This window comes from Gymnogyps californianus, chromosome 12 (genome assembly GCF_018139145.2).
Source record: "Gymnogyps californianus isolate 813 chromosome 12, ASM1813914v2, whole genome shotgun sequence".
Classification (NCBI taxonomy): Eukaryota; Metazoa; Chordata; class Aves; order Accipitriformes; family Cathartidae; genus Gymnogyps; species Gymnogyps californianus.
In genome coordinates this window covers 10,358,264-10,415,200 of record NC_059482.1, presented here as the reverse complement: position 1 = coordinate 10,415,200, position 56,937 = coordinate 10,358,264, and the positions used below count along the sequence as shown (strand labels likewise).

The 56,937-nt window shown below is 41.7% G+C and overlaps 4 protein-coding genes across 7 annotated transcripts; 1 reads left to right on the top strand and 3 right to left on the bottom strand.

Moving 5' to 3' along the window:
- Nucleotides 1-6,029: 6,029 nt before the first annotated feature.
- On the bottom strand, nucleotides 6,030-23,163 carry CMTM3 (CKLF like MARVEL transmembrane domain containing 3). Of its 2 annotated transcripts, none has more exons than XM_050903996.1 (5): nucleotides 23,121-23,163; nucleotides 13,135-13,290; nucleotides 11,202-11,297; nucleotides 9,749-9,866; nucleotides 6,030-8,019 (listed from the first exon to the last, which is right to left on the bottom strand). In XM_050903996.1, exons 2-5 carry the CDS (start codon nucleotides 13,234-13,236, stop codon nucleotides 7,991-7,993), a joined length of 345 nt encoding a protein of 114 aa, XP_050759953.1. In that variant the 5' UTR covers nucleotides 13,237-13,290; nucleotides 23,121-23,163; the 3' UTR covers nucleotides 6,030-7,990. The 2 variants fall into 2 exon arrangements, with proteins under 2 accessions (XP_050759953.1, XP_050759952.1); XM_050903995.1 differs by lacking the exon at nucleotides 23,121-23,163 and adding an exon at nucleotides 22,460-22,573.
- A 504-nt stretch (nucleotides 23,164-23,667) lies between these two features.
- Nucleotides 23,668-26,867, bottom strand: CKLF (chemokine like factor). Its single transcript, XM_050903997.1, has 4 exons — nucleotides 26,654-26,867; nucleotides 26,380-26,538; nucleotides 25,701-25,796; nucleotides 23,668-24,061 (listed from the first exon to the last, which is right to left on the bottom strand). Exons 1-4 carry the CDS (start codon nucleotides 26,720-26,722, stop codon nucleotides 23,957-23,959), a joined length of 429 nt encoding a protein of 142 aa, XP_050759954.1. The 5' UTR covers nucleotides 26,723-26,867; the 3' UTR covers nucleotides 23,668-23,956.
- On the top strand, nucleotides 25,474-45,140 carry TK2 (thymidine kinase 2). 3 transcript variants are annotated; one of them, XM_050903992.1, is made up of 10 exons: nucleotides 25,474-26,073; nucleotides 28,097-28,134; nucleotides 29,022-29,096; nucleotides 30,529-30,582; nucleotides 32,118-32,207; nucleotides 33,728-33,801; nucleotides 39,321-39,409; nucleotides 39,717-39,796; nucleotides 42,225-42,305; nucleotides 42,697-45,140. In XM_050903992.1, exons 1-10 carry the CDS (start codon nucleotides 25,899-25,901, stop codon nucleotides 42,793-42,795), a joined length of 855 nt encoding a protein of 284 aa, XP_050759949.1. In that variant the 5' UTR covers nucleotides 25,474-25,898; the 3' UTR covers nucleotides 42,796-45,140. The 3 variants fall into 3 exon arrangements, with proteins under 3 accessions (XP_050759949.1, XP_050759950.1, XP_050759948.1); XM_050903993.1 differs by lacking the exons at nucleotides 42,225-42,305; nucleotides 42,697-45,140 and adding an exon at nucleotides 41,205-41,635 and having other exon boundaries at nucleotides 25,474-25,925; nucleotides 26,010-26,073; XM_050903991.1 differs by lacking the exons at nucleotides 42,225-42,305; nucleotides 42,697-45,140 and adding an exon at nucleotides 41,205-41,635.
- Nucleotides 45,141-48,872: 3,732 nt separating this feature from the next.
- LOC127021293 (uncharacterized) lies at nucleotides 48,873-55,138 on the bottom strand. The gene is made up of 2 exons (XM_050904268.1): nucleotides 54,827-55,138; nucleotides 48,873-52,589 (listed from the first exon to the last, which is right to left on the bottom strand). Exons 1-2 carry the CDS (start codon nucleotides 55,136-55,138, stop codon nucleotides 51,084-51,086), a joined length of 1,818 nt encoding a protein of 605 aa, XP_050760225.1. The 3' UTR covers nucleotides 48,873-51,083.
- Between the last annotated feature and the right edge of the window lie 1,799 nt (nucleotides 55,139-56,937).

Genomic DNA, 56,937 nt, shown 5'->3' with positions numbered 1-56,937 from the left:
ATTTTTAAAAGCCAGTTAGCCTATATGGAAGGATATGGAAACTATCTTCATGAATTCAGAATGAGGACATAGGAGCATTTAGAAAAAGCAATAGCCAGATTGTATTAACAGAGTATCTGGTTTTTTTCTTATTTTTTGATTGGGGCTGGTCCCTACAGCTATTTTAATAACATCTGGATGTGAGTAACAGAATGACCATCTGCCTCTTCTGACTGTCACAGACTATTGTCTAGAATATGGGAAATTTCAGGGTATTGTATTTGTTTTGCTTTGGACAAATGTCTCAATAGACATATTTAATTAAAACCTTAATGTGTTTGAAAGAAAATACCCTCTCAACTAGGCTGATTTATCACTTTTGGTAACCTTTGAATCCCAAAAGTATTATTGTCTAAATATTTTTAGTAATGTTACATTTATCCTGATGTCTACAGGTTAAAGTGGTTCTGGCTAGCACCCTTTTATTACAACAATTGCTACCTTCATTTTTCTACTGTTTATACTTTAATCTTGAATGTTTACTGGTTTCTACTTGTTGGATGTTGTGGAGGGAGAGTGTGTCTTAGCACTACAGTTCATCCAGCTTTAACTCATACATCACAGTTCTGGAGTAAGAAAATATTTTGATTTATATATTGTGGCCAATTTATTGCATTTTAAAATGATTTCTATACTTAAGACACAACATTTATGACATAATATAACGAATGACTTAGCTAATCATTATATCTGTCTAGACTTACTTTCTTCTGTTTTAGTGTCATTTTGAAACTATTTGTATATGTTGAAGTTTGTAAGGGTTCAGGAACCCACAATAAAATAGTAAAGTACATATTTATTTCTCATTATAATGCTCAATTTTGATTTGAAAGTTGACACTTTGTATGTCTTTTCACAGAATTGTAAACAAATACCGAAAACCTGCTTCACCTAGGGTGCCTTCCATGTGTGGTATAAACACTTGTCATTCACAAAAATAGAGATGTAAATTTGTTAAACTAGTAAACACTATTTTTGTAATGTGAGTCACTAATGCATCTCTGGCTTCACTGTGCTTTGTTTCCACTAATACCAGTTTTATGGCTACTGTAGTCATTGACTTCCCTTTGTGCACTAAATAGTAAACCTGATCTCATGGTGAATCAAAAGATTGTATCGCTTTTGCTCTGCTCTGCCTTCAGATGGAGATAAAGCACATTGCTGACGTGAGCTAGAAGGCACTTCCAGTTTCTTTCCTTGAGACTTGTGTAAAGAGATGCTCAGTGTGGGATATCTGTATCCTCGGTGCTGATTCTGGGTCCTCTAGAAAAACAGAGCAGGTGTAATCTAAACATTCTGATTCTAGCTCATAATTTATGATTTATGGTGTCTGAGGAAGGAGCATCCAGGCCTGACTGAAAGACTTTATCCCTCAGGGATATAGGTCCTATACTGACAGATTTGTAATTGCGAACAGCTCGGAAGTATTAGTTGAAATAGTGGGTTAGAATTCCATCTCAGGCTGAGCAAAGGGGATGCAATTTTCGTTTTATCGTATGAACACAAGTCTGCTGTGTAATACCCTTGGTATTTTGCCTTTGAAGTACGAAAAATTGTAATGTTTTGCCAAGGAAAATCTTACAAGCATACTCTGTGTGCGAATGCAGAACCTGACTGTTGTCCTTACTCAGGCAAAATTCCCCATTGACTTAGGGGACCGCAGATCAGGCACCCATTTATCACCAAATCCTGATCAAGGATTTGAAGAATATCACAAGTTAGCAAATGTTCATATAGAGACAATTTACAGCCTTGAAGCAATTTCACATTGTTTTGGTAAGTGTTCTTGAAGTTCTCAAACTGCACACAAGGCCAGCTGATAAAATAGATGCTTTCTGTAGCGGTACCTACCAGCTGTGATCACTGTCTTCTCAGTATCAACAGCTGTAACTTACATGTCTAAGTGTAGCATCTTCCAGCTCTGTATGTGAAAGTTGTGCTGTTAACGCTTGACCAATTTCAAAGGCAAGGTAAATCTACAAGAAAACGTAACCCCCAACTTGTTTTTACACCAGTAATGATTTTTCAGTATATTGTGTGCTTCTTTTCTGTTGGTGTTTATGCTAAACAAAAAACACAAGCTGAAGAATTGTAATATCTTGCAATACAGAAAGCAGTCTTGTTTTAAAAATCCAAACTGTTATAGCATAATTTAAATGGTGTATTATCAGTTTTAAATGTCATTTTGCTTTTCCAGTCTTTTGTATATGGGCACAATACTTTTTGTAAATTTTTTTTATTTAGTTGTCTTTTTTTCTGATATTTGAAGATTTGAGCTCTACGGCTTCTCATGGTACTCTTCTGATTATGTCTTCATAGTGGTAAAAGTCTGTATTTTTGTATGTAGGGAAAATGGTAGTTTTCTAACACTTACCTTGATCAATATAGTATGGAATCATTTGTGAAGGACTTCCTGTTTAATAAATGGACATATTAAAGTACTAAAGCATTGTCTTCATCTGTAAAGGCAACATATAAACTCAGTATACCAAGTGTCGTGGTTGATTAGTTGATAATCCAGTAAGTGCAGTTGCTAAATGCACTTCCTATGCAAGACAATGGCATAGGGGTTAAACATCAAACAAACAGTCTGAGGTTTTTTTGTGACTGTGTCTGACAAGACAAACTTCATAGATGTAGGAGCTAATGAAAAACCATGTATAAGCAGTCCTTGATGAGAGGTTATATGTAGCAGAAAGCACATGGAACTGCTTTATTGCTAAAGTGGTTGTGGTGGGATTGCTCTTGTGGAGGTTTCTCCATCTGGTATGCTGTAATGGGCCAAAACGCTATATCTTGTGGTTTGCAGCATCATGTTCTGGACTGAAAAGGAGTTTTGGGGCTGAAATGCCAGAGTGGGTGGGTGATGCTCTGCCACCTCATGGGCTGTAGGCTGCAAGTCCTACCTTGATGCAGTTGGGATTTTTGGTATCCAGGTGCTTCAGGTACGAGGTGAAGGCACTGAGTTAATAAGGGTAAGAACTGCAGAAACGCACGGATGGTTGAATGAGTGTTATGGAAAGATCTGGGAATATGGATGATGCTCTTAAAATACTGCATAGGGATAATATGCATGTGGAGAGGTGGACAAAAGTGGTGGTATGATTGAGCTTTTACAGAAGGATTCACTAAGGAGAGTCGTGCTTGTACAATTTTTCTGCTACAAGATGAGCCAGTTCATTTTGCCTGTGTGGGGCTGTCAGCAGCGGTAGATTCTCATCTGTGTGGTGTTGCATCTGTTGGACCTGCTTAGAGATCAGGCCTTAATGTAATTGATGCTGCTTAAGAAAACAAAGAGTTAAAGTGCTGGACTTAATGCCATCTTGCTGCTGATGTTATCTATGGTGTTCCTTGGTCAAGAGAAGCTTGGTCAGCTGTTGAATTAAAAAAAGGAAGCTTATTCTGTCTAACTTTTAAATACTGAATCTTCCTTCAGTCTCCTGGGAAGACTATAATTGATTTCTTATTTAATGGATCAGGCTAACAAAATGTGATGGACGGCATCCAAATTATATAAACTAAAAGCACAAGTATTACCTGGCCAAAATTAACATTGGAATCACTGTTTTCTTTTTCAAGGAAATAGATTGAAAAAATTGTTGGTTTTTTTTTTTTTAAAAGTACACTTAAATTTTCTGTGTAGCATTGTTTTACCTTCTGACCTAGAAGTTTTACAAAACATTCAGAGTACTGTGAATTCTGCCAGTAAAGGAGGAATCTGTGTTGCAGTGTGGATTTTTTGATGCAGTTCTGTTTATTTAGAAGAAAAATGAGATGGTGTCTCCATCCTGACTTTTAAACCAATACTCTATGCAAAAAGGTGTCTCAAGCATCTTGTAACAAGATTCACATTCTCAGTGCTTATCTAAATTTCTTCTGCTTCCTTGATGTATTCTCTCTTTCTATCTCCATGCTCGAAAAAAGATTACAGGATGGCTAGGTGGAGCGGCTTCTTGTATTTTTACATATGCATGGTGATACGTATCTTGCATTTGCTCTTCGGGGGCAGTTTGTATCCGGGTCTTTGGAATGAAGCCACTTAATTTTATTATTTTTAATCTGACAAGGTTGGTTACAAGCTGCCTGCTATGAGGTTTAGCTCAGCCTAGAAGCATTATGTATGTTTTCTCATTTATTTATGCATTTTAGAAGTGCAGGTGTCAGAAACATGCACTGTTAGTGTTTGGTTACAAGTACATGCTCACTTAATAGCACAGGCTGCTGGTCTCCTAGCAGGGGAAGATGCAGCTATAAAATTCAGGCTTAGAAATTTGCACAATGAACACTTACCAGCAGCATAATGAATGAAAAACATCTGCTTGCTATGCAGAGCATTAAATTGTCTTCTGCTTTCCAACACACGAGGCTGGTGGAAGCATTCTTCTCAAATACCACATAGGCTGAGATACACCACTTTCCACTTAGTATCTGGGAGATTACTTTGTCAGTTGGAAATTTAAGACTTACAGAACTTTGAACAGTATCAAGTGAAAAGCAAAATTAAGTGGAGTAATGGACAGAATGTTAAAAGGACAGTTGAGCCTCTTATTTCAGTCAGAATCTAAAAAGGCTGCTTGGAAAGGTCTTTTGAATTCCTTAACATCACCTGTCCAAAATCACTGCACAAGACTGAACAAATCTTCCACAGATAAGTATAAAAGCTTTTTGATAGGAGAAGGTAGGAGAAGGAGGGAGAGACACCTTCAAACAGTGCGAGAGCTGTATGAAGTCATTCATTTGTGATGCCAGCTGATCATTTTTCCTTCCTGTTAGTGGCTTTGATTCACAGTGTTCAGATCGTAAGACTTCTTGCATTGTTTCTACAAAGATTTGTTCCACACTTGGTATTGGAAACTCTCATCACTCCCTAGGTTTGTCTGCTGCTGAGTGCTGTTCAACAAGCACAGGAATTCAAAATGGGAATAGTTGCGCTGTAGTTGTCACGAAGGCATATATTAGCATGGATGGGTTTTGGAAATGGCTCCTGTTTGGAACAAGAATGTATTGTGACCGAAGAGAGATGTTTGATTATGACCCTGCTGGTACACTGAAATAAAAATTTCAATAAGGCCTCCATGCTGCAGGTGTAGCATTATGCTTGTGTCATGAATCCTGAATTGCAGAGAAACCAGTGCTCCCACTATTTTGATCTTGTCAGTTGAGGAAAAACAAGCAAACAAACAAACATAAAAGCCAAAAAACCAGGCAGACTTTTCCTCTGCCCTACACCAGACTTTGAGCTTAATGCAGTATTGCTGGCAGGAGATGAACAAAAGACTGAGTCAGCCCGCCCCGCCCCCCCCCCCCCCCAAATCAGAATTGGCTTTAAAGTAATTACTTTTAATTGAATTCTCTTTTCTGAAATTATATTCATAAAATACAGAAGTGTATTTTATTTCAGTCATGGGAACAGATCTGTTTAAACAAAAGGCTGGAATCTTACACAAGTGCTTGACCCTGGGAGCAAACTGCTTAGAAATAAATGAAATAATCAAATACTTGAATGCTAATAACGAAATTCTCTGGACAGGCAATTCACTGCATGCCTGCTAAAGTAGTCCTGAAGCAACCAATGAGCAATTTTGTTTGCCTCTTCTGTTGATTTTAGGAGTATGCCAACGTGAAAAAATTACTAGAAAACCTTAGCAGATTTTAGGTTAGAACGTGTCTGTGAAGGGTAAACCCAAAGGGGATCGCTGTTTACAATGTTATTAGTTGCCAACTAAGAGCACTATATCTCCAATGTCTACTAAATATGCTAAAACTAATTCTTCGTTAAATTCTCTTATGTTTATGCGCTAAAGATGAAATTTCTCGTTGCAAGATGTGTAAGCATGAGTGATTGGTCGCTAGTGCTGGCTCTGTGCTATTGTCTGCCTCCCCAGCACACAGCATCATGCCTGATGGAGTTTCTTGAAACGCTGTTGCTCTTGCTGGTCAGAGGCAAGGCAGTAAAACTAGGTCTTAAAATTAGTAAAGACACTCAACACTTCTATTAAAAGAGGTTTAATCCAGCATGGTTTCTAAATATTAACCATGTACTAGTTTCCAGCTGTGACATGCAGTACATTTTTTTTAATTAAAAAAAAAAAAGAGAAATATAAAACAATTGAATATAAAAATGAGCCCAGGTCCCCTGACGTCACAGTGCATGCCAGTAAAATATGACAACAGAAGAGAAACAAACGTGGAATTTCATACAGGAAAAGGTCCAAAGAGCTTTTTCTCATGAAAGCAAAGATGATTTGTCCCACTTAGAAGCAACCGTTTGTTTTGCTTTTATTCCCTCGGTGGTCTGGAAACAGGAGATGTAGGAGCTGCCTGTTGTTATACAACTCTGAACCTGGCCAGCACCTTCCCAAGCACCTGCTCACTGCTAGGTACCGTGTTTCTGCCCGTTAGCAGCCAGCTGCTAGCAGGGAATTGGAACCCAAGTGGTAATTTTGTTCCAAAGGAAATCTGCCTTTATTGTTTTATCCCTGTTTTTCATTTGCTCTGTTAGTGCCATCTGCTCTCATTTTAATTACTTTTGTTAAGGCCACCTGTTCTGGTACTATATTAACTTTTTTAAAATGTATACAGGTTTCTTTGAAAGAGACCTATCTGATGCCATATATAAGGAGCATGCCATGCTTTTTCCAAGCAGTATGCATTTGTAGGTGGACACAAATATTGCAAGGTAGGTTGTGCTACCCATGAAAACACCATGTAAATTCGGAAGGCTTTTCCCCCAGAATACTGGACCACGAGATAATGGTGGTCTTTTTGTCCTTCCAGGGGGGGGAAAAAAAAACCCAAACCAAACCAAAAACACACACACACATGCACACTTCACACCAAAAAAAAGGGATCTTGGAAAATGAATTTCATTGCAGACATTCTTTAGTTTGGAGGTTGGTTTTTTTGCCTTTTCACAGTGGGAAGGATGTATTGCCCTCCTGGGGCCCAGGTATCCTGAGTTTTACAGAAACAGTTGTCTGTTTTGTGAACCCAGCGGACTAAGTCCAGCGCTACTTCTCATGGAAGGACCAGTGTTCGCAACACAGAGCATGAGATCAGACAGTGATATCTTGCGCACAAATATTTGCAGGCTTTGATAGGCAGATACTGTTGGATGGTATTTGGCAAGCCTTCCTTACCTGTATGTGCAAACACATACAAGGGCTTCCACACAAATGGTAGGAAGGGGGGGCTGGTAAGACGATGCCTCATCGGTTCTACCTCGTATCTATGGTGAAATTGCGGAAGATGGGATGTGACCCCATCCAAGCAGCTTAAAAAAGCGATATTGAATGTTTGATGAGCCAGCTACCCTGTGGCACAATTATACTTTGAGGTTTGTTCTTGCTGCAGATTTCCAGTTGTCACTTTTTCTTGTCACAGATAGGCAGTACACATAAATGTATGGAAACCAACATGTTAACTATAATCTATGCCTTCAGTGCTTGAGATAGTGGAATATTCAGACTTCAGATAAAAAAATACTGTTAGTTAATCAAGAAAAATACAAATAAAGTAGAGGCATTCTGAGCCTCTCTTCTTTGGCACAGCAAGAAGTACAAAAGCTATAAGTGTTAAAGATTTGGAATTAAGAAAGCATATTAAAAGCTCCGCTTACACGTTTAAAATACTATGTTCCCGTTTACTCAGTACATTGTAGTGCTGAGTAAGGAGAGGCAATGAAGAATTGAGATGTCCTGTTTGGATACAGACCTCTGTGGCAGGTTGAACTACTGTCAAATCTGTAGTTCTGAAGGAGTGTCTAATGGCATTGGGAATAGTCTCCTTTTCCACATCACTGCCCTGTGTGTGCTTTGGTGATTCCAGAAACAGTGAGGTGGAAAGAGGATACCGAGGCTGAAATAAGGGAGATATTTCAATTGGCAGTGCATTCAGCAAAGAGGAAAGTGCTTGATCATCTTCCCTTCACACTTCGTTGGTGTTCGGTTCTTCAGTCCGAGTCGGAATCGGAGTCCTCATCTGAAATTTAAAACATTCCAATAGTGAAAATGAAAACTGGAGATCTCCATGTTAGCTTTAGCTCTTGCTGGGAGAGATATGCTGCTCTTCGGCAGGTGTCTGCTTCAAAGGACATGGCATATTTAGGAAAAGGCTTGTAAAATGACAGTTCTTACTAACATGATGGAGCTTTAAATGGTGTTTCAAAGGACTTGAGAAATGCTGCTGAGAGGCACTTAGACCACTAAAACGTACATAACAGTTCAGATGAAAGAAGTTGCAGAGATATTATTGTTAGCATGACCACCAAGAGGAAGTCTGCTGAAGACATGCTTCCTGTACTAGAATATTGCTGTTTGCTGTGGGTCACGGTTACGCACTGCCAGTTAAACGTATCTGAAAGCCAGAAGCTTTAAGATGTTAAGAAATCGTGATACGCCTATAGAGGTACATCTTGCCCAAGCTTGAGACTCCACTTGCAAGGAATCAAGGGATTTCTGGCCTCAGCGGTTGAGAGCCCTAGTATGAACATGAGTTTGGTGCTGGAGGAACAGGACTGCAGGGCAAAGCCCTTCTTGCATGGTCAGATCATCAACACAAAGCTGCATGACTGCATATTTGTAAGTTTATATATTTCTCTCTCCACCTCCAGGGAAATTAGATCTAATCTTTAGCCTAATTTTGTACCCTTATCACCTGATCATCTTCTGAGGTCAGTTCAGTTTGTGGGGATAAACAGTTTTTAGTCTTAACAGTCTGTTTCCTATGATCTGTTCCTTTAATTCTTCTTTTCTTTATCTCTCTTTTTGGCCTAAAACTTGCAAAACATATAACAATCTACTAAAATGCCTAGAAAAGACTGTTAGTGTTACTATATACCTTCTAGGATTCTGTACCCATCTTGGGTGTTTGTTTTTGAGCGTTTTTGTTCGTTTTGGTTTTGTGTGGGGTGGTTTTTTTGGGTTTTGGGATTTGTTTTTATTTTGTTTTTAAGCATGGAGCATTTTTTTCATCTGTGTGGGTGCAATGAGTAGTATCACAGGGACATGAAGCCCAATTTGGGCTCCTGCGTACTGCAAAATAGCTACCTGTGTCCTGTCTTGACTTGAAATGGGTTTGAACTCCCAACAGCGAGTCTCTCTTTTTATCTTTGTCTAAGTGGATCTGTCTGATTTGAGGTAGACTGTAACTTCTATATTAGAAAGAAATTTGATAACAATCTTGTTTATTTTATGCTGTGTGGCCCTTGGATTTCAAGGCCATTTGCCCACAGATGGTCAAAGCTTGACCCTGAATAAGAGGTAGTCATGATAAAGAGATGATGAAGAGAAAAGCACTATTGGACATAAAAGACTGTGGACTAATGGATGTTAATTATTAAGTTATTAAAAAAAAATGTAGATGTTTGTTTTTAAAGTAAGACATTTTGATGGGAGGAAAAAAGTCTGTGCTGCACAATAATTTCTATAATTGGATTTGGGGCCTTTCAGAGTTAGATGGTGCAAAACTCGGAGAAACTTCACATTCCTGGCTTGCTAGTTATCTTTATAAATCACTGAAATTCCAGTTGTTGTATTTTGAGACTAAGCAGCTTTATAATTCAGCATAGTTGTGGCATACAAAACCAAGGTAGCCAAGAATAGAAACTGTTCTTACTGAGCGAGTGCTCTTGCTCCCCTGTGAAGAGTGAAATGAAGAAGAAAATCTCATGTTACATGCTCGTATAACCAAAATGAGGAATTTTACCTACCTTCTGACTTGTGCCCTTCAGGGGAATCGGAACTGCCTTGCTTGAGAAAAGTAACCAGGTCATTGAAGGTTATGTAGAAATCAATGGCGTACACTATCGTGGCTATAAATCCAAACACCTAAAATGGCAAAATAATACTCTCTTTAACAACACGTCACATCCATCAATGACAAACCAAAGTAAGCCTAACCGACACAAGAAAAATTCTTAAAGAAAATTTGGGCTTGTTTTTTTTGTTTGTTGGTTTTTGGTTTTTTTTTTTTTTTTTTTTTGGCCTATGCCTTTCTAAAAAGACAGGGAAGGGAAATGTCTCATGACCCATTGGCATCAACTAAATTACAGCTAATTTGGGAGCCTGAGTAGTGATCCCTGGAGTTGGTCTATCAGATGTGTCCTTAGCCCTTCCCCAGGCTACATCCCTCTCTGGCTCTGGGCATGTTCTGAGCATCAGCATTGCCCTGTGCGAGGAGCTACAGGAGAACGTAACCTGCACCTCCACCATCCCAGGGCATCTCTTTGCCACCAAGAAATCACCTCGATTTCTCTGGAAATAATTTTTTACTGGTTTGCAAGGAGACATGTCTATTGCAGAGTGAACTAGATTGAGAGAAAATTATTCTGGAGTTACCTATTTAGTGTCAAAGAAGCAGCAGTGTGGCAAGAATAGGCTGGTTTTCAGTCTGAGAAGCTAGGGTAGATGCTGTGTTGCATTGCTCCATGTCTAAATGGAGTGACAAAGATTAAAACAAGGTCTTTGTTTTGAAATTGTGTATGACTTGGGATGGTTTGGTAAGGGTTGCTGGCTAACACTACTGGGTATTGTTCTTCCCTCTCTTTTAAAATTATTGTGCAGATTTTATTTATGTTGCATACATTATTGATGCTTAGAGTCAAGTTGCAGATGGAGAGGCTGTATCTTATTTCTGAACACGAAATGCTGATGATGAAGGCTCTCTCCTCGGCAGTCCATATACTGGAGGGTAAAATGACACTGCTCTTGTTTCAACTCATCCAAGTAAAATTAACCAGGAGAGGCAGGAAGTTGAAATTACTTAATTTAGACTGTCCTCAGTAGTTACAGCTTTGATTTCTATTATTATTATTATTATTTATTATTCCCTCCATTCAAGGATCTTGATGTTCTTTGCAGGAACAGAGAATTTTATCTTCCCTGTACAGCTGGTGAAATTAAAAAGCAGAATAGGTGCCTTCCCTAAGTAGTACAGTTAACATTGAGCAGCACTGTTAGGATGAAAAAACTATTCATCGATTCAAAACCTGTTTTTCTAAATGACCATTTCTTCCTTGCTTTAGGCAAATCTAATTCTCAGTTAGTTAATTGAAGAAACTTCTGCTACTTACAGTGGGGTCAAAATTGAATTGTTTCTAAAGTACATCGTCCATTGTACACAGTTCACCAAAATACTTAAGTGGAAAGCTCATGTCTACTTACTCCTGCTGCTTTAGATGCTCCGTCATTATATTTTGAGACAGCAGCAATTGAAATGGCAAAGTAAATAATGGCAGCAGTGACGCACCGCAAGAAATCCTGTAAAATAAGCAATGTTGCATTCTCAGATTAGTCATGTAATTCCAATGTACAAACTCCTCTAAAAATGAATTCAGAAATGACCGCTAAAAACCTTTGTTGTTGCGTCAGTGGACTTGCCTGATGCTGGAGTGTGACTACAGCCTGGTATTTTGTAGTGGATGAATTGCTCACCTGGGAAATATTTTTAAATAAGAGATGACTGGAATCTTGGCATAAGCTTCTGGTCTTACAGATGTTGGTATAAATCGTACTTTTAACATGCTTATGTCAGGCAGACCTTTCTTCAGGCTGAGAAGGGCTATCTTTCTGTGATGTTTAACCTGGAGCGCAGCAAGGGCTCTAATGGAAGAATCATTTGAATTGCTTTAAAAAGTCTCACCTTTAAGCAGAAATCCTGCGGTACCAAAGGCTCCGGAGGAGTGTACCGGTTCCTGTGGGGAACAGGCATGTGCTTGTTTCTATATAGAAGTAGGCCTGTCTGTAGGAACTCCTCATTTAGGAACTAAACACTTTGTTTAGTGTTTAAAACTATGATTTATACTTAGTATGTACACTTGTAACTCCAACAGCTAGCCTGAAGTGAACGTACCTGTTGCTATCATCAAAATATGTGCTTCTGTGGCTGAGACTGTAGCTCTGCAGGGCAGGGGCCATGCCCTGTAATACAAGCAGCAATGTGCTGGAGCAACAGTGTCTCTGAACTGTATCTTAAATAAAGAGCTGTGATTCCCAGGGCATGTGTAAATCACGTGAGCTGGAATAATGGTATCTTGACCTCTGACAGTTAGATCTTCTGCCTTTTCAGAACGGATGGATGAGTAAGATACTGTCTCAAAACACAAATCCTACAAGAAACTTGACTCTCCTGAAGTCAGGACCAGGTCAGTTATCTACATTCTGCGGCTGGAGTATATTATGGTAATGGACATAATAAACATACAAGTGCTTTTTTTTGTCTTAGTTCTGGAATCAGACGCATGTAGAAAACGGGAAAACGATGGAACTGAGATAACCAGCTGAGAACCATGCACACTGTCATAGTCAAAGTCACTGCTATTGTTTTATCCACCAGTGGCCTTGCTAATGTTATTTTTATACATTGAGAGCTCTAATTCAAATCTCACTATGACAAACTATTGCTAGACTGTACCAAAAGAGAATCCAGATCGATTAGCATTTTTTTGGAAGTATTTGTACTACGAGACAAATGCTCCCTTTACAATGTGTATTTGAAGCAACAGAGACATCCAGTGGCCAGTGTGCAGTAATCACCTGCAACGACAAACCTGAAAACTCCCCAGTGAACAGCCAGTGGTTTCCTTTGTGTGAATGAGCATCTGCCGGCAGAAGTTGCAGGGCTTCCCCCTTAACAAAAGTAGCTGTCAGTTTGTTTGCATGTGAGCATGACTCTACATCTCAACAGCACTTACCCGAGAATTTTAAAACATTTTAGTCTGGTATATGCATGACTATATAGCATGCCTTAGTTTCCCTGTTTGTAAGGGTGGCAAGACTAAGGAGCCCCCAGCAGTGGTCAGACTTAGGCTGATGTTGCCTGCTTCTGAAGATCCAGCCCTAAGCCATTTGCCTGGAATCGGGCATAAATTCTGTGCTTTAATAAAACCATGTTTTGTGTCAGCACCAAGAAAGCTATAGTATGTAGTATCGCATAGTTTAAAGGGTGCTTTGGGACCTTTTGAATGAGAGGCAATACAGACAAGTTTCTAATAAGGGAGTAAAGTTGTTAACAGTCAGGCTAAACTCCCATATAGTCCCTTTTACTCGTTATACTGTACAATTAAATCTCTGTTCTTATATTGCACATTTCACTTACCATCAAAGGCCAGTAGAGTCCCTTAAACTTCTCATTAAGTTTGGAGGCATATGCGAAAAAAAGAAACAGTGCCAGCAGAAACTCTAGGAGTGGTGCCATCATGAAAGAGGCAGCTAGAGATGCAATATAGCAGATAAAGATGATAAATGACAGCACCTAGAGTAAAGGGAAAACACTAGTTATTCGCATGGAGTAGCAGAGCCTCAGGCAGCTGAGCAGCTTTGAAGCGTTATTCTCCCTGCGTATTTCTGTCAGTGCTGCTGGTGACAGCATATCTTGCTTCCTACTTTTTTTTCTTTTTCTCAGGCCAAATGAATTTTCTTGTTTAGCATGGAATAAATCTAAAGTAATGGCATTTATTTCAATGCGTGTGAAATCAGCTTTCCGGACAGGTTGGTGGATTTGCACCTCTCCGAGTCAGTAATTTGCTCTGGATTGTAAACAGTTCTGACAACATAATTCTGAAAATAGAGTGGGGCATTGCCAGGCAAACAGAGCTTTAAGCTTTCAACCGTGACAGTTCTCATTTGAAACCCAAATCATTGCTCAGACAGCCCAAAGTAACTCAGCATTTAATCTTAGAGTTGGAAGAAAAAAGTCTGCTGTTGATGGACAGAAAAGAGCTGAGAATTAATTATTCTGTGATTTCTGGAAGTCTCTGGTTCTAGTTTTCTAGTGTCAACAGCTGTTTTAGAGACTAATAGGGTAGATAACTCCCATATATTTGTTTTATCTCCATGATGTTTCCTAACTCTACAAAACAATAAAAATGGCATTTGTCTTCCAATTTAATTAAAATACCTTTAGAATATAGTTTATGGCTCAAACCAGAAAGTTTCACAATGGGAAAATGGCTAAAGAAAATGCATTTTCACCTAGACCAGACAGTACCAAAGTGCTGTGCTAGACTTCTGGACTTTCAGCTACTGTATTTGTGAAAGTGGGAAGTGAGGAAGGAAACCATGGAGAAACTTCATAAGATTTTCAAATGAGGTACTGGGAGTTGGTCACTTCCAAGAAGAGGCTCCAGCCCTACTGCTCTATTACCTTGCGTAGTAACTGGTTGCTGTTTTCTTCAGATTAGCTTAAAATAAAGAAAGTAGCTAGGATACTGAATAAACCATTTTCTGCAAGTGTGAGTGTTATGTGCTAGTTTACATGTGAGCTGCTGTATCCAGCCTTTCCTCTTGGAGACAAATCTCTGCCTTAGCAATGCTCAGAGATGCTTTTTGACCAAAGCAGTAGGTACTGTTTGAGCATTAGATTACAAGGATTTTTTGAACTTCTAAATTCTAAATCAGGACACTGACATTCTCACTCATAATACTGAAAATAGATGTATTACTTTCCCCCAGATGGCATGTCTGAAGGCAGATGTGGCTTCTTGAAAAGCATAAATGTTTGGACTGTGACGATCAATGCATTTGCCTCATCAAATTTCAGATCTATGGATTTCTTTGCTTGCTGCTACCATGTGTTCCTGGGAACCACCTGTACCTCAAAAAAAACCCCAAACATTATTATACTTGAACGATAAGGCTCCTATAATTAATTAATAATTACTCCTATGAGAGGTCAGTCAACCCTCAAATACATGTATCAAAAGAGCCCATTTAGGTTTATGGGGCAACTAAGCAGTTCAATCCTGTTGAAATAATGTCTTAGTTTAATTAATTAACAAGCCTTTATTCTAAGCCTGGTTTTTGGGGAAAGCAGTCAGTTCTTGACCAGGATGATAATAGCTGGAATATATTGTTTTGATCCATTAGGACCGGGTGGTGAAGTTTGAGAGGATGTGACATTTTTAGTAAGATACTATATTTATCTTAAAATGCCTATGCATTGTTCTTGTTTCATTGGGTTGTATGAAACCGATCTGGTATAATACATAGAGTTCAATTCTGCATCGAGGCCTGTTACCTGTTAATATTTACCCTATTTGTTGTTATTTATCTATTATTATTGGCTTATTGCTTACATAGCCTCTTTGCAGGTTTTTCTAGAGTTTTCATATAGCGGAGGGAACTCATTCACTGTATCTTCTCCTTAATGTGGTATTTTATTTCTGTGAATGAAAAGTGGTAAGTACTGTTTGAAGAGAAGTGGATATAACAGAACTTGAAAACTACTAAGAGGAGAGAGGACTTCTTCCTCCTTCCTATCACACCACCTATTCCCTTCCCACCCCCACGGAATAAAACCAGAAAGGACTGGACTTTAACTTTGAATCTGCTTCACTCACATTTGTGGAACATAATTTAGACACGGTTTCACGTTTTCTTGGTTTAAAAAGAAATCACCATGTAGCTAGGACATTTTTTCTTTCTTCTGGTGTTCAAGAAAAATCTCTTCCTTTTTCTGGCTAAAGGAAAGTGTGTGATAGCTGAGATGTAGAGACAGTGAAGTGTGCAGGGACGAACAGCAGCAGGGAGGAGATGCATTCAGGATAGGTCCCACCAACCAACCCCCTTTCAATAGCAGAACATTAGACCTGAACTAAACTTGGTAGATCTCTTATGAAAGGATTAAATGCAGTGTTAAATTATACATCATAATACAGCAGCGAGGGGAGGCAGAGAGGCAAATTTCAGATATGTAAGTTGATGATGCACAGTAGAGATCACTTTGATCTCAATTGTTTGATACAGTAACTCCTGTGCTCTGTCTGCCTTTATACAGAGAAAAAGTTTTTCTGTCAGAAGCGTTAACTGTTAGGTGAAATGAAGAGCCTTTGTGTTCTCAGCCTTATGGTAATTTGTGTAACTTAGGTTCCCACTGTCTTCCTCTCACCCTGATGGCCCTGGGAAGGTCCGCATAGTTTGAAATGCAGAGCAGTGCCCGAGACCCTGCTGTAACGCAGCTCAGGATGCAAAGAGAAACTTGTTTTGTAGCAAGAGCACGCCAAGGGACTCCTGCTCCAGCGTGCTCGTGTGCTGGCAGGATTCCTGCTTGGGTGCAAGGTAAGTTGCTGAAGAGACAAAAGGATCAGTCTGAGCATTTCAGCTTTCTAATTCAGTCTGATCCAGAGAAGCTGGCATCTGGGGAAATACTAGTTGTTCATTTTAAAATCTAGTTAACAGGCCAGTTACTTGCTCAAACAAACCCCTCGGTTATTGGTAGGATCACAGCAGTCTCCTGCTGCCTGTTCCTCAGCCCTGATGAACAGTAACTGTACTCTTGCCATCACCACCACCTTGAGTCCCAGCTCTCCACTTCTGACTCTACTTGTCAGCATCCTGTCGTGCAGGGGAAGTGCAGGTCAAGGCCACATTAAAAAACCCCCACCTTTGATTTGCAAGAAGTCCCTTGATTTCAACGGATTATTAATAATAATAGTAAAAGGGAAAGAATCTGACATGAAGTGTGATAATTGCTCTCCAATTAAGCATCATTCCTCATTTTGGAGGCATTCAGAGACTGAAAAGGCCCAAGGAAGATTTTATGTGAAATACACACCTATAAAATAGCGGACGAGATTTTGAGAATGAAAGTTTGAAAGACAGTATTTTTTTAGATGCTGCAGCCTTCATTGAGGCAAGCCTGGAAGGCGCTGGAAGGGGAGGCAGGCAGACATTAGAAAGAGCAAGAGAAACAAAAGGAAGGAGGTGCCTGAAGGCTCTGTCATGTGACAGCTATGGTGCTACAGCTTGTTCTTTGGTTTTCTTTTTTTTTGGTCTCTTTGGTGGCTATGTCGCAGCCCTGATGTAGATTTTTACGCCAGAGCTACTCAGTAACTTGGGGACAGCCCTGTGTAATACAAGCTGTTTGCTTTTGACAATGCTTCTCACTGCTCTTTGTTTAGAGCTCATTTCCCCTTCTGACAGGTGGAGTGCATGGACTCTCTGAGCAATATTGGATATTATCTATTACTCTCTTTTCTGAATTATAAAAGTGAGTAGGTATCTTGTTATCTTGTCTGACCATTTAATTGCAGTGCCACTAACTGAAGCATTTGATGTCATCTAAAAATTTGGTAATTTTAAAAATACACCTTTCCTCCCACAATACAAACATTGATGTGCCAGTCTGTACCCAGAAATAATGAACACCTACTTACTCGCTTTTCCAGACTTCAAGTCTTTGAGACAAACATCTGGCAAACTGAAAGTTGCTCTAAAAATGACAAACTCAAAACCAACCTTCAGAATATAGCCCGACCCCTCTAAAGACCATCAAAGGATCCATTGCACATCACGTGTTCCGCACCTTTTTTCCTGAAGCTGTGCGTTTAAAAGTGATTTCAGAGAAAGGTCAAGCAATGGGACCTTGTCATTTTTCTAACAGCTCTGTGTCCATGCTAAAAAAACAGCTAGAGAGGAGGTTTGTGAGATTCAATGCAGTTGCAAGTTCATTTCTAGCACTTTCAGACTCAGAAAGCACTGCTGCTTCTGGGAGGAAAAAAAAAAAGTGTTTTATCAGTTTTGTCCATTTGTATTTACACAGGGGGGCTTCTTTTTCCCTGGGGATTACATCCTTGGCTTTGATAGCAGCTGGGAGTCTGAGTTTTTCCTGTGCTGCTGTTGAAAGGTTAGTGTGATTGTTGCCAGCTTCACTGTGGAGGAATATTTGGATGCAGAAAGCTCTAGTGCAGCGAAGAACAGAACAGGATCCTTTCATAGTCTGGCAGTGGTAAGATTATAAAAAACCCTGGCAAAAAAGAAGCCTGATTTTTCATTGAGCACCTTTTTTGTGGGAATAGGAATGTACATAAAAGAGAAAGAACTATTACATATTACTTTTTTAAAGGAACTTCTTTGGTATTGTGTTTCAAAAAGTAATTTTTTCCCATGTAATTATTACTTAATATTGTGTTGCTGGGCTTCTTAAACTGGCCAGGCATTATGAAGTTATACTTGATCACATAACCAGCTTGCAATTTAAGATATAAAAAATAATTAGTTACAATGGTTAGAGAGCATTGTGCTCCTTAAGGGAGGGAGGACTGCTGAAGTCATGGCAGAGCGTGAAGGCGTTTGTCTCCTCCGTGCCGGGAGAACAGACCCACTGCAGCCCGTCGGGGATGATGCGGATGCCGGGAAGCAGCTGACATCATTGCACGCTACTACACACGCCCCAGTGTCCTCTGCTCGCTGCTCCGTGTGGTCAAACGCCTGCTCCTCCTTTCCCCTCCATGGAAAAGAACAGGTTTGCAAGTGGCTAGCGGTGATCTCTTTTGGACAAGAGTGCATTTTGTTATTGTTTATTGGCAGAGAGAGAAAGTAGATCACTTAGTGATCTCTGCTATTCAGTTACTTCTTCTCTGTCGTACTTGTCATGGAGTTGAAGTTCTTAGTTCCCCCAGAATTAGCTGCAAGGGTCGCCTTCTGGCTACAGACCCAGAGAAAGGCACAGGGGCTTCTTCGAAGGAGGCTTTACACAGAGCAGCCAGAAGTTCCAGTTACGAAGATCAGTTCAGAGAAGACTGAAAAGACAGAAGAAAGATGGGGAAAGAGGAGAAAAACAGGCACAATGATTTCTACATCCTTTGTGTCACCACAAAGGTGACTCAACCTTATACGGGACAAACTCACATATTCATACTACATTTTTTTATCAAAAAAATATGTAGTGCCACTGCATACTGGCTTCAGGAGACTAAGGAGATGCCAGTTAAAGTAGTCACCAGGACAAACACAAAAGCTTGACTGAAATAGCTGGGGTGAACAGCAGAATGCATAAATGTGGATCTTGCCTGGACAAGCTCTGGTGGCAGGTATGAGAGTGGCTGTTAAATGGTTTCAACACAGGACAGAGGGAACTGAAAAATGCATCTCTTAAGGGGGTAAAAGAGCATGGATGAGATGCTGACCTTCAAGACAGCGACTTGAGTATTTAGGAAAAATGAGTAGCTTACAAGGAGTGTTAAAATATATGGAAGAAATAATGGTATGGGCAGAGAATAGAAAGGAAAAAAGAAAGAGGAAAAAAATTAACCTGGGAGATAAAGAATGGTGATTAGAAAGTGGAGGAGCAAGACAATGAGAACCAACAGGATGAGGAGAGACAGCAAAGCTTATACGCGTACTTGATGTTACTGCTGCTTTGTGGCTGTGTAGCTATCCCAGGTGGAATAAAAAATTAATAAGGCAGGAAGATCAAAAGGAAAAGGAGTGTGTGGGGGGAACTTCCTTATCTGAATAAAATTTGAGATTATAATTAAGCTTCTAGCAGTAATCAGCTTCATCACCAGCCTAACTTGTTCTAGAGTATGCACCAGAATGCCCAGACCTGATAGCCCACAGAGCAGTTTACATGCAGATGTGAAAATTACACCCGAACATTGTAAAGATCCATACTCACTTAATGTGAAAATGTGTGTAAATGTTATTTTTAAAAAGTGGCTGTAGCAGTTTCCTTCAGTCTGAACAAAGCAATCCTCGCCAGCAGCGCTGAGCTCCCACGCTCCCGGTGCAGCTGCCTGTGTGAGCTTGCCTGGGCTGCCCGGAGCTGAGCTGTGGGCACCAGTGCTCCCAGCCGCCTCCAGCAGTGCAAGTGAAGTGAACAGGCTCGTGTGAATGTGGCAGTTGTCTTAATTTACAAAGTCTGAGTCGGTCCACTATAACTTATGACAGCTGAACCGATCATTTGCCAGCCACTTCTACTGGGCAAAACGAGACTTTTTAATGAGGTTACTTCCACCAAGTACACAACCAGCACGGTCACTGGGCTGAGGGAATTTGCTGAAGCCAACTCCTGTTCCCTTTCTGCCATAGACCAAAAAGGAGAAGTATAACCATCTACCCCAGTCAAGATATGTTTGCAAGTTGCTTCTTTGCTTCATTGGTAATATATTGTTCAGCATATGGTGGTTTGCTTTTTGAATGTTGAAGAAACTGACTTGGCATTTCCTGCAGCTGAACGGAGAACCTCTGATCTACCTGCAGAGATGCCAGTATTTGACTGCATGACTTTAAAGATGGAGAAATAAAGTGCATTTCTTGTGACTTGCCAAGCTGCCGAATAATAATGTGACAGAGATATTCGGTAACAATAATGAGAACCCCAATTTGTTTCTGAACAAAAGACACCATTCAAAATCTGTATCCCATGAATATTATTTACATACATTTATGCAGAATCCAACCCCACCCCACACTAGTACTGTGTCAAAGAAGAAGAATCAAACGTTCAAGACAAGAAATACAAAGCTAAAGATGAAACACAGATTTAAACTATAATAGATTTAACTTGGACTCATCTTCAATTATTTGGCACTGCACTTCTCTAATTGTATACAGACTGGATTTATTCTGGGGCCTGTGTTGTCTTCAAGGATTTCTTCTGGCAAAGCTGAGACAACTGGAGAGAAACTACTGCTGCCTCCGCTCTGCCAGGAAACGACATCCTAAGCACGTGGGCTGGCCCGCAAGGAGCACACAGAAAGCTTCGCTGCAGCTTCAGCAGATGGGATTTTAGAGCTGCTTTCAGCCAGCCAAACCCTCAGGAAGCCGTGAGTGGCCTTACAAAGGATAAATCCCTGTTTTGTCAAGACAGAGCAGTTTTTATTACTCCAAGGAGGCATAATCAGTACTTCCCTATGACAACAAAAGGGTGAGTCTGATCCCATGACCAAAACAGTATTCCTCAAATATGTCATCATTCAGAGATACTAAAACGCCAGGCTCTCTGAAAGTCATCATTTACTGGCTGTAAGCTTGTATAGGAAATTCCAGTATACGTTATAATATGTAACAAAACCATGTGCCAAAGGACCAAAGTTAGTTGGGCTTTGGTATCTTCTAAATGTGTGTTTTTGTAAACTACAGATGCTGTATGAGTGATGAGGGGTACCTGGAATTTTTACAGCATTTTTGGTGGAGCTGATGCAGCCCGTGGCCTGCTGCTACCCAGCTCAAGGCCTGTGTTCCCCACCACAGAAGTCATCCTGAATGAATGTTTTTTCCTCTCAAAGCCAGCCTCACAGCTCCTGGCTGTTCCCCATGCTGTCTGCCACAGGGCAGCGTCCACAGCCTCCCAAACTCACAGGGCTGGTAGAGAAGGGCTGGTCAGGGAGCCTGACCATGCTGCCTCCTTCTGCCCATTCCTTCCCTTTCTCTTGCTCTAATTTCCTTGTTTCCTTCTCCCAGCTACCATGGTGGATAGCCAGAGACACCTTACAAATCTAAACAGCGCTCCACGTACTTGACTACTAGTTTGGGATGTCCTGATATTTGATGACCTGCTTTCAAAACTCCAGCTAAAATTAGAGAGACCTTAGTGTTTAAATTTCTCATTATTTCTAGTATGAATGATGTTGAAGGTCTAATTTCAATCAACTAACTTTCTCTTAAAATTTAACTTTTGATTGTCAAATACCCACTGCCCATGAGGGTAAGTTTTCATTTTCCCTACCAGGTGGGTACTGTTTCATCTGTCAGGCTTTAAGCCTTTACAAGTAAAATACCAGGAAGCGTTACACCAAAAATCAAAGGCCTGTAATTACCACCAGCCCAGATCTCAGAATTTGGACCTAAAGGAAAACTATGGTGTATTTCTAGGGGAGCAGTGCTTCTATCGCCAGACTAAGCTTGTTTCTAATGATTATTATTTGGTACTTTCACAGTAAGCGAACTGGCTCCATAGCAGTAAGCGTGTCCTTCTGTGAGGTCAGGGACAAACAGGTTTCAGAGTGCTCAGGACAAAAGTTGAGAGATTGTGGTCCCCTATATAATGCCACACATCATAAATTAATGAGTTAGATCTTTCTTGACATACTCAGGACAAGCTGTCTTGTAAACCATGTCTCCCTGACGGCTCTAGGAGATATTGCAAATCTGCTCAGTAGCGGTCACTGGATTCATACTGCAAATAGGTTAAAATGAAATCAAACCCCTTTTTAACTGAAAAGGGGTTCCTGCTAAAGCGGAGCGCATTTAAGGTGCTGGAAGCTTACCGTGGCAAGTATTTTCAGTGCTCTGCCTGAACAGAATCAACTAAAACTTTCAGCCGTGAAGTTTCCCCCATGTTAGTATGGCTGTTCCCGTGTTCCCCCCCAGTTGTGCTCTCCCTCGGCTACCATCACGCTGTAGTCGGACAGACGAACGACACCGAGAAGGGTCCTCTGTTCAGCTGAGAAATGGGGTGAGCCCGCTCCCATTCACACCGCCCCCGTCTCTGAAGGTAACCGGCACGTAACGGGGGGGACACTCCCGGAGCCCCCGGCCTCACCAGGAGCGCTGCCCTTGGCTGTCCCCGGGGCGGAGGGCTGCGGTCCGGCCCCGGCCGTCCCCCCAGATCCGTGCGAGCCCCCCCCCCCCCCCGCGTCCGGGAGTGCTGCTCCCCCCCCCGGCCCCCCCCGCCCCGGGGGGCTGCCCCCTGCCCTTACCGACTCCGCGAGGAGGAGCTGCCCCTTGCGGGAGCAGAGGAACTCCCGGGGGGGCAGGAGCGAGCGCAGCCCGGGCGGCGGCGCGTCGGCCCCCGCGGGCTCGGGCTCCTCCATGGCTGCCAGCGGCTCCGGCGGCCGCGGGCTGGCGAGGAGCGCAGGCGGCTCGGGTGGTGGTTGGGTTTGTGTTGTGTTTTTTTTTTTTTTGAAGGAGGGAAGCGGAAATCGTGACACTGCGGAAACGTGAAAAAAAGTTTCAGCATCCCCAAATCTGGGGGGCGGCGGCCGAGCGCTCGGGGCGGCTCCGCCGGCTTGCTCGCAGCCCTCCCCAGCCGCCGAGCCCCGTTGCTGCCCGCAGCAGCAGCTGCAGGGGTGGGGGATCCCGCAGGGGAAGCGCGGACCCGGGCCGCAGGCACCGCCCGGCGACGCCAAGCCGGCTCCGGCCCCTCGCCGGGGCCCCGGGGCCCAGCGGAGCCGCGGTGCAGCTGGTGGCGGCGGCTGTGGCCGCTCACCGCTCCGCCTTTGCCGCGCACAGCCGGCAGGCGCGGGCGCTGCCCGCCTGCTCGCCCGGCCGCCTCCCGCACGGCTCAGGGTGCTGCCCGCAGTAACGGCTCCGGCACGGGCCAGCCCGGGAGCACCCCCCGGTCCGTGCACACCTCAGTACCTGAAGTGTTTGAACAGAAACTCCATTGCCACAACGTGTGCCCTTCGTTTCTTCGCTTTCGTTCGTTGCACTGCATCAGCCTTCAAACTCTTCCATCACGGGGGTGCTTGCTATTCGGTTTGGACAATCAGACTAATTCAGAGAGGACTGAACTTTACCATTGGCTTTCTGAGCATCGGAGCGTCTGTAGCAGCAGCCCTCACAGATACGTAAATATTTTATGTGGCTTACAATACTAGTTTTATCTATCTTCATTGCGCTGCAGTACAGTCATGATTGCGTTATGCTAGGGAGGCAGTGTGGTTATTTTCAGTGCTATTCTGAACATAAAAATGAAAATTTGGGGATTAAAAGGTCTCACAGCAGTAAAGCATTCACATGCCATGAGACAGTCATCAGCCAGGACGCTCATCTATGGAATGAGGAACACAAGTAAGGGTGAAAAAAATCTGTTCCTAAAGATGTTTACTGGTACATTAAATCAAGTAGTTTTTACTATAAGTGCACCTAATAAATAAATAATGTTAAATAATGCACTTAGGCCTATTTATTTTTTCTTTTTATTACAGAGAAAAGGCAATTATGAAATTAATTTTCATACAAGTGAAAATACAAGTTTAGAAAAACAGGACAGTTTTCTGTGAAGCTTATCCTGGTGATATCGCAACACTGAAACTACATTTGTAAATGTAAGAAAACTTATGAACAATACTTGCAAAAATGTACATGAATGCACAGGAAATTCAAAGGTGAACATGTGAAAATACAAATTATTTAAAAGAGAACAGTAAAACAGTCATCAATGGAGAAACTGTTCTTTTACTAAAATGGTAATCTTATTTCGCAGGAGTATTCCTTCCTCTTGGTCCATCAAGGCTAATCTTCTGGAAAAGAAGAACTGCGTCGACAACACAGAGAACAAGCAACACAAGACCCAACACCTATAAAAATAACAATAATGTTAGTTTCCCCATAGAATCTCTGTCTTTTACTGTAGCGACTCATCTGCTGTTCCTCAAAGCAGCAGTAAACACATCTTCCTAAGCTGGTTCTGGCCTTCTAAATGTATGTGTTGTGAGACAGCTGATAAATTAAATAACATCCATATTTAAATCCCATCAGCCTTTCATACAGCAGTCTACACCCTGGCTTTGTTTGATGTTTGCCTTGGAAATGATGTGTTCTCCTTGAAAGCTATGCTAATGCTGCATTATGCCAAACAATGCTTTTATTCTAAATGAAAACCCTTCTGTCTCTTTAAGGACTGCCTAATTAATGGTATTGGCCCGGAGAAAAGTCAACATTTGTAGAAAAAAGCCTAGCAGGAAAAAAATAGTGCTCCTCTCCTCTGAAGCTCTGAACGGGAATCATAGTCCAAATTAAAGAAAATGTACGTAAGTATTTAAAAAATACACGACTTCAGGCAGGCAACTGGAAAAATGCGTTTGCAAAACCACCGCTGAGTTAACTTGCTCAGCTCTTGCCCTTCAGCCTGATCCCACATGCACACAAGTTTTTTGATGCAAGCATGTTTTAAAATGGAATTATCTGATCAGTGGGAGTAATGCTAAGGCAAGCTCTTTCAGGAGAGCACAGTTCAAGGCAGCCTGCGCCCCAGGAGTACAGGCCTAGGGGCAATTCTGTTTCTCCCAACACTGAAGATGTCATACGTTCTGCCCAAACTTGTTTTGCAAGCTACCTGCTTAGTCTCCTGCTTGCAACTTAACTTTAATTTCTATTAACTTCACAACTGAGAATATGTATCATATTCTAGCACAGCCGGTCACTTTATCAGAAAGTCTCCTTTTTGCTTAGGATGTCGTTGCCAGCGAAGACATCAGCTTTCCATCTCATCGTCTCTTAAGCTGATTTTGAAAAACTCCGGTGGCAAGTTCTGTGTTTCTTTGTGCTTGTCACGTTTTAGCTTATCTTGTACTTCAGGAGACTTAAATACTTTCAAAACTGAGTTTTTTCCCCCTTATTGTTTATTAATGTTAATTACATTAGTTTTCATTTGAATTAAAAATACCAGTTGCTTAAACTATTAAACTGGTTTGATCTTAAGTACACAAAAATCTTACAATCATAGTATGAAAAAACCTTTTCAACTGCCATAATTTCTCAGTTTGTGTCAGAAAAAATAATATACACATCAGGAGGGAGGTACCAGCATGTCTGTTAAAAAGTTTAAACTCTTTTTAGCAGGATTGTAGGCATTTCTTCTTAAATAGTGTAACCAAGCTGGATAGTCCTAAAAGCTACAGATTCTTCCACCTAGGATTTCAAGCTATGGAAGCTAATGCAGGTTACTCAAATTAGTTAAACTCTAGGAGTTTTCAGTGTTAGTACTTCTTTGTAGTAATTCCTAAGTCTAGTAATATCTTTAAATTACTAGTGGTTTGAGGATTATTTTTTTTTAGTGACATACGTTGATTGTATATTCACTTTTGTTTGTGACTGCTGAGTGCGTTCTTCCATGATAGAGTTATTTTCATGGTCTTACCACAATGTAAGTATACCAAGAGGTTCAAATCACGTCCGCTCTAAGAACTGAAATTCGTTAATAACGTGCCTACTTACTCCTCCAGCCAGTGTCCCATTGTTGGTCTTGATTATTATTGCAAACAGGCACACAACGAGGAGGAACAACGCTGCAATCACCGAGTTGAAAAAATCCTGAAACAGCCAGTGGAAGCAAAATATTTATTCATACATGCCTGAAGAAGAATGTGAATAGCTCCCAATATTGTATGAAACATTAAAAATTACTGCTTTACTATGAAATGGAATTACACTAATATCCATGTAAGTTCGATAGTGACACCCAGTGGTTTGATGTTAAAAACAGTGTTTGTGATAAAACTTCCTCATTTTGCCTTTTTTTTTCAGTCATATTTATGCAACTTGGCTACGCTTGATAGACTAAAGCAGCAAATAAATTTAAAAAACAGAGGTAAGAGGAGAACTCATTAATATGAAAGCGTATGTTTAATTTGTGATGTGAAAGACGAAAAGTACAGCACTATAAAGTTAAGCAAATTACACTTCTTACAGGAGGGACTGTTAAGGGATGTAAGCCAGCTATTTAGAAACCGATGCAAAAGAACACTGTCATCTGTTAGGAAAAACTGGTTCAACAAAAATGAAATACTGGTTTTTTTCGTTAACTTTATAGAAACAATAACCGAACTGATTGACAATAACAGGCGATCACAAAATGGGTAAACCCACTTCCTTTGAAGGGCCAGCCAATACTCACAGCCAGCGGCCAGAACAGCCAGCTCAGCTTCTTATCGAGCTGCAGCAAGTACAGGACAAAAAACAGCGCCGTGATGACCACCTCCATGACGGCCAGCGCCGTGTACGCCCCGTGGGAGCGGGAGCACACGAAGCAGAGGAACGTTACAAACGCCACCAGCTGAAGGGACAGAAAGAGTAACGGGGGTTAGCGCCGCGCCGCTCCCCGCCCCGCCCGGCTCGCCCGCCGCCCTCTCGGCAGCGGAGGGACCCCCCCCGCCCCCCTCAGGGCCTACCGCGCGGGCGATCTTCACGGCGCCCCGCGGGGAGCGGGGGAAGCCGCTGGCCGCCGCCGCCGCCGCCATGGCGGCGGGACGGGACGGGACGCGGCGACGGGACGGGACGGGACGGGCTGAGCTGAGCTGAGCTGAGCTGGCCGCTGCTGCACCCGCGCCCCTCAGCTGGGACTGGGACGGGGACTGGGACCGGCCCCGCCGCAACCGCCGCGACCCGGTCCCGGGGCTCCCCCGGCGGCGGAAGTGAGCGCGCAGCGGCCGGAAGCGGGGCGGGGCCGGGCCGCCGGTGGCGGTGGCGGTGGCGGTGGCGATGGGCCATGTGGCGGCTGGGTGCGGCCTGGGCGCGGCCCGCGGCGCTGCGCGGGGCCCGGGGCCGGCGGGCCGCCTGCGCGGGCGGGGCGGCCGCGGGCTCCTCGGCGGGCGGCCTGGCGCTGCGCCCCCGGCCCGGCCCGAGCGGCGCTGGCGGCTGTAAGTCCGCGGGCGGGAGGCGCGGGCGGCGGTCCTCGCAGGCGGGCGGGCGGGCGGGCGGGGGTGGCCGGGGCCGCGGGGTTGGGGGGGGCGCGGGTCTGGGCAGCGGTAAGGCGGGCCCGGCGCGGCGGTGGGGAACCCGCTGGAAAGCGAAGTGCGAGAACGGCGGCCGGGGAGGTGCCGGCCGCCCCCTGGTTCGTCGCTGCCCGAAGGCTGAACAGGGTGCGGTGGGGGCGCTGGGGGGAAGCAAGGAGCATCGCTCAGGTCTTTTCAAAGTTCTGCACCAGTGGTTACAGTGGTGTGAGGAGCCACCGAGTGTCTTCACAGGGCAGCGGCAAGGCTCCCCGTACCCTCTTTTCTTCGGACTGGGCAAACCTGCTTCTTCCGATTTCTTGTATGTCGTGGTCCTCATAATCTTTGTGGTCCCTCACGGGCAGTGTTGAGGTGCCGCGCTGCCTTTTTTTGTGTTTTGTTAAGGGTCTAGTAAGCTTAGCATTGCTTGCAGAAGTTTTATGTAGGCAGTGTTGAGATGTAAGACATCAAAATTGCTTGTCTTGGAGGTGTCCTAAAATCTTCATCCTTACCCAGCTTTGTAGCTAGGCCTGTGAAGTCACTGGGCATCGCTCCATGACCGGCCTTTGCAAAATTCATTTTTTCCCCAGTGGAAACTAACTGAGGAGCCGTAAGCGTAACAGAAATCTGCTGAAAGAGTGTAGGCAGTCACCATTTGACTCTTTGTAGTGTCAAAGACAATGGAGAACTTAAGCTAAAACTGTGTCAGTGTATGCCACAACGTGTCTGTTACGTGACCCAGTGATTACCTAAAACCATAAAGATTGGTAATTTAGCAAATACTTGTATTAAGCAATAGAGAACCTAAAAACTGCACGGAGGGGCTCACATTAAGAGGCTCAGCATAACTTAAGTTATGAAGACCTCCTTCCTGGTTGTAACTCCCGTTTATTTCCATTCTAGATAAACATCTGATAAAAGAAGATGATAGAAAGACAGTTGTAAGTATTTGCATTTTGTTCAGAAAACTATGTAAATCGTGTAACCTCTTATTTTATTATAATCTGAGCGTATGTATGTTGGCAGCCATTGGACGTGGCTGTTTCACTGAGTGGTGTCCAGGTGGTGGGTCCGTTACTGGCTCTTACTCAGCGCAAACCTGCGCTTATCTAGTTCTGTAAATTGCAGTGAAGTCGTGAGGGATTTGTGCAAACGCATGGTATTGTGTAGGGATAGGTGTCAGTTTGGGGTCAGTGTTGCATGTGTAGTGTTGCAGTTGCCCTATACAACCCTGCCTGTGAGGGTTTTTTTGTTTTTTTTTTTTGTATTTGGAATCTAATTACTTTAAGCTATAAATTATTTTAAGACAGCTGAAACAAAATTCTCGTAGTTTATTTTAGTGGTGCAGGTTTCTCAAAAATTTAATGCATCTTAAGGTTTAAGCTATCTATTTAATGGATACTGAAATTATTACTTCAGTTGGCATTTATTTTAAGTTGAAAGTTAAGTTGAAGTCTCTGAGATGAGTTGTGGCAGCCAGTGTGGAGGAGCAGCAGCCCAGGAGGAGACCCTCTGAAACTTTTGGGGGCCATGGGAAGGGGCCGGGAAGTTGGAAGCACGGGCAGGCAGCTGACTGCGGGGGTACCAGAAAGTAAGGCTGCCCCTTGCCTGGTAAAGAGACAGTTGGTATGTGTATGTTAGGGAGAGAAAAAGTGGTGGTCTGCGGGGAGTCACAAAATCCAAACTAAGCCCCAATGTCTTCCTATAAAATAATCTATTTACATTATAAGCAAATAGCGTGCTTGATATGTAGAAACATACTCTTTCCATATGCCGCTTACTACTATGCGATAGCACGGTTTTTAAAGCTGATACTGTTTTTTGTCAGATATGTATCGAGGGGAACATTGCAAGTGGAAAAACAACATGCCTGGATTATTTTGCACAAACTACCAGCCTTGAGGTACTGGATGTACATTTCTTTGTCTTTATTTACATCATGAAGCAGTTGCTTGTCTTGACAAAATTGACAGTTAACTTAGAAGTGTTGTCCTCTCTTAGGGTAATGAGAAAGGAGCAGCAGGTTGTGAGCCAGTGCACTTACTGGTGCACCTCCCCCTCCCCCAACTACTTACAGTCAAATTGTAGAAGAGAAATTTGGATCATATGTGATATAGTGCTGGATGCCAAAATATTGGTAAAACCTGTGGATTAGAGTTTGTACCTCTGTAAACTAACAGCAAGCCACGTGGGCTGGGCATGTTTGGGCATGCTTGTTTGCTATTTCATGTCACTTAAATCTTAGATGTATCTTGTAATAAGCAAAGTAAAGACAAAGAAGTAATGATGTAAAAATACTGATGTCATGTAACTGAGATCCCAGTAAATGGATGGCTTTTTTAAAAAATGAAAAAGCTGTTAGAATTGTTTCTGGGGATTTCTTAGACTGGTATGGTATTTGATTTCATATTGCTTAGAACAAGATTAGGGGAAGGGCAGGCTTACTGTATTTTAAACAAAATCAAGATCAAACCTCAGTGAGCAATTGCTTTTGTGTACATCAATATTAATACTTTTCCCAGCAGACCTGGGAACATATTTGATAAGAAATCTTAGGATTCATCATGGAAATGCTGGGTTGCCAGATGTTATTTGGTAATTTAACAGGAATGATCCTTATGGAGTAAATAACTGTTAACCCAAAGGATAGCAAACTTTAATTTGCATATAGTGCAACATTTTTTAAAAAGCTAGTTAACTTCCCAGGCTTATCAGATTCTCTTAGGCCTGGCTCTACAGTATTGTTGGAGTTTTAGACCCTGTTTGAACCAGATAAGTCCCTTGTGATTTTTACCTATTCAGGGTAGAAGCTTTTCTGATTAGTTTCATGAAAGTTTTGAATACATTTTGTTTGTTAGATCACAAAAATAAAATGAAAAGTAATACGATAGCAGTCTGATCCTCTTTGCCTTTGCTGACAGGTGTTACTCTCTGAGAAATTAATTTGTGAGGGAATGAGCAGGTCACTGAAATGCAATCAGTACTCAGTTAAGCCATTCTTTCCCTTACATGCTACTGATTTTGACTTGAAAAAGTGAAATTATATCCAGGCTTGTTCGGTAATCAATCCAGTGTTTTATTTTGGCAGTTTAAAAATGCTAAAAAGATGTTGTATAATGATGTTTCTCTATTTTTTTAACAGTGTTCATTATTACCTTTTGTATTATAGGATTCAGTGCTGTTTTTTGAAGAGGGATGAACTTTCCAATACAAGTCCTGAATACTCTCGTTTACTGAATGAGTATTCATTAAAAATAGTTGTAGACTTTTATAGGGTCAAATTAAGTATTTTGAATCTAAAACATGTATAACATGAAGTATTTCTTTTTGTCAAGGTTTTGACAGAACCGGTGACTAAGTGGAGGAACGTTCGTGGTCATAATATCCTGGTAAGCGGCAGAAAGTATTTCTACAATTACAATTACTGTTCTTTTAGAAAGACATGCATGAGGACTTCTTACCAGTCAGCAAAACTTGTGAAAGGTGTGGTCATAATCTCATACAGCAAAAAATAAAGCTTCATGATGCAAAAGATCTTTTACTATGATTAAGACACGCATGTAGTAGAAACATTGCATATAAAATGTGGTTTTGGCAAGGACTGGGCTTTTAATTGGGTATGAGCTAAAGAAATTCACAGACAGGTAAGCCCTGAGCGTGACACTTGTTTCTAAATCTACTTATACCTATTTCAAAGAAGGGAAGAATGTCACTCAGAAATTGGGGGGTGGATCTGATGGGTTAATATTGTTTGACTGCTGAAAATAAGGACAGTTCAGTCTTGTGAGGTGTTGAGAGCTTCTGTTGTATTTTGGGTAGTCATCATTTCTTGGAACTGTTCCCCACAAGCATGTCCCTTTGTCACAGCTGTGCTGAGAGACAGCGGTCAGGGCTCTGGCTACATCTGCAGATATGCTTTTGCTGGGGTGGTTGAAGTGCTTTCTGATGTCAGTCTTCCCTGTTTGTGTGATCACCTCCGTTACAAAAATCTCATTGCTGGCTGAGATGGGTATCTGTGCTCAAGCTCATGTGGAATTTGCTGTTAACACAGCAGTGTGGATACATGTTTGGGCACGTGTGGTTTGGGGTGTATTTGATGCAATTACTGCTAGCATAGGTACTCTGGAAAAGTAAATTCTCCCTACTAGGAGTTGCTGATGCTTTACTTTCTTATTATCAGTAAAGGGATGGCTTGGCTGTGTCGCACATCATCACAGAATACTTTCTCATTCTGATCTTGGACAAGGAGCAAAGAAAGAGGTCAGATCTGTGGACTGAAGCCATGCTGCTGACTTAAAGCTTGTCCCCTCAGCAAATAGACACTGAATGATTTTTTTTTGAGTCAGATCTTTTCTCTGCTTTGCAGGATAGACTGTTGCTTGTAAGTGTATGTGTGTGTGGAACTGCAGCAATCAGAAAGAGTGGAAGATCTGAGAACTGCTTGGAGGATCCTTTGGGGAAAACAGTTGTCTGTGTTAAAAGACACCTTTTCTGAGGCCCAGAACAGACTTATTGGAACCATATTTGCATGTCTGGATGGACTGGGTATACTGAGAGTCTGTCAGTGCACAAAAATAGAGTAGCAGATACGTTTTTTTTAATTACTAAACATATTTGAACTGTCTCATATGAGCTGTTCCTTGGTCCTGACTGGTCCAGGTGCAGAGGAATTCCTGTTGACTTCAGTGAGCATTCCAAGTGCCCCACTTAGTGTCTCGAAGGACCAGGACTGTAATTCTTACATCTGGGTTGTGGAGAGCAAATGATCACTTAATTCTTGTCAAACCTGGTGTCACCTGTTTTAGTGCATTTCTTTTAGCAATTCTGTTGTAGTGCAAAAGCTTACGAAATACCCAACTTCACTTTTTTTGCTATTTGACCTAAGCAAAATGTCTGTCTGTCTCGCTTCCATCTCTAACCCCAGGGCTTAATGTACCAGGATGCAGCAAGATGGGGGATAACATTACAGACTTACATACAGCTTACGATGTTGGAGCAGCATACCAGACCAATGGTAAATAAACATATTTTTCTTTTAATTTAAAAAAAGAGTTAGATGCAGTTATGAGTAATAAATATTTTTAACCTTGTATCCAAAAGTTAAGATACTGTTTGCGTTCTTTCTTTGTTCCTGCAGTGAGTATGAATTTTTATGATGCAAAGACATTGTTGATATGCTCAACACTTGCTCCAGGGGTGAAACATCTGCCTCCTGCCTGCTCAGAACTTTTACTTCCCCAAACTAATACTGCTTTTTTTGCACCACCCTTATGACCTAGACTTGCACAACTCTCTTCATCATCACACGTCAGTGACTTGTCTGGAACTGGTCTCTCTATAAATTTAGGTATTTCAAATCTTTGGTAAATATTAGGTCATCTTAAAGATAGTGTTAGTATTCATTCTACTGCTCCATGCTGTCTAGCACAAATTTAGCCATTGCTTCTTGTGTTTATCCAAAATACTTCCACTAAAGTTTTCTATTGCTTTTTTTCAGATGGTTTGCATCCCTTTTTTCTTTAATTTTTTTCTTCTTCTGTATAGATTCACACACTCTACCTTTTTTATCAAGATCTGTTCATTTCTCTTTCCTTCAAACACCTTTTGTTACATTCTGTGCTAAGTCTTCCGTTCCCCGATTACAAGATCTGATCTTAGGTGGTGCACTTATATCTTAAGGATTGTTCTTGCATTATATTTTCTGAGTTTGTGTCAGGGCAAAAATTCAGAAGTACCACATATGATAGTGATACCACACATATAATCATTAGCTTTTTGGAAGAGGTGTTTTTTCAAGACAATAGAAATCTCATTCTGTTGCAGAAGACGTTCATTCAAAAATTCCTGAGGATCGCCCTACATTTTAATGTGTGCTTTGTTGTCATTTGCCATTTGAACTTGCTGGAGCAATTGTTGCTTCTATGGTCATTAATGTGCAGAATACCTGGTTGGACAGAGCTCTGCCAGGGTTGCCTTGCTCTGCAGGGGCCAGAGAGTGTCAGATAATCTCTCTTCTCCGAAGTGGAGCGCTGTTTGAACACGTGCAAGACTGGCTAAGGCAGCAGTACTTTGTCAGTTGTAATTATTTCTTTAAAAAGTTCTGTTTTCTTGTTACAGTTTTTCTGATGTTAGGCCTGTGCTGCTGACATAGTAACACACCTGAAGGTGGCAGCAATTCAGGTAGCGATAGTTCTGTTGCTCTGCAAATCCTAAGTGGATTGCTGCTTTTTTGTACCCCTAGTTAACTTCAGCTGCTCAGTTGAATGCTTCTGCAGTTACCTTTGAAACTTGCATATGAATAACAAATTAGTTATGTAGGTGTTCAATAATGCAATGACCATAAGTAAGATTAAGAATACTTGTTTTTTATGGTTCCCACCCTCCCAGTAATTTTTTTTATCACAAGATCTGGAAGAACTGAAAATGTTATGTATTTCATAATGTAAAGGACATGATGTGCAATATGAGCTTGAAAAGAAACAAACACGCTGAAAAATGTAAACTAGTCAGTGACTGTCACATTTTATTTTGTAGATTTCCCCCATAAGAATGATGGAGCGATCAATTCACAGTGCAAAATACGTTTTTGTAGAAAATTTGTATCGAAGGTATGGTATATGGTTTTCTACTTCATTTTCTTGGCTTAATTAGATTAAAAAAAATAATTGACTGATGATTTCATTGGTAATTTGCATCTAAGTGGCCTGTGAAATCTGTCAGTTCTTTGTTGGAGTGGCAGTGTGTTTTGTACGGGATGTGGTGCCCACTGGTAGAATAAAACCTGTAGGACATGGGCCAGACGAGAGCCTTTTTCACAAGTGCTCTTGTGTATTTAGAACATCTTATTATTTAGAACACCATTTATTGAAGTTATCTGCTCTCCAGCTGAATACAAAAGTCTTGCTTAAATCAAAGCAAACACATACTGAACAGGTAGAAAACCATGAGGATATAAAGAATAACACTGTAGGAGGGAGGGAACTAGATAGCGTTATCCAGCCTAGCATCCAGGAGTGGCATTTCTTGCAAGCAGGAACTTGAGTGACAAGCAGGAAATCGAATCAGGATTCATAGGATCAAAATAGACTGCAAACCTTGGTACGCTAGTGAGTAAAGAAAGAACAAGAGCTGTTTGTCTCTAAATGTCACTTTCTGAATCAGGTCCCCACCCCTAGGTGTGCTTGGGCCAGAGGTAGAGCAATCGGGCCTAGCCCGGGTTATTTTGTTCTGAGGGATAAGATTGTGGCCTGAAATAGAAAAAGCATTTATTATCTGGGTGATGTATAACTCATTCATCCCATACTAACTAAAATAGTGCTGTAATCAGCGCTGATTTATGGTGGGGTTTTTTTGTTGTTGTTGTTGTTTTTGTTTTTAGAATGCTGACCTTCTATTGAGAAGTGTATGTGACAGATTGTTGTTTTAATGGATTTTTCAGTGGTCTTAAGGGACAAAACCGGTTTCTTGCCCCTGTCTGCAGGGAGAATGGCTGTATGCCACAAGATGGCACCCACGCTACATAAGCTCCTAGTTTGTTACTGGAACTGCTTTAAAAGTTGAGAGAGACACAGTAAGATGTGAGGCAAACAGAAAGAGACATTATTTATCCCAGTCTGTATACAATGGAAATGTCCTGGAATGTCTTTCTCATTTTTAATTACTGACTTTTTTTCTTTTTTCGTTGTAGACAAAGTGTTTTTGTCCCAAAGACTGAGAACTTTGTTGCTATGAGGCTAAGTCCGCTTGTGTCAACTCTATGTATTAATTTTGTAATGACATTTTTAAGGGCATCTAAGATGTTTCGTGGCTTCAGCGCTGTTTAATGTTGGACAGAAGGCATTTGCTTTGTTTTGTTACAGCAAGCTAGAAGCCAGCTGATGCTACTAATAGCAAACCAAAATATAATACAAGGGTGTGTAAAAGGATTATAAATAAAACAAGGAAAAATTGGGGCTACATGAAAGTAGCCATTTTGAGTCACGTTAGCAAAATAAGTAAGTCTGTCCTCCCTCATATCTTGTCTCCAGTGGTGATCAAAAGTACTTGAAAAGAGTGTAAGAACATGGTAAGCATTTGTGGTAATTTCTGAGTATATCCAGTAACTTACAGATTAGGGACTTCCTCATTCAGCAGTGGTTTCTCTGTATTTAGTAACCTGCAGGGAATTTCTTTTCCATGAACCTGTCCAGTTTCCCGCTAAGCTCATGTAAACCTTTGGTTTCCAGGACGTCCTATGGCAAGCAGTTCTCCGTGTTGTTTGATCACTGCCCTATCCTTACATGTTGTAGTTCTTTAAAGATCATCTAGACTTGTCTCAAAAACTAATACTTACTTCTGTGTACAGGAAAAAAAACTGCATATAAGAAAAGACAGGATGATAATGGGTGCGTGGAAATACTAGTAACCACAAGTACAGTAGAAACAAAGTCCATTTCAGAGTTCTTAAAGCAGATGAAATCTCACACTAGGAGAAAGTGTCGTAATGTAGAGGCAGTACCCCTGTGACTTAAAACAACTACTGTAGAGCCCATATTAGGAGGTAGGGAAAGTCGTCTTAGTAACTGCAGGTTTGTTCGTCTGCCTCAGTATGTAGCACAACTTTGGAACAAATCACAAGGGAAAGAATAATTAAAGCTCTGGACAAAAATGTAAAGTCAGCGACCAACAACACATCACGTTAGACTAATCTAGTAATTGTGTTTTGTAACATTCCCCACCCCGCAAACAAAGGCATTCTCATCAATCTGAACTGAAGTTATGTATTCATCAAGGAGGTTTTGGGAGACTTTAATGAATGGTTATTCTAAGTGCAGAAGCTGGCATTGTAATGTGATAGGAAATCCCATTGAAGGGGGGATATTGAAAAGGGGACGTATCAGGCTGGAAGGAGGTTACTCATGTTGGATCAGCCTTTAGATTGATGCTTTGGTACAAAGGGTGAGAGTATGCTAATAAATTCTATGATTGAATTGAACTGACAACAGCAATTTCAACTATAAGATGAAAGATTGTAAGTCAAAAAGCAGAAATAAATATATATATACATCTTTTTATGTATTTATAGATAAATAAAAATTGATCACAAAATAACGCTAGTATTGTGTAGCCCAGGGAAGAGTAAATGTGACTCTTGGAAGTATCTGGCAAAGGGCTTCCAGGAGGGAGATGGAAATACTGGTGCTTTTGTACACACCTTTTATGAGAGCTTTTCAACATTACTTTTTACACTTGTAACAGCTTATTCATGATCTATGAACTAAAACTGAAACAGGCGTGAAGCAGAGATACTGGCATGATCAAAAGAGTGGAAAGCCTGTTTAAAGAGACAAAACCAGCTTGACATATTTGTATAGAAAACTTGGGAGAATACACTTGTCACCTACGGGCACACTGGGTGCAAATGCAAAAAATGGGAGTTACTGAAATTGAAAGCATATAATAAAAGAATAATTAGATACAAAAAGTCTGTGGATACATTAAGGGCTAAAAATTAGAAGATGGTGTTTTAGCCATCAGAGGAACAAAGAGAAAATACAAACTTTACACGTGATACTTTTATGTAGAAGCATAATAGTGCCCTGTGGCAGGGGAAGGGCCTTATAACTTAAAACGATTGCTTCCCATGCTGTGGTTTTTTTGTTCAACTGCTGCATGAAAATTTTAAAAACCATTCTGTAACTAAATGGACTTTGCAAAGGAAAATGCCTTTGTATCCTCCAGAGGCTTCTTCTTTCCTTGTTACTATTTCCTAGAAGGAATCTCCTGTCTCTCTGGGGGAGTGATCCTAATTCTTGTGTAGGTTAGTCAACATGCAAAAATCATGCAGAGAACAGAGGAGAGGTTGCCCATTTTAGAAATTGAATTATGCCTGTCTGATGGAAGGTCTGGAAAACAAAACTGAACTCACATATCTTTAAATTTTGCCAAAAATGTTATCAAAAAAACCCCTCAGGCTCAAGCTATTCAACAGGTATCTTCAGCAAAGGGATTGTTAAATAGCTGTATGGATGGCATTGTCCCATTAGAAGTATGTAAAAATGAAATAGAACTTTTTTATTCAAAATAAGACTCTTGACTGAATGGGGTAAGCATGCTGCAAAGAGCAGAGGTTATTTTCTGCATTCTTTTTTGTAAGAGAAGGTATTGCTTAGGGTCCCAGTGTTAAAGATGGAGAATCATCCCTTGTTATCTCTAGTCTACACAAGCTCTTCTCCTTTAGGAGAATGATTAGTTTAAGCAAGGGATGAAGAGCTGTGGGAATATCAGGAATACCAGCTCTTCTTTGATCCAGTGTCACTCAGTATTTGTGTTTTGGCTTTGCAGGCTTTTTCCAGAGAGAGAAATAGAGTAAGATTTACGACGATGATGGAAAGCTTAAATTGTGAGCAATTGCTGTGAGCTGCTCCGGCATGCAGAGATATGGATGAGTGTCCAAGTTCTTACTGCGATTGCACATCTGAATTTAGCACTGAAAGACATGGTCATGTTAGGTATAAAAATGTAGAAGAATTTTAAATGTGTGCACGTGAGTATGCATGATATATTACAGGGTAAGCACTAGCAATTCAGTTTGTCCCATTTGAATTCACAGTTATTTATGATGTAAAGCTCATTCCATTCATGTTTAACTTTTGCAGTAAAAACTTTACTTGGTAGGAGTCAAATGTCAGCAAAGTTTGGAAATGAAAAGACCGTTTAGTGCCTTTTACATTACCTGTATCTTTATGGATCTTGAGCCTGATCCAGAATCCCCACAGGATTATCCAGGGGACTCCACTGACGTAGGGAAGGCAAAGGCATGTTGTCTGCAGGGCAGGTCAATGCAGAATTGTCTTTTAGGGTAAGAGTAGTGGGGCTTTTTGTTATTTCTGATTCCTTTTGACCTTCCTGTTTTCCCCATATATCTTGGAGAAAAGTAGCAGAATCAGTATTTGGCTTACGTATATGCCTGCTACCCAGAAACACGTACGATTGATATATTAGAAGAATAGCAATGAGTTGTGTTATCCCATTTCTTGGGTGCTTTGGGAGGCAAGATGTTCAGCTGGATGGCAGATAAAGAAGGGAGGTGGTATGAATATTGGTTTTGCTTTCTTGCATACTTGAGTGGAAGTATCTTTCTGGATTATCTTTACTCAGTTTTACCAGTGATCAAAGCATGTTGCCAGGAGAATGGTTTAGAAATCTGTGGAATCTTTTTCTTCAGCACTATTTAAAATGTTGCGGCTGGTCTTAATCATTCAGCTGGAGAGGACAGGAGCCTCTCCTCGCCATCTCTTTTTTTATATTTCTATTGCAGAGGCATGTAGGAAAGAGTGTGGAGTATGTGTTACTATCACCAGTTTTGAAGACAGAATAATGTGAAACTAGTAATATTTGGCTAGGAATATGGTAATAAGTGAAAATTCCAATACTAGTAAAGACATAGTATGTGATTCTTAATGTCCTCTATAGGCTCCCTTTTACATGACTTGTTTGATATTTTATTATTCTTACTGAGATAACTTTGGGACAGTTATCTCCAATATTGTCTATGCTCTCTGAATAGAGTTCAAATTAGGCATGTTGAATATTTCAGTAGTCTTTCCACAAGTATTTCTTACAGTGGGAGTAAATTTTATTTACACGGTGTCATTATATTTTCACTGCTCTTTACTATGGCTTCTGTAATGAATTGTCAGTACTGCTTAGTAAATCAAGCCTTTCTGGTGACATGCACTGCAGTAGTTCAGATATATTTGAAATGATCCTGATATAAAGAACTTGAGCAATAAATACCATTGACACTAATTTGTTATGGTATAAATGTCAACGTGGTAATCTTCTTAGTCACCAAGTAATTACTTCTCAAGTGTAGTGGGAAAAATAATTAATGTTTGTAACTGTTAATAATAGAAACTTTGTGTTAGTAAGTACTTTTTTTTTTAAAAGAAAAAGATTTTGTCTTTCTATTGTATAAACAATGCTTTATGTGGCCTTGAACTTGGGTGGGCATAATATTGGTCATGTTTTCATTTCACATATGCTGGAGTAAATTTGGAGTGGTTCTAGTTAAGTGAAAAAAATAAGAGTTTAGAATTGTTCTGTGCGTGCTGTTCAGTGAGCGATGACTTTTATGTTTATTTAGCGGAAAAATGCCAGAGGTGGATTATGTTGTCCTAACTGAATGGTTTGACTGGATCCAGAACAACACCGACGTTTCAGTTGATTTGATAGGTAAAAGTTTAATGGGATTTGGAGGGGCAGGTTTGTGGGTGGGTTTCCTTACTGGGAGAAAAAATAATACTTGTTTCTTGGGTCATAAATAATCACATTATTCAATATAATAATGGTTGCAATGTGTAGCATCAGACAGCATGAATTTGTGGATGGTTCATGGATTGATTAACAGTAACGCCAAAGGGGAGGTTCAGTGGTGGTACTGAAGTCAGGATTCCTTCCTTCTGTAGTTTGTGAAGTAAGTTTCTTCTTTGCTTTTAAAGCTGATCCTTGAACATAACTATTCAAATTTTTATTATGACAGTTTATCTGCAGACTTCTCCTGAAGTTTGTTATGAGAGGTTAAAGAGAAGATGCAGAGAAGAGGAAAAGATCATTCCTCTGGTAAGGAGTTCCTTCAGTATTTGTAGTTACAATGAGCATTAAAAGCATGATGATTCCAATCTAAGTACTAAAATCATATCCTGAGTGTATTGCCAAAATGTGGTGCAGCTGTTTCCATTGCAAACTAAAACTTCAGTATTTAATTTTGTTTTATTTTATAAAAATGTTCTATCATGCACACTGACTTTCCCAAGTCTTATTTTTTAGTAATCAGTGTACTATAGCTGACTGTTTAGGTGCAGTATTAATCAACTGTTAATCTTCTCTAAAATGTAAAAAGGCAATTGCTTTTGTATCATTAAACAGCATAAAAGCACCCAGTTGAAGCACAAATACCTGTGCATGCGGGTGCTGAAGATTTATGTGGGCATTTTCTGTTGTCTGCTGTTACCAGGATGTTTATGCATGAGAAGTGTCTCTGCTTGTGTCTGAAAACAAGCAACTTCTTGAAAATTGTTAGCATGGGAATCTGCTTAAAAATAAACTGTAGTAATTGAATGATCGCTTTCTGTGTCACAGTTTACAGAATGGCCCTTCATTAAACAAATTTTCTCCTAAAGAAAGCCTAACCAGAAATAAACGTAGTTACAGAAGACATACTGTATAGTACAAAGGTATCTCTAGTGTTGGGTAGTTCAGTGGAAGCATTGTCAGTTGAAGATACAGGTGAAGAGCTAAATTTTAGGCCATGTGAAATTTTGCCTTGGAGAATAAATCCTCGCTATAATGGATTTGAAGAGATGTTGTGTTACTTCACAGCTCTACTGAGCGGTGGGGGGAGCAATTATTGTGGTGGGTTGAGCTTGGCTGGATGCCAGGTGCCCACCAAAGCCGCTCTATCACTCCCCTTCCTCAGCTGGACAGGGGGGAGAAAATAGAACAAAAGGCTCATGGGCTGAGATAAGGACAGGGAGAGATCACCCACTGATTACGACCACGGGCAAAACAGACTCCACTTGGGAAAAAAATTAATTTATTACCAGTCAAATCAGAGCAGGATAATGAGAAATAAAACCAAATCTTAAAAACACCTTCCCTCCACCCCTCCCTTCTTCCTGGGCTTAACTTTACTCCGGATTTTCTCTACCTCCTCCCACCCAGCAGCGCAGGGGGATGGGGAATGGGGGTTGCGGTCAGTTGTTCATCACACGTCGTTTCTGCTGCTCCTTCCTCCTCAGGGGGAGGACTCCTCACACTCTTCCCCTGCTCCGGTGTGGGGTCCCTCCCACGGGAGACAGTCCTCCACGAACTTCTCCAACATGAGTCCTTCCCACGGGCTGCAGTTCTTCATGAACTGCACTTCCATGGGGTGCAGTCCCTCAGGAACAGACTGCTCCAGCGTGGGTCCCCCGCGGGGTCACAAGCCCTGCCAGCAAACCTGCTCCAGCCTGGGCTCCTCTCTCCACAGGTCCACAGGTCCTGCCAGGAGCCTGTTCCAGCGTGGGCTTCCCATGGGGTCACAGCCTCCTTCGGGCATCCCCCTGCTCTGGTGTGGGGTCCTCCACGGGCTGCAGGTGGATATCTGCTCCACCATGGACCTCCATGGGCTGCAGGGGGACAGCCTGCCTCATCACCATGGTCTTCACCACGGGCTGCAGGGGAATTTCTGCTCCGGCGCCTGGAGCACCTCCTCCCCCTCCTTCTTCACTGACCTTGGTGTCTGCAGAGTTGTTTCTCTCTCACATATTCTCACTCCTCTCTTCTCCAGCTGCAATTGTGCAGTTTTTTTTCCCCCTTCTTAAATACATTATCCCAGAGGCACTACCACCGTCGCTGACGGGCTCGGCCTTGGCCAGTGGCGGGTCTGTCTTGGAGCCGGCTGGCATCGGCTCTATCGGACACAGGGGAAGCTTCTGGCAGCTTCTCACAGAAGCCACCCCTGTAGCCCCCCCACTACCAAAACCTTGCCACGCAGGCCCAATACACTTATAAATGAAAAATATTAAGTGGTCTCCATGAAAAAAGCCTAATAGTTGATGACAGGCAGAAGTGCTTTTAGAGGAAATTGAGTCAGAGTCAGGAGAGAGTGAACTGGGAATTTTAGGAAGATGTATTGACACAGAAAGTGCCTTCAGTACATATTCTTTGCAGTCTTGCCCTTTTTGTCCTTACTTGTCTTCGTTGTATTTTTCTCTGTAAAATCTTGAGCCAGATTATACCTATGGGAGAGAAGCATGGTTCTTGATCTTAAAAGGAGCTGAGAGCCCTGTGCTCCTGTAAGCTCTGTGTCTTTGAGGTTCTTCATGGAGTAACACCTTATACTGGGAATTAATTTTTCTCAGAAACCTTCTGATGCTTTTTATTTTTGTAGTGGAAATATCTGATGCTGGCTTTTATGTGTAGTTCTTAACTACTTACCAAATATATAAAAATCACAATGTGTGTTTCATCCCTGGGCATATGTGTTATTTGAATGCCTCTTTTCTAGGAATATTTAGAAGCTATTCATCAGCTCTATGAAGAGTGGCTCATTAAACGTACACTGTTCAATGTTTCCTGCCCAGTGCTTGTGAGTATTATTTTAGTTATAACCAATTAGCATATGGAGGATTGTACTCTTCAAATATTAAGAGTGTTATTTAGTGGTAAAAGTAAATCTGCTTTTCTAATAACCTGGGGAGAAGGAAAACCTCAATAAAATGTTTACAGCTCTCCATAGTGTATAGCATAAAAGTCTGGTCTTCCGTCTCTTCGGTGGAATTTGAGGGTCTGTTCACTGTGATTGCAGGATCAAACATGAAGCTTTTCAATGAATGCCAAATTCTGAACAGAAAGCTAATTGGACAGATCTCTAGGAGTATATGGGTTTGGCTTCAGTGGTAGTCCTGTTCTGTTTTGCTCAAAAGCAACCATGTTTTATGGTGTCAATTATTTCTAATGTTCATGTTCTTCTTTTCAAGGTTATTGGAGCTGACCATGACATGCAGAAAATGATAGAAAAGTATGAAGAAAACCGGAACCAAATACTAAACCCATATAATACGCAACACCATTTATAGAAGTCTGCAGTAGTTGTATTTTAAAAAACATGTTTATGAAGTCTGATTTGGGGGCACTTTTGAGTATGTTTAATATTTCTAAATATAATGGTTTTTGCTCTTGAATTATGCTTTGTAGAATGTTGTGGACTTACTGCTATGAAATGTTCAGATAGAAGTCATCAACAGAATATAAGCCAATTCCCTTTCATGTTTTTAGGTTCTCCATCAGCTTTACTATGTCAGTTCTATCCAGCTAAAATACGGCTGTTTCTCCCATTTCCCCCTTCACTGCTGCTTCCTATAATGAACCTAAGTTTCTTCTTTTTTTTTCTCCAAAGACAATCCTGTTTTTGTAATTTGAAAGAAATAGTTCCATACAAGAGGTGGGATGTCCTTTTTTATTAGTAGAGGAAGCAAATTAAGTGCATCAAGTTAAAGTAGCCTTGTAAATAGGTCTTACCAGGTTGAAATAGGGGGTCTTACTCTAATCCTGCCTACACTAGTGCAGTTTCATTGAATTCAGTAAGTTTCTTCTGCTTTACATGAAATCACAATATAGCTGTAGTTCTGAAGATAACTATGCACTAGTATAGTCCCACTGAATTCAGTGGCAAAAAAAGAGTAACAGTTTTCGTAAGTGATTGCAGAATGGCTCTGAGGCTTTTTTTCAAGCTACGTTTTTAAAAGGGCTTATTTCTCTCCAGTGTTCATGAAATCACCGGCCCTGCTATGGCCGAGTTGAGGACTAGTGAAAATACAGGGTGCACAGAACTGTATTTGTTGTTCCTTTCAAATGGATATAAAAAACGCTAGAATTAATTGATTTCTTAACTATTTTGGATTCTTTGATTGTACTTTTTTTCTAAAGGAAAACACAGATGGTTCTTTGGGTTTATATCTTGATCAGTTTATTGTGACTTACAGGTACTTGGAGAGTAGAGAAAAATAGTGGGGGTTTCATTCTTGCACTTGTTAGCTCAAGTGTTGAGTTGCCCTTAATTTCTGCTTTACCCTCTGAGTGTTGTCTTCAAGATAATCCTTTTAATGCACCAGTTCTGACTGTTTTTACATTACTTTTTCTGTTTGAGGGGAATGATTCCTGAAGTACAGTATGTAATTTTTTTTTTCTGTAATAGTTTTGGTTGGTTTAATTGGAGCAAGCAAAGTTAACAGTGCTTTAAAACACACTTACATTAATGTAGTTGAGCATCTGTCATAGCTTTGTAGTGAATGCTTCTAAAAATGGCTAATGTCCAAGACTTCAGTTAGTACTTTCGCTTATTACATACATTTGTCTGTAACTTGTTCGAGGATATAAATTTTCAGTTACTTGACTTTTCCATGTTCCACCTGATGTTGAACAGTATCTGATGGTATTTACTTTTGGAGATCGCTTCACTGCTTTTATTTTGTAGTTTTGTGGTAGTTGGTTTTGTGGTATGCCTAAAAATCATTGTATTGAAATGACTGCACTGTTTTCCAAGTCAGGAAATGCCGTTTATTTGTTGTTGTTTCCATCTGGTGGGATATTTTTTTTTCCAAATCAGTACAACTTAATAATGATCAGTGCACTGAGAGAGCGTTTCCTAGTGAAGTACTAAATTAGTATACTAAAGCTTGTGAACCCAGTATTGCCATTCTATTGTTCTGTTGTAAAGCTTTAGAATTCTAGCTTAAAAATAAGATTTTGCGTGTTAAGGAATTAGCTTCCTTATTGAAGCTTATTTGTAGGGGGATAGTAGTCATTCTTGAAACCTTCTGTTAAACTGTCAAAATTTTTTCTTCTGTAAGAGACCAAAAGAACTATTTCTTTGGAAATAGTTCTATAAATTTGAAGTTCAGTCATCTGCAGTTTGTTCTTAATTCTAATTTCATTATGGGTTGTAGAAGCCAAGGATGTATATTTTGCACACAGTCCAGAAAATATCACTTAATTGTTTTGTACAGAGAATCTTACAGTACAAAGAATCTCACTGTTATCTTTCAGCTTTTGAAAGAAATTTATGCTTTTTGGTCAGATTTTTCTCCCCCCTTTATTATATCAAAACAGGAGTTTGGGTGGAGGTTATTGATATTCATAATTATAATGGAATATAAAGGAATCATTTATATAACTTATTAAAAATTACAGATGCGATGGCTACAGAGAGCATGTTTATTTTATGTTTTGCTATCAATTTTCATGTATAGATTTTCATATACAGGAAGGTTGGGGTATTTAATGAAAACTGGGAACAAAACCAAACAGGTTGCTTGTTATGTGTCATAAATGTAAAATGTTTGCAGTCTGCTCTAGATGTGTAGATTCTGCTCTAGATGTGTAGATAAAAATACTGCAGTAATCATAAATACCTGTTTTTAAACCTGGAATTTATTTGCTTGTGTTTCTTGAAATCTCTCAGTTGATGAGGGGAGGGGAAAAAGGGCAATCGGCATTAGTCTCATACACATTTTGTTTCTTTTAGGACTGTCTACGAAGCAGTGATTGGGTAGCAGGTTGCAAAATACCATAGAAGGTACACTGTTTCTGTAGGCAGCCTGAACTTCAGTATCAGTGGAATGGATAATATAAACAAGCTGCCACTTCTCTTGGCTTTTAAGCGAGCGGCTGTGTGGTGTTTAGCTGCCTGCCGGGTTAAACCACGACAGTCCGTAAGTTGGATATAGCCTATACTTGTAGACTGAACCATACATAACTGGTGGTTTTTTGCATACATTTTGGCTATTCTGGAGTATATTGTAGGAATACATGAGATGAGTAAAAAGTTTTAATCACTTCTGTCACAATGAGTTCCCCATCTAAACTGCAATATGTGTGAAAAGTGATTATCTCCTTCTGTATTGCCTTTTCTTTATTACATACTTAGTCTGAATAGATGATGTCTTCTCCAGACTTTGGTATTTGCTTTGTCCTGGTCACAGTGTCTTAGCAAATCGGTAACATCTGGGAGCAGCATATAAATTAATTTGAAGTAAGAGAGAGAGACTGGCAAAAACTGAATCATTTAACAGTTGCATTCTCTTAGCCTGGCCTTTTGTGCACTTTGTTCTAGCCTGGGAAGCATGTTTAGGAGATCTTCCTTGTTTGATTAAACATTTCAGAAGTCACTGTCCAAAACTGTAGGTCTTAAGAAACCTTGAAAATTGTTTTCACCAGTGTAATTAGCACACAAAACTACGGCCAACACCAGGAAATAATCCAGCATCTCTCTTCAGTGCACTTCCTCCTGCAGAGACTGTAGGAAGTGCTAGGTATTCTGCCATCAGTTGCTATTAAAAGATTCAGACCCAAAGCTCTCTTGTCCCTCTCCTGAATAATGGCTCTCCTAGCAAGTTACTGTCCTGTTTCATGACTTGGAGAATCCAGTCCTTCCTGTAGTGTGTGGAGGTTTAAGTAAACATTGTGCATTTCTAAAGCAGGAAGAAGTCGGCTGAGAATTGTGGTGGCTGTTTTTTTCCCCCCAGCGTTTGAGGGGCCTGACAGAAGGTTGTGAGTTTTTTTTGAAAATGAAAAGTTTAGTTTCAGAACAAAAACTACCAGTTGATAGATTAATTCCTGCATAAGAGAAATGTAGTGTTCTGTATAGTCCAGATCAAATTTTTAATTGCTCATTTATCATTTTTTTAAGAGGCTGGCATGTGATAATTATTTGTGCTGTATCAGGATCAGGGCACCATTTTGCTAAGTGTTGTGTAAACATAAGCCTACAAGAGTGATCTCTGTCGGAACACATGCAGAGGTTCAGTAAGGAGGGTGACAGAATAGAGGAGCTGTGTTTGTTATCTGTGTGTTGCATACATGCTACTTGATCTTATTTTTGTGCCGGAAGGCTTTGAGTTGAATCCTCTGCTCCACCCTAGAGTCCTCTGCCTGGTAACAGTGATACATTCCTCCCTTGCATACACCACAAAAAGTATTGAGCTGTTAGGACTTCCACTGTGAGTGTGCTGCTCTGCAGGTGTCACTATATTCTGTCCCAATCCTAATTTCAGGTTTTTACTATTTAATGCTGTGAAAAGTAGCCTTGTGAGATTTAACTGGCTATCTCAGAGTGCCGTGCCAGTTAATTTCCAATGGGTGGGACCTTTAGCTGTGGTGGTAGGTTACTGGTGGTGGTTCTCCCGGTGTTGAGGTACAAGTAAGGTAAAAAATAATAAAGCAGTGTTTCAGAAATTGCCTTTTTGTGGTGAGACAGCTCTGAACGATGTTTATCTTCATCAGTGCTTTGCAAGCCCTTGCCAGTCCTTCTCAGGTATGCTTTGTTTGTGTCTCGGGGAATTGTTTTTAAGACTGTCAGTTATAATTCTGAAGCAAATTGTAATTTTTTTAAATTCATTTAGTGTTTGCATGCTTTCCAGTTGTGTGGTGGGTTTTTTTTTTTTCCCTCCTTAACACTGAAATTTGCTTTTCATTCTTGTCTTTAAAAACAACAAAGTTTGTTCTAAAACCAAGCTATGCTTCTTGAGCACCTTAACTGCAGAGAGGGCAAGGGTGTATGTGTGATACAAATGTTAAGGGGGGAAGATGACTATTGTAAGAGACCCAGCGGGGAGAGGTGGTGTGAGTATCACCCAGCTACCAGGTCTGCTGCCTGAGCTCTGTGTCTGCACTGATCAAGAGAATTTCTCTAATCTAAGGCTTGGGAGAGCTGAGCCGTTCAAAGTGGTTGTGTGTAGCATATAAATTTGGGAACAGAATTGGCCTTATCTCTCTATAATAGAAAGACATCCAGTCAGTCAGTAAATCCCCATTCAGTTCATAGACAATCAGGCCCAGCTGTAGCACAGTGGAAGTTGACAGCTCACCAGGGGACAGGCACACGTTTTACAAACACAAACCCCCTTCCTTTAGAAAGGGGCCCAGGCAGCCCGCTTGCTGGCCAGCAGCGCTGCTTGAGTGGTTGCTCTTATTTAAGTTAATTAGCCAAGGAGAAGTGCAGTGGTTACTACCAACAGGGACAGGAGGGCACTGGCAGACGGGGTCAGAAATCTTACGGTCCCTTTCGTCCCTCTTCTCAGGTCTGACTGTATTTACAACTACGATTTTAAAGCCAGTTCTACCGTACTCATGTGGAAGCAGTTGCACAAAGGACTGCTGCCCAAGGCCTATTAAATATGACAATCTTTTATTTCAGCTGATTTTCAAATCCCGTCTCTTCACAAGAATCTTTAACTGTAAAGCAGTTGTCTCTTGAGACCCCAGAAATTTGCAAATACAAAAGTAGTTTCCACCTCAAAACCCTACCATTTGTACAGGAAGAGAAGTTAAAGGTGTTCTTGCAGCAATAAGAAACTCAGATGAAAATATCCGGATGACTTTTAAGTGCATAGTAGCTCTCCCTACAAGGGCAGACAGAACACTTACCGTCCTGGCCAGTCTGCCATAAAGAAGAGATTCTTCCTCAATCCAGATACTCAAACATTAACAAAAAGTAGATTCTCAGAACATGGCCATTTTATGTTTAATAAATTTTGTGCAGTTCAACTGTTTGGTGGGCATTGCTCATCATTACTATCTCCACCAGTGTTCCTGTGACTTGGTGGAGCTGTGGACTGTGGTGCACTCCGAGCAAGTCAGGGCTCTGCTTCCTCCCTTCTGAAAGACCCTCTGGGTATTTTGTTTTCCCCACATGAGGTTGTTCATAAGCTCCTGCCCATGGAAGATGCTAGTCTGAAATTCTGCTCGTGACGGGGCAAAGTGAGGATCTGTGTCTCCTATATGCCAGGTACCACGAAGATGGAAGCAATTGTGCACAGGCCCATCAGGGGAGGTTTAGTAAAGACATGGGTGTTTCTCACAGTAGGTGTTAACAAGTTTAATGAAAGCCAGCAGTATGGCATTAATGGAGTTAGATGCCTAAAATGGTGTCTTTTCAAGTGGTAGTCTTTAGTTTCCTTTTGTATTGGTTTTTCACGGGTAAGTTGCTGTTAAATACTTTTCCTCATATGGCTACAGTAAAGATAAAAATGGGATGTTAGGTATATGAATCCTGTAGTACTGGTGGTCATCTGAATATTTACATCTTCATTTGTGATGAGAAGGGGTTTTCACAGTTTTAAATTAGAGTTCCTGAATAATTGACACAATATGAGATTTAAAACGCGTAACTTTAATAACCCCCACAGGGGGAAAATACAGCTTATCAAAACCAAAATGGTTAGGAGAACAGATAGGTAGTTGAAAGAAGAACAAAGAGGTGGTGGTGGGTTGACCCAGCCAGCAGCTAAGCACCTACATGGCTGCTCGCTCCCCTCTTCCCCAGCAGGAGAGGGGAGAATAGCAATAGGAAAATCGAGAGAGCTTTTGGGTTGAGACAGAGGTTTAATAAGTGAAGGAAAGAGGTGGAAAAAAACAAGTGATGCAATGGCAGTAACTTAGCATCTCCCACAAGCAGACCGATGCTCAGCCAGTCTCTGAGCAATGGCCACCTTGGTAGACAAAAAACCCCACCTTCTTCTGCAACCCCAGTTTAAGCCGAGCATGATGTTACGTGGTATGGTATATCCCTGTGGCCAGTTCAGGTCAGCTGTCCCAGCTGTGTCCTCTCCCAGTTACTCATTGGGGGGTAGGGGGTATAGTTAGAAAAAAAGAAAGCTGTGACACTGTGCAAGCACTGCTCAGCAATAGCCAAAACACTGATGTATTATCAACAATTTTAGCCACAAAGCCCAAACATACCACCCCAGGGGCTGCTATTAAGAAAGTTATCTGAATTCTAGCCAGACCCAGTACAGAAGTATTAATGTGTGTGTGCATATTCATAATATCTGTTTCTCCCAACCCCACCCAAAGCTGAAGGCAGTCCTGTCACTTGACGTTAGCTGGTCAAAAGTTGTATTCCTCCTACACTGCTAGAATCGGGTGATGACAGGACTTCAACAATTAGTTGTTCAAAAAGCAAATCTTTACATTTTAGCTCCTGAGGTTTTTCTAGTGTAATCCATGTGCTCCTCTTTGAATTTCTGGGGGATAAAAGTAAATTATAAACAACTTACACTAAATTAATTTCAGCTAATATTTTAACTATACATGAAACAACAAAACATTCTTAGCATTGAAGTGCTACTGGAAAAGTTACTTGAAGCAGTATTAAACTGTCTTTCTAGGTAAAGTGTATAAAAAAAGCACTGAAGCTTGTGCTGAAATACAGTTCCAGTGACTGTGTACTTTTCTAAATTTTAATTAAATGTTGTGTATGACCAGAGGTTCTCAATGCTGGGACTCCAGCTGACCTGATCTAACAGTTCTGCTCCCTTTCCTTCTCAGCACAATGCTTTTCACACAGTGCTCCCACCTACAGGATATCCCTTATCCTGGCTCTAATGCTCACTGGGACCCTTCTCTGATCTGATTTTTTTCCTGCCACTAAAATGGCAGAGAATGGCAGTTTTTTCCCTTCATTTTAGTGAGATGAACTGGCTTACAGAAAAGTCCAGTGAACTCCAGAGCTGGTGCAGAGTTAAGTGGCAGGAACAGGGGCAAGGGAAATGGCAGCAGTAGCTGGATCTCCCTCTTCTGGTAGCAGTGAATGATTGCAATGCTCAGTGCTTCTCTTGAAATTTGTGGTGGTAGCCACAATTTTGCTAACAAGTGGAGACAGGTATAAAACCTGTAATACAGGTTATTGCCTCTATAAGATCTAAACTGTTACTCTTAATGCAAAAATAAAACTAGAAGTGTCCACAGGGCTGTTTCCTTCTTTACACCTAAAGGAATGTTATCAAACTTTCTAAACTTACTTTCAACTAATAACAAGAGCAAGATTAACTCGGAGCACAGCTTCATAGGAATGTCATGAGTTAACAGAAGTACACTCCAGTATAGCATTTGTAAAGTTATAATGTTGAGTCTTCCAGTTTAGAAACATTTACCTGTTTCTATCATTGTACAGCATGCTATATCCAAGAATACTCCAGAATAGGTCTGTAAAGCAAAACAAAACAAAAAAAAAAAAAAAAGAGGAAAAAAGTAGAAGTATGCTTAACTGAAGAAACCTGTCTGGCATTAAGTACAGCCAGAAGGAATCTGGGTAATGAATTACATGGATTTAAATTTATGGAAGTTGCCTATGCTTTAGAAAGGTGACCATTCAGGTTTCAGCGCCAAAGGTTCCAGATGAGAAGGGGCCATTAAGAATTTGCGCAACTACTTCCCTTTTTTACTGTCCAAAGTGGTTTTTTTGGGGTTTTTGTTTTGTTTTTTTTTAAACTGTTTTGACAAAGCTAGTCATCTCCTTGAAAAGATGATCAAGGCCACAAGTGAGAGGAAGAAACCCAGGCAGATTACAAATAAAGCAGTGGTAGAATCAAGTGTGATGACATAACAGTCCTTGGTCGGTTTTGTCAATAATGACATAAGGCTCCTGGATTTCATTTACTTTTGAATTATAGTTCTCCAGTTTTACTTCACTGGATTTGGGAGAGTCATGTTCAGGCTGCAAGAGGTTCCTTCTGCCCTGTGCGCTGGTAATTCTTATGCGTGAAGACCGCACATCAATACTTTGTGGTGGAATGTAGGTGAGGTTAGGAGGCTCTCTAATGAGTCTGAAGTACTCAGCAGCTGTATGTGCATTAGGAGTATCCATTAATAGTCTCTTGCTATCAGAACCAGTAGTGGAATCCTCCGTGTTCCCAGTAGTATAGCCTAGATCTGAGGATGGCTCAATACATGCAGCTGCTCTGTTCTGCATCTGATCATTAGTCAGATATGTATGTTTTATTTTGGAGTGATTAAATTCTCTTACATGCCTGTCAGTTGTACTTGCATATGATACTGACTCAGGTTGGCCAGTTTCCTCTACTGGATACATAAGGTCTTCCTGAGTGTCCTTGATTTGTAGTTTTGTGAAGGTTAAAGACAGCTCACAAACTTCCTTCTCCCTAGGGACACTGCAGTTTTGGACAGATGCAATGTCCTTGTATGGGAGAGACTTCAGCTCATTGGGTTCATCTGCAGGGTGGGGGTCTACGCAATTTATGGCATCGTTAATTTCTGCTTCAATTGATTCTTCAGGGACTTCTTGAGCTTTGTACTCCAAAGCGTTTTTGCTGTCACAAGAGCTGTCAGCAAATATTGCAAAGGCTGGCGGACCGCTTGCTCCTGGTGAGAGTGGCACAGGCCTGATCTCATTTGCAGTTGACTCTGCAGCGACTGCCAAAACACATTCTTCACTTAGACTGGCTCTTGGCTTTTTTTCAAAAGCTTTTGGAGAAAGGTTCTCACTGAAAATAGGTGTTTGTCTTATGACAATGTCACTATATTTGATCAAGAAGTCTTCGCTGTCTGAGCATTTGCCCGGAAAATGTACGGTGTTAATGACTTGCCTTTGGTGTTCCTGAAGCCTGTTAGTGGACTGCGTAACTGCTAACTGAGGCATGTCATCTTTGATCTTCAGATTCCCAGCAGCTTCAAAGGATATATTGCTATTAGGTGAAGACTTCTGTTGGGTAGCAAGGCACAAAGATGTCTCACTGTTTTCTTTATTTTCTAGATTTTCAGCGTCTTCTCTCTGGGGTGTCTGATCGTCTTTGTCCTTATCTCCATGATGCCAGTGCATTTGTGTTCTCTTCTGTAGGGTCTTCTCCAAATTGCCATGTTTTTCTTCATTTGTTATTTCGAGAATGGTTTCACACTCAATTCTTGCCAGGAATATTTCAAATGCAGTCTGCTTTGTTTCCTCATTGTTTCTCTTTTTGACAAGTGAAAACTCTGTTGCTGTTGTTGCAATGTAACCTATTTTCTCCAGTACTGTTTTTACAATGTCATCTGGGAGCACAGATTGAATATAGTAGACAAAATTACCGGTGAATGTCTGAAACAGAATGCAACATGGAAAGACAGATGAACACTGGGGGGTGGGGTGGAGGGAAGCGTGAAAGACTTCCTAAAAACCAAAAGTACTTCAAAAATTACTTAAATCTTTTTAAGAAAACTATGTTCCTAAAAGTCTGAATTTTGAATTGAAGTGAGTGAGGCTTTTCTGACAGCATTATTTTGTCAGCCTCTCAAGCATTATAGCTTTGGTATAGCACATTAATTTCAGTGAAGTTATGCCAGTTTAAACCTGCTGAGATACTGGCTAAAAGCATCAATACTTGAAAGAGAGTAAGAAAATCATTTTAGTCAAACTAGAGAAACTCAGAAATAAGTCTTGCATGCTCTACTGAAGAACATAAGATTTTTAAACAAACAAAGATTCATAGAATAAATCACTGAGGTCTAATCTTTTCCTAAAGAAACAGACATGATACACTCACTGTTAATCGTATTTCTTAATTGGTGACAAGACTGTAACGTTTTCTTTTTCCATGGTTCAGACTCCTGCTGTAACTTTACTACCCCTGAATTAAGTTGCCATTTCTTTGAAAGCACCTTTTTGAAGGGAGACTATTCTAGCAGAAATATTGCCAAAAGACACTCTCTTTGCACAAGCTGTCTGTAAAACATGACTTGAATAAAATGCTGCTGCTGTGTAACAACTTAAAAAATCGTTCAACATTTGCTTGGTTTTGGAGCTACCCCAGGCGTGAGCCCTAGTTTGTAAACTGGACGTGGTTTTTGGTTTTGTCTGAAACGTTATGATAGGAGAGACTATGTTGACCTAAGCATGACCAAAGCCACACAAGTCAGAACAGAATGGAGGTAGGAATGCAAAGTCAAGACTTCCAGAATCAGAGTACCTTATTTTCAGGCTGCCCAGCTTGAGACTGACTTACCTACTTCCTAAGGCTGAGACCTAAGCATTGGTCTCACAAGCACAAGCTTGGGGGAGAACAAAACTGACCCCCAAAAAGGCCATTAACCTAAAAGGCCATAGTATAATGTAGGCCTGAGCCTCAGTCCATTCTCAGATGAATTTGTCAGCAGGGCCTTTCACTCCCCAGCTTCTGTTCCTTCTAGAAGGGAAGTAAGGAGCAGGCACTGCAGGGGGGTGACATCAGAGTGGGTGAGGGGCAGGAAATGTGAACTAGTATTCCGCATACGACCAGGAACTTTTTATCAAACCTGTATGTACACAAGATACTGCTTGTTCTCCAACTTGTGCCTTGCAGTAGAATTATTTCAGGCCTTCAGCAGGCTGTCTTGCACTTTGGATTACCCACAGTTTGATTTTAATGAAGCCTAGGATTCTTGTGTTATGCAAAGCTGAGCCCACTCACTGTAGACCTGACTGTCTTATGCTTTGCCCTGTTTTAGGGAGATGAATGAGGAGAATAGGAATCTACAGCTGTTTGAGAATCTGCAGATGGGACCTATGGGCAGGTAGAAGGAAAGAAATGGCTTTTCCTCACCAGCACCTGTTGCTGTAGGAAGGGAAATAAGTTTGCATCTTGGGTGTTCAGGGATTTAGTTTAAATACAAGTAGATTTTGCATGTGTTGAAGATTGCTGTCTCTTCTGGGCAATGAGATATGTTCAGTGTGCTAGGGAAGCAGGGTAACCTTGACCACCTTGCTGCAAAAACCAACAGCATTTCCTCTTTTGAAGGGGGTTTTCCTGCCCACTTCACCAGCTGCAGTCACCAGAACTAGGATAGGTGGTAAAATCAGTGGACCGGAGAAACACTGGCCCACCTAGCCTTTGGCATCAAACTGTTAGCAAAAAAGTGATAACTAATGCCAAAAAGCATCCTCTCCTTATAGGCAAATGAAGGTTAAAACTCAGAGTAATTAAAGTCTAAGCCTTTCATTGTACCTTTTTACTTCTCTGCTGTCTCACAATAACCGAACGTCTCTGTTTCCAAACCCTTGCACTGCTCAGCACTCCTGGGAAGGCCCTAAAGGCCCCGCCTCGGCAAGGACAAGGCCTGCAAAGGCCAACGAACGCCTCGCAGCACCCTCACGCTGCTCAGGGCACCCCTGACCCGTTCAAAATGGGCTCCTAAGCGCTGCTCCCAACTCCCCGGGGCCCGGGCGCCGCTGCCGTGCCTCCTGCGCCACAGGCCCGGGGAAGAGGCCTGGAAACCCCGCGGCCGCCGGACCCCGAGGCCGGACAAGCACTCCCCGGGGCTGGCGGCGGCGCCCGCCCGAGCTCTACGGCACCTCCCTACCTTCAGCGACCTGATCTCCTTCCGCCACGGGCAGAGGAGCAGGTTGACGCAGAGCAGCTCCAGCACCTCCAGCGCTTTGAGCAGGTCGCGGAAGACGCTGCCGCCCCGCTCGCCCCGGGCCCGCCGGCACCGCTCCGCCACGCTACACACGTCCAGGGCGCCGCGCCGCCGCGGGCCCAGCAGCCGTCGCGCCCTCGCCTTCAAGGAGGCCTCGTCGCACACCGCCAGCTCCCCCTCCACCCCGCGGGCCGCGTAGTAGGAGAGGTAGTCCCGCAACACCTCCTCCTCGGCCGCCACCGGCGGCTCCTTCATGGCGGCGCCAGACCGGCCGGGCCGCCCGCCCGCAGGCGCTACCCCCGCCCGGCCGCGGCGCCGCTCGGCCCGCCATTGGCCACTCCGCCGGCGCGCCGGGCGGTCAGTGGTGTCCCGCCGTGTCAGTCAGGGCGGGGGGGCGGGCGCCCCAGCGAACTGAAAGCGAAAGGCGGGGAGGGTGGAGGGGGCGGTGCCGCGCGGGGTGGTGCACGGCGCTGCGCGCGGGCGGCCGTCGCCGCAGCATGGGCGCGTGGCGGCGTCGCGTGAGAGTGGCCGCGCCGCCGACGCCACCGCGCTGAGGTAAGATCTCTCGTTTCCCGCTCCGGCAGCTCCGTGTTACCGACCTCCGCAAGCCCTCTCCTGCCTCTTTCCTCCGCTGTGGCCCCGGCTGCTCTCCTGGCCGGCCACGAGCCCCCGGAGGGAGGTGTCCCTGTGGGCACGGGCTTGAGAAGGTGAGGCCCCGTGGTCAAGGGCTGGCGTGAGGGTGAAAGCTGCCCTAATGGTCATTGTGCTGTGGGGTGAAATGAGACCATCTGTAACACAGCGTGTTCCTTGTGTCTGTTTTGTTGTTCTTTTTGTTGTAAGTTGCCTCTGAATTTCTGGACTATGTTTGGGTAACAGTCAGCTGAAAGAGACTTGTGTCTTCTGCTATGGTGGCTGAAAAGTTTCCTGGAATGGGTTTGAAATGGAGGTCGGGTCCAGCAGCTGGAAAACAAACCTGACTTTGATCCAGATGATTTTGCTAATCTTGATTTTTTGGAATCCGAGTTTTAGAGTCACTTCTTATGGCCACTATGATGTTGTGCACCTGTGTGATTTCAGAAATTAGTGCTGACATCAGCCTCCCATGACCTTAATTTTTGTTGTAGACCAGCTGGACTCATGTCTTCAGTGGTGTCTCCACTGACTTGACTTGCCACAAGTGTGAATTTGACTTGATGGTTTCTTAATGGCTCGTCTTATTATAGATTGTCTTCATTACATGACAGATTTTAAAATGAATATCTGTCTCACTGTTAACTGCTGGGAATGTACGGTTTCTCCTGGTTAAGGGAAATCTCAGGCTTACTTGACCGCAGTCCTATTTCTTTTCTTGCGCAAAGTGGCTATGTGGTGTTGCAAACAAACTGGTTTTCTCTCTGACTTTCCACGAAAGAGGGCTTTCCAAAAACATATGCTTTTGATCGTCATTCCAAGTGAAATGTCATTAGGAAATACTTTTGTAGAATTTGCGTATGGATAACTGCTATATAAAAATTGCTGATCTAGCCAAGAGGGAAGGGGGGGACAAATCCCCATACTACCACCACATATTAAAATGAGGCTATCTGGCCATCTGCTGCAATGTCTGAATTTCCTCCCCTGCCATATGTGCATGCACACACAGAGAAGCTTGGCTATGCTCTTAGTAGGGTGCCTGCAGGCGGCTCAGCTCTCTTCTCACCATATGCAAAACTTTATTGACCCAAATGAGAGGGTTGGCTTTCATGTTTCTGCACACCTGCTCCCATGGGGGTAGGATTGGATTCTTTAAACTTTGCAGTTCTTGTTAACATATAGAATAGCTGCATTTTGTTAAAGCCTGGTGCGTTTTAGTAGAATGATACAGGGAATCTTGCTTTGTTGCTGGTTCTTTTGAGTGTTTCACTTTTCAATAAAGTGTATTTGCATAATACAGTAAATACCAAGTTATCTACCTAGCTATCACTGCATTGTTATTCTCTGAATTAGTTTCCTAGTATGGCCTCCAAGGATGGGCTTTATTCTCTGTGTTTTGAAGGTCATAATACTTTAAAAGC

Coding starts and splice junctions, on each gene's coding strand:
- CKLF (XM_050903997.1), bottom strand. CDS start 26,722: ATGGCGGCGGCGGCGGCGGCCAGCGGCTTCCCCCGCTCCCCGCGGGGC. Junction 25,797..26,379: donor GGCTGTTCTGGCCGCTGGCT/GTGAGTATTGGC, acceptor TGGCTGTTTCAG/GATTTTTTCAACTCGGTGAT. Junction 24,062..25,700: donor ATGGGACACTGGCTGGAGGA/GTAAGTAGGCAC, acceptor TTATTTTTATAG/GTGTTGGGTCTTGTGTTGCT.
- TK2 (XM_050903991.1), top strand. CDS start 25,899: ATGAAATGGAATTACACTAATATCCATGTAAGTTCGATAGTGACACCC. Junction 26,074..28,096: donor AATAAATTTAAAAAACAGAG/GTAAGAGGAGAA, acceptor TTTCCATTCTAG/ATAAACATCTGATAAAAGAA. Junction 32,208..33,727: donor AGCAGCATACCAGACCAATG/GTAAATAAACAT, acceptor TTTATTTTGTAG/ATTTCCCCCATAAGAATGAT.
- LOC127021293 (XM_050904268.1), bottom strand. CDS start 55,138: ATGAAGGAGCCGCCGGTGGCGGCCGAGGAGGAGGTGTTGCGGGACTAC. Junction 52,590..54,826: donor AGGAGATCAGGTCGCTGAAG/GTAGGGAGGTGC, acceptor ATTCTGTTTCAG/ACATTCACCGGTAATTTTGT.
- CMTM3 (XM_050903995.1), bottom strand. CDS start 22,573: ATGGAGGAGCCCGAGCCCGCGGGGGCCGACGCGCCGCCGCCCGGGCTG. Junction 9,867..11,201: donor GAGCATCTAAAGCAGCAGGA/GTAAGTAGACAT, acceptor TTGCCATTTTAG/GTGTTTGGATTTATAGCCAC. Junction 8,020..9,748: donor TGAAGGGCACAAGTCAGAAG/GTAGGTAAAATT, acceptor TTTAAATTTCAG/ATGAGGACTCCGATTCCGAC.